General features: G+C 42.4%; 2 non-coding genes across 2 annotated transcripts; both read left to right on the top strand.

Moving 5' to 3' along the window:
* Positions 1–40,720: 40,720 nt before the first annotated feature.
* On the top strand, positions 40,721–40,829 carry LOC136530047 (small nucleolar RNA R71). The gene has a single exon (XR_010777555.1). It is a non-coding gene; the product is annotated as a small nucleolar RNA R71 (small nucleolar RNA).
* Positions 40,830–46,383: 5,554 nt separating this feature from the next.
* Positions 46,384–46,490, top strand: LOC136529991 (small nucleolar RNA R71). Its single transcript, XR_010777503.1, has one exon. It is a non-coding gene; the product is annotated as a small nucleolar RNA R71 (small nucleolar RNA).
* Positions 46,491–72,089: the final 25,599 nt, after the last annotated feature.

Genomic DNA, 72,089 nt, shown 5'->3' with positions numbered 1-72,089 from the left:
TTGTTGCACCCCTCCATTACTTATAATTGCCTACCCCATTCATTAAATTTCTTCTCACATATGATATCCTCTCACAAGAGTTGCACACTTTGCTACAGATGGCAGCGCTAGGAGCCCCGCCTCATAGTGACATGTTCCTGGCTGTGTTTGGCATTCCTACCTTGTTATGAAGGCTGCTAAACTCAGTTGGGTACGCTGAGCCACCCCGCTACTTCTGGAGGGAAGTGGCAGCTGAGGGGCAGCCATGGTATGATGTATGGGTGACCATTCCAGCCCATGCAGACAATCCATAGTGGCAGAGTTGGAGTATTGAGTCAGATGGGCAGTCTCCTTGGGAAGGTGCCCAAGTGGTAGCTTTGGAGGCACTAAGTGAGATCTGTTAGGAGTTTGGTGACGAGCTTGTCAATAGTCTAGCAAGAACTTTTCCCCGGGTGGATCCGTCGATGACCGCTTGGATGCAGCTAGGCAGTAATGCACTGGTGAGGGACCGTGGTGAGCGAGCAGAGAGCTCTAGTGCTGCTATGAGCGCTATGTTCACCGTACTGAAGATGTTCTACTCCCGCTAAGACAGCTACGTTAGTTGCATGCTAGAGCTCCAGCAAGCACATGCCACGCAATGCTAGCTACGAGGGCGTGTGTGCAGGCATCGAAGGGCAGCTAGAGAGGCTCAATGAGAAGCTAATAACGCTATTACAGCTTTAGAAGCTCGCCGGGTGCAGTTGGTGAATGCAGTGGCAGAAAGAGATGTAGCTAGGGCTAACTTACTGTTTACACCAAAATTTGGAAGAAGAATCGTAGGGACTCGAGAGCTCCCAAGATCATGTCATCATGGAATCAATTGTGTGCAGGCCAGTATTACCTGATTCGAATGCAATATGGGAATCGGATTTCTTCAGATAGCGCCAGCAGATAACGACAAAGGCTACGATACGCTGGGATAAAACATGTTGGACTCTACAAAAAGGGAAAGATTAGGGTCCAAGTTATCTTAAATTCAGAATGTTTTCTCTTAGGCCAAAAATTGTGATGAGTCATGCTTAGGTAGGAATCATGCGTAGGTCCCGGGTATAAATATTGGACCCCGGCTATTGTAAAAGACACACAATCAATCAAATACAAGTTCCTTACTTTTTTGGCTCCGGCCACCCCTTAGGAGTAGGAGTAGAGTAGATCTCGGCGAGTTCTTTAGTGAGCAGGGCTGCATCGATCCGACCGACCTTTGGCTTATCTGTAAGTACCATCATGGCTTATACTTCTGTTCGTACAGCTGCATCGATCCGGTAGACCTCTACTGCGACTCTGGTATAAGCTAGTTATCGACTCTTGTTTCGTTCAAGTATGGCTACATCAATCCGGTCGACCTCCACTGCTCAAACTAGATCAAGATCAAGTTCATCGACTTTATCTAAGGGTGGCGTTCCTTTGGATAGATTCATTAAGTTACTGATATTGCTTATTGCTTCCATTATTTGTTTAATTATAGCAATATCACTTCGCCCGATTGGTATTGATCTAGATCGGCCTTATATCCTGTTTAACCCATCGTTTGTTAATCTAAATTGATCTAATCTACATCTTAAACGATGAGTTGTGTTTTATCGGCTGTTTTATGTCAATCTTGATCATGCATAGTGTGCGGTTAAGGCATATTTTGTCTTGAGTAGATCTATTGGCTAACGAAAACCGTTCCATGGCCTATTATCGTGGCCTGTGTGATTCTACCTCACACCCCACTATTAGCACCATGGAGTGGGGATGGTTACTTGGTAGATTTGTTCCTGATAGGGCATGACCTTAACTATGCGCTATGCCTAAATCGGCTGTTTTAGCCGATATCGAGTGCTTTCACATACGCAGTTCACGTCACAAGATCATTGAAGTAAAGATAGGTTCAAAGATATGTTAGCCTCATGATCTTATTATTGTATTATGGCCTGCATGATTCTGCTTCATGCCCCACTGATTAGTAATAAGTTAGGGTCGTCAAGTCTATTGTTGTTTCTATGGCCTGCATGATTCTGCCTCATGCCCCACTGGTCATACCGGTAGATGAGATCTAATATGTTCGTTAGATTTACTTTATTAAATGGTTAAATGATGATGAGCTACTTCTTTTATATAAAAAGGGATTCGGTTACTTGCAGTCATTGGCTTAGCATAAACTTATTATTGTTGACATCTTATTGCCATTGATTAATATTTGTCTAAATAACGATATTCATCTTGAATGATAACTAATTTTCCTTCCATAACCCCATGAGCTTTAACTAATTTATTCTTATGAGTATGCTAGAGTCGACTATTTAGTCGATTTCCTTCCATATCGACTCTCAGAGCCACACATTCGGGACTGTCTGGCAACACCGGCATATTCCGCCTTAAATTACTGATTAGCTTTCTCTCCTTGTCAATTGTAGGGTCAAATTGACTGGCACATCTCAGGAGGAGTACATAGGATCGACCACCCCTGCGTTGAAGCCAGGCGGATCTACAGCTCCATTAAGCAGATTCTTCTGGCTGGCTCATGTGCCCTCGGCATGGGATGGAATTTCATGCCGACACACGTTCTTAGCATGCTCGGTGGGACCCCACAATCATCATGGCGGTTCACAACAACAATGACATCCTTATGGTACATTATGAAGACCTACCTAATGGAGATAAAGATGTCATCGGCAAAGCTATAGAAGAATTTCAGAACAAGTGTTTATTGTCCTACACCAAAACACGTGACAATACAATTGTTCAGAAATATCCACTACCAAGAGTTCTATTACACGGGCAGACAGATGCAGATGAAGCTGAAGACAGACATTTCTTCACAGAAGCTGTAAACAAATCTATTTGTGATGCCATATCAAGCCATAATGAAGCTTTCTTGGACACATTCCACAAAGCCATGAAAGAGGTGTTTCATGGGTTTCTAGTTGGTCAGGTTGGTCCGGTTTATTACAGCATTCCACATCCGTCAACCTAAGGGACTAATCAAGTCGGTACTAGCCATCAAGAAGCAGCACCAGCTGGTAATGATGATGTCCAGGCAGTTCAAAGTTCATCTAAACAAGCTCAAGGTACTACTATGAATCAGATACAGTATAATCCTAGATCGTCAGTGCAGCATGTGCAATAGCCAGTGGGGTAAGGTCAGAACCAGGTGATTAATTTTGGCACATTAGGCCACATACCATCGTTGGCTCAAAAAATAGCACCATCAATTCAAAGGATCCATAGAGATATAGATCCTCATGTCTATAATCAAAGACTTCAAGCAGCAACCCTGCAAAGGACCCAACAGATAGAGATTCCACAAGGGTATCATTATGGCATAGATTATAACACCCTTCACACGATTTCGAATTCAGGGTATCAAGGCACACATGATTTCAATCCATAGATGGGTCAGCAAGTGCAGAGAAATCCAAATTCACATGCTGATGAGTTGTTGCTGAAGGTGATCGAGATGATGAAGAATCAGTTCGGTCTAAAGCCAAAAGGGCTAACCTTCTCGTACAAATGCCCATATCCAGAATGGTATGATTTGGTCGCTCTTCCTACAAATTATAGGCTCCCAGAGTTTGCTAAGTTCATTGGCCAAGATAGCATAAGCACGATAGAACATGTCAGTCGGTATCTTACACAGTTGGGCAAAGCATCAGTTGAGGAGGCCCATCGAGTTCGTTTCTTTTCCCTGTCACTGTCAGAGCTAGCCTTCACTTGGTTTTTATCAATGCCAGTTAACTCCATTGCCAATTGGACTGATCTAGAAAATAAATTTCATACATATTTTTATACTGGGACTGGAGAAAAGAAGATTACCGATTTGACAACTATAAGGTAGAAAACTAACAAATCATGCACTGAGTTTCTTCAGAGGTTCCAAGAGACTAGGAATTTATGCTTCTCATTAAACTTGACTGATGATCAGTTAGCTGCTTTGGCCATTCAAGGAATGTTGCCAACATGGAAAGAAAAACAGCTGGGACAAGAATTTGACAACTTGGGTCAATTGGCTCAACGAGTGGTAGCCCTCAATAGCTAATTCCAGAGTATGCATAGAGATACCCGATTCTCGAAGAGTACTATAGTGACCGAAGCTTATAATCCATATTCAATCGATGATGGCTATGAAGATGAAGAAGAAGAGGTTGCTATGGCTGAATGGAATTAGGGCAAAAAGACAGTAATGGTGCCAAATCCTTAGGGAAGAGGAGTCGAGGAGAGCTATGACTTTGATCTCACAAAATCAGATAAGCTCTTCGATTTCTTGCTTGAGAAGGGATAGATCAAGTTGCCTGATAATCAAGTTATGTTCCCCCTGATCAGTTGAAGAATAAGAAGTTTTGCAAGTTCTATAACTCTACTTCTCATTCCACTAAAGAATGTAGAATTTTCTGGTAGCATATATAGAGGGCTATTCAGCAAGGAAGACTCAAATTTGATACGCCTTGAAAGATGAAAGTTGATGATAATCCTTTCCTAGAAGATCAAAACATGATCGATGCTAGGCTGCTCAAAGGAAAGACTAAGATCCTGACATCAACCAAATCAAGAGAAGCTGGAACAATCGACCCTGAGATGCAAATATCGACTAACAAATATAATGAAATTAGAAGACATCGTGACAAGCAAAAGAGCCGATATGAGCTGGGAGAAGCATCAAAAGTAGGGTTGACAAAGCCACAAGTTACATCTCAAATTCTATTGAATAAATAGCAGTGGTAGAAGGAAAAGGATTATCAACGTTGGTTAGAAGAACAAGAATTCCAGCATCAATAGGAAAATGAAAGGAAGCAAGCTAAATCACATTGGAATTGACCTTTCTTCAGACATTGCTGGAATGAAGGTTTGAAGTTGTCTACCAGGAATAACTATCCAGAGTGCAGCGATGAGTATTGGGAGTTTAGACAATCTCAAGCCAACCGCCAGTCTATCCATGCTCAAGATGCATATCATTATAATAACATGGATCGGCGCTTAAAAAGTACAAGTGTTCATACTCAGCTTGGAAAAAGAGTTGTTGATCAAGACTAGGCTGATTATAAAGAAAAAGGCAATGAGAGAGAATATGCTTGGTAGGAAGGCCAATGGTGTCCAGGAGGTTTGACAAGAAGCTAGAAGAGAAGGGTGCAACGCCTAAGGAATAGGGAGTTGGAACAGGCTTAGGCATCCAGTAGACCTCAAGTATGGCGTGCTAAGCAAATAGGTGATAAAAGGCAACCATCGACTAATATTCAAATAGCTTTTCTGTTGCCATAAGAGTTCAGAGCTCCGGCAGATCAAGAAGTTTATTCGGATTTCGATGAATCAGAATATGAAGAGATAGTTGCCAAGCTGACAGTTATACAGCAAGCTATATTTGATAAACCAGTCAAGCATTGGCACTTAAAGGCTTTATATGTAAAAGGTCTGGTTGATGGGAAGCTGATGAACAAGATATTGGTGGACGGAGGTGTTTCTGTTAATCTCATGCCTTACACCACTTTTCGTAAGCTTGGCAAAGGACCAGGAGATTTGATTGAGACTGACACGATGCTTATGGACTTTGGGGGTAATACGTCTAAGACCTAGAGGGCAATGAATGTCGAACTGATGATCAGGAGTAAGACTCTACTCACCACATTCTTTGTCATCAATGGAAAAGGGTCATACAATTTGCTCCTTGGCCATGATTGGATTCATATAAACTGTTGTGTACCATCGACCATGCATTAGTGTTTGATTCAATGGCATGGAGATGATGTCGAGCTGGCTCGCGTTGATGAGTCTCTAAGTATCACAATAGCTGATCTGGTCTTTTGGGAACTAGGAGACTTTGAATGTTTTTCTAGCAAATTATGGGAAGGAGGCTTCATTAGGGTCAACAATGAAAGCCAACAGCCAATCCGAGCAGTCAGCTTTGAAAATTTGTCTTAATGGATAATATAATAGATGGTATAGATGGCAAACTAGGACATGGCTTCACGTCGGCCGATGAATTAGAAGAAGTAGATATTGGTTCTGGAGATAGACCTAGGCCGATGTATGTAAGCGCTAGGTTGGATCCTGAGTATAAGCGAGAGCTGGTTGATTTATTAAAGGAATTTAAAGACTATTTTGCTTGGGAATACTATGAGATGCCTGGTCTAGACCGATCAATTGTTGAACATTGGTTGCCAATCAAAACTAGATATCAGCCGTTTAAACAAGCTCTAAGGAGATTCAATCCAAACGTGCTTGATGATATCAAAAAGGAGACTAAAATGTTACTAGAAGCAAAATTTATCCGACCATGCCGATATGCAGAGTGGATATCGAATGTTGTCCTGTGTATAAGAAGAAGGAAAAAATAAGAGTTTGCATCGATTTCAGGGATCTAAACAAAGGCACACCCATGGGTGGTTATCCAATGCCGATAGCTGATATGTTAGTAGATGCAGTAGCCGTGCATACAATTATTAGCTTCATGGACGACAATGCAAGGTATAACCAAATTTTCATGGCTAAGGAAGACATAGCAAAGACCGCTTTCAAGTGCCTTGATGCAATCGGTTTATTCGAGTGGGTTGTGATGACCTTTGGTTTGAAGAATGCCATTGCAACTTATCAAAGGGCGATGAATTATATTTTTCATAAGTTGATCGGCAGGATTGTTGAAATCTACATCGATGATGTAATGATAAAATCCAAAGGGTACAGAGAGCATCTAGCTGATTTGCGGGAGACTCTAGAATGCACAAGAAAACATGGTCTAAAGATGAATCCTAATAAGTGTGCTTTTAGAGTGTTAGCTGAACAATTCTTGGGTTTCATGGTCCACGAGAGAGGAATCGAAGTTGGTCAAAAAAGCATAAAAGCAATTAATGAGGCAGTTTCCCCGACTACTAAAATAGAGTTATAATCTCTGCTTGGTAAGATTAATTTCATTAGAAGATTCATTTCAAATTTGTCGAAAAGAGTTCTGTCGTTTTCTCCCTTGTTGAAGTTGAAAAATAATCAAGAATTCAAGTGGGGTGACATACAACAAAAGGCATTTGAAGAGATAAAAGAATATATGAAATGTCCACCTGTGCTGGTCCCTCCTCAGCAAGGTAAGCCTTTTAAGTGGTACATATCGACTGATGACAAGACAATTGGATCGGCCTTGATGCAAGAGTTTGAAGGAAAAGTGAGAGTTGTTTTCTATCTGAGTAGAAGGCTCCTGGATCCAGAAACAAGATATTCTTCCACCGAAAAGTTATGCTTGTGCTTATATTTCTCTTGCACTAAGTTGCGACACTACTTATTATCGGCTGAATGTATAGTTGTTTCCATGGCTGATGTGATTAAGCACATGTTATCAATGCCAATACTGAATGGGAGAGTGGGAAAGTGGATTCTCATGTTATCGGAATTTGACTTGAAGTACGAATTGGCTAAAGTAGTCAAAGGACAGATAATGGCCAATTTTGTCACCCAACATCATAAGCCAAGCATTAATTATGTAGAGCTGATGCCTTGGACATTATTTTTTGATAGATCATCATGCAAGCAAGGTGGTGGCATTAGTATTGTTATTATTTTGCCTTGGGGGGCAAGTTTTGAGTTTGCTCTTCCAACTGAACCAATGATTACCAACAACCAAGCAGAATATGAAGCTATTCTTAAGTGACTTCAACTTCTTCACGAAGTAAAGGCTGAACCAATTGAAGTATTTGGAGATTCACAGCTAATTATTAATCAGTTAATCGGCCTATATGAGTGCAAAGAAGATACTTTGAAAGGATACTATGATGAGTGCCAAAAGTTGCTCAAAGAATCTCTTCATGTCTCTTTTCAACATATTCCGAGAGCACAAAACCAAGAGGCTAATCGTCTTGCTCAAAGTGCGTCAGGATATCGAGTGTTTCGAGAAGTCTTGAGTAGTGAAACCTCGAGTAATGATTGGAGAATTGAAATAGCCGACTACCTTAGGAACCTAACACGAAAAGTTACAAGAAAGCTAAGGTATAAATCGACTAAGTATGTTTTACTAGATGACCAAGTATATTATAAAATAGTCAATGGGGTGTTGCTCAAATGCTTAAATCAAGAAGTTAAGGTGTTGATGGGTGAGGTGCATGAAGAGATATGTGAAGCTCATCAATCGGCTTATAAGATGAAATGGATTATTCACAGAACTGGATATTTCTAGCCAACAATATTGGAAGACTGTTTTGAATATTACAAGGGGTGCTAGGACTGTCAATGTTTTGGAAATGTCCAGAAATCACTTGCATCGGCCATGAATCCAATAATCAAGCCATGGCCATTTCGAGGTTGGGGAATTGATTTAATTGGCTAGATTTTTCTGCCTTCAAGCAAAGGATATAAGTTTATATTGGTAGCAATAGATTACTTCACTAAATGGGTTGAGGCGATTCCTTTGAAGACAGTCAAGGAGAACATTGTTTATCATTTTGGGATTCCTCAAACTATAACTACCGATCAAGGGACAATGCTCACATCAGAAGAGTTCAGAGATTTTGCTACCAGTATGGGAATCAAGCTACTAAATTCTTCTCCTTACTATGCTCAGGCTAATGGCCAGGCAGAGGTGTTCAATCAGATTATGATTAAGCTAATTAAGAAAAAGATTAAGGAACAGCCAAGGAAGTGGCATTCAACGCTTAATGAGGCACTATGGGCATATAGGATGGCCTATCATGGATCGACTAAAACGTCACCTTATGAACTTGTGTATGGCCATAATACAGTTCTTCCTTGGGAAGTTCAGACTGGATTGAGGCGTGTTACATTGCAAAATGATTTATCAGCCGAAGTCTACAAGAATCTTATAATAGATGACTTAGAGGACTTGAGTTGCCTTCGGCTGCGTGCTCTTGAAAATATCGAAGCCAATAAACTGAGGGTTGCAAAATATTACAATAAAAAGGTAAAGATTAAGCAATTTGCTAAAGGAGACTTGGTCTAGAAAGTGAAATTGCCGATCGGGTCAAAGGACAGTAAGTTCGACAAATGGTCACCTAATTGGGAAGGACCTTATCGGATCAAATGATGTGTGCCTGGTAATGTTTATATTTTGGAAACGATAAGAGGAGAGGAAGAATTTGGTAGAGCAATCAATAGGAAATATCTAAAGAAATATTACCCTAACATTTGGATTAATACTTAATAACCAATTTGTTTCAGTCATCAGCTCTAATAGCCGATATCAGAAAGGTATCGCCTCTAGTGCAAAAATAAACCCAAAGGAGTAAAAGCCGGTACGATGTATATCGCCTATAGGAGCAAAGCAAACACAAACAAAGTGATGCATATAATATGAAGTACGAAGCAAAGGAAAATCACTCAAGACGAGGAAATTGTTTGCTAAATATCACCTATTTCAAGCTATGGGCCAGAAAACACTTTGCTTACTATATCATCGGCCTAGGTGTTGAAAGCTACAGAGTTGGCGGCGCTGAAGAAATCCTTGACCAGGCGCTCATGATCCCTAGGGTGCGCCACGGCTGGAAAACCATTGGGAAGAAGCTGAAGATTTTGGCTAGAGCGGGCTTGTGCAGCAGCCAACGCCATGGCAGCACCATGATGAACGCCATGAAGAGCGACCTCCCTAACATGGTTCGGGATGTCATGCAAGCGAACCACCGAAACGGTGCCCTTGTCATTGACAAATCCCATCGCGTGCTCTGCAGCTGATCGAAGGCTCTCCAACGGAGTAGTTAGATCTAAAAGATTCAAGGAAGGAATGATCAGAAATCTTGAAGGCAAAATTAAGAAGAGACAGAAAATTGTGATAGATGTCTCACCTATGATTCTGGCTTCAGTCCTGGCCAACCTTTCCCCCACCGGGTCGGCCTCAGGGGGTGATCGGCTTTGATTCATGGACAGAGTTGATTCTGCAAGGGAGAGGCAGTTGGCTAGATTCTAATCAGTCCGATCGATGGAGGCCAATAGATCGTCATTGTCGATCTACCTCCTCGGATAATGGGGAAGCTGGTGGCGAATTGGTGCTGAAGATGACCCGAAAGGCTGAGCAGAGTCGGCCCTATGCTCTGGAATGATGGGAGCATCCTAAGTTGTACCCTCTTGGCGATGAAGGTGCTGGCACAATGATGCAGATCCATTGAGGACCTCCTCAGCAGACCTCTTGCTGTTCTCCATGATCTCAAACCTACGGAAAAGCAAGAACTACACTAAAGATGCAAGAGATTTGAGACGAAGCAGGTTGTTTTTTGATCCACAGCCGTGGCCCGTATATATAGCCCAGGAAGGTGAGAAGATAGTTTTCACCAAGGGTATGGAATTGAAGTCAGATACGGAAATGGATCGACACTCCAGAAATTCAGGGGACGGATAATGAAGAAATAACAGATTCATACTTATTGCTTCCCATAATCACAAAATATCATGGGATGGAGACAAAAGGTTTACATTGACCAGCGATCAATCCACCAAGGTTTCTTTGGATTGAAGGGAGTCCGAGTCCCCACAAGGCCGAAGGTCATCATGAACTGAGTCACATCAGCCCATTGATAGAATTGTGCCAGGAGAAGGAGAAAGGCCGCCCGCCTAACAGATGCCCAGCTGATTTCTCGGTGATTGGGAAACTGTGGGAAAGAAGCCCGTGGCTTTCTCGATGGCCGTTTGATGGAACAAATAAGGGGAAGGTGTCCACACATTTTAGCCCTTGCAAACACTAGAACAACTCTATGAGCATAGAGAGAAGACTTAGGTGATGTCACAAGAATTCTTCTAACCGTAGTAGCTGATCCTCTTGCTCGACAAGGCGCTAAAATGAGCGACACAATCACCCTATGCATAAGAATTCTTCTAACCACTCAAGATTTTCATGGCAGAAAGATAGACCATGGAGGGTCCGGTGGAGTTAGAGGCACTCAAGGAAATAGATGGAAGAAAAACATAGCTAAATTGTTGAGTTGCACTCGCTGAAGTCTGATAGGTATTTTATAGTCGGCCTAAAAGGATGGATCCAAGCACCCGTGAAGCAGTGATGCTCTCATAAAAGTTTTGGAGCTTGGGCTCATGAGTTGACATAGACGGTGACAAACAGTAGACCCCAGATCAAGATTCTCAACCCATGATTGCGAACCTATCGGTGGTACAGACGTGATAATTTTGGAATAAAATTATATTTATCCCAAAATTAGGGGGATGTGTTTACACCAAAATTTGAAGAAGAATCATAGTGAGAGCTCCTAGGATCATGTCATCAAGGAATCAATTACGTGCAGGCCAGTATCAGCTTATTCAAATGCAACACGGGAATTAGCTTTCTTCAGATAGCACCAGTAGATAACGACAAAGGCTATGATCGGCACTAGGACAAAACATGTTGGACTCTACAAAAAGGGAAAGATTAGGATCCAAGTTATCTTAAATTTGGAATGTTTTCTCTTAGGCCAAAAATTGTGATGAGTCATGCTTAGGTAGGAATCATGCGTAGGTCCTGGGTATAAATATTGGACCCCGGCTATTGTAAAAGACACACAATCAATCAAATACAAGTTCCTTACTTTTTTCGGCTCTGGCCACCCCTTAGGAATAGGAGTAGAGTAGATCTCGGTGAGTTCTTCAGCGAGCAGGGCAGCATTGGTCCGGTCGACCTTCGGCTTGTCTGTAAGTACCGTTATGGCTTATATTTCTGTTCATACGGCTGCATCGATCCGGTCGACCTCCACTACGATTCTGGTATAAGCTAGTTATCGACTCTTGTTTAGTTCAAGTACGGCTATATCGATCCGGTCGACCTCCACTGCTTGAACTAAATTAAGGTCAAGTTATCGGCTCTATCTAAGGGTGGCGTTCCATCGGATAGATTCATTAAGTTACCGATATTGCTTATTGCTTCTATTATTTGTTTAATTACAGCGATATCACTTCGCCCGATTGGGATTGATCTAGATCGGCCTTATATCCTATTTAACCCATTGTTTGTTAATCTAAACTAATCTAATCTGCATCTTAAATGATGAGTTGTGTTTTATCGGTTGTTTTATGTCAATCTTGATCGTGCATAGTGTGTGGTTAAGGCATGTTTTGTCTTGAGTAGATCTATTGGCTAACCAAAACTGTTTCATGGCCCGTTATCACGGCCTGTGTGATTCTGCCTCGCACCCCACTATTAGCACCGTGGAGTGGGGATCATTACTTGATAGATCTATTCCTGATAGGGCATGACCTTAACTGTGCGCTATGCCTAAATCGGCTATTTTAGCCGATATCGAGTGCTTTCACATACACAGTTCGCGTCACAAGATCATTGAAGTAAAGATAGGTTGAAAGATGTGTTGGCCCCATGATCTTATTATTGTATTATGGCCTACATGATTCAGTCTCATGCCCCACTGATATTAGTAATAAATTAGGGTCGTCAAGTCTATTGTTGTTTCTATGGCCTGCATGATTCTGCCTCATGCCCCACTGGTCATAGCGGTAGATGAGATCTAATATGTTCATTAGATTTATATTTATTAAATGGTTAAATGATGATGAGTTGCTTCTTTTATATAAAAAGGGTTTTGGTTACTTGCAGTCATTGGCTTAGCATAAACTAATTATTGTTGACATCTTATTGTCATTGATTAATTTTTGTCTAAATAGCGATATTCATCCTGAATGATACCCAATTTTCCTTCCATAACCCCATGAGCTTTAACTGATTTATTCTTATGAGTATGCTGAAGTTGACTATTTAGTCGATTTCCTTCCATATCGGCTCTCAGAGCCGCACATTCAGGACTGTCTGGCAACACTAGCATGTTCCACCTTAAATTACTGATTAGCTTTATCTCCTTGTCAATTGTAGGGCCAAATTGACTGGCATGTCTCGAGTGGAGTACGCAGGATCAACCACCCCTGCGTTGAAGCCAGATGGATCTATAGCTCCATAGAGCAGACCCTTCCGGCTTGCTCGTGTGCCCTTAGCACGGGATGAAATTTTGTGTCGACACTTATAGGACATCCGTGCTAAGAGGGACAAGGTCATTTGCCTTGCTAAAACTAGGGAGGCAGCTAGAATCTAGACTGTGTTTTAGGCTGCTAGGCAGGCAACAGAGTTTGATCGCAGAGAGCAGGAGCTCATAGGCTAGATTGAGGAGCTTTAGCTGGATGTTCATTGTCTCAACAACATGGTGAACCCAATTCTCCCTCTAGCCCCAGTAGTGGAAGAAGGTCCCAATGTGTTGATTGCTGAAGACGATGGCATGGAGGTGGACACCGAGGATGAGCCTGAGGAAGAGGTCGAGCCTTTTGAAGATGACCATGGTGATGGTGTGTCCGACATTGACAGCAACCACCTCGAGGAGTAGCTTAGTTATAGTATCTAGCTAGATGCATTAGCTCTCTATCTTTGACCTTTTATGTAATGAACTCATAATGTAGGTTTCAATCTCATGATGTACCCCTTTGATGTAATCTCGGAACCTTGCATGTTTAATCTATGTTGTTGTTGAACCTTCAAAAATGTCCAATTTGTGTGTGCTGACAAGTATTTGGCATATACAGTAATGCATTATGCGATCACTAAGTAATATAATTGGTGATGTTGTGTTGTGGAAATGAATTATTATGCCTCTATTTTATTATATGAATGCTAAATTCTCTCTAGTAAATTCAGTTTGGCATACTTTAATAATTCCTCTACAATTTTTCTAGCATCATCAATAATTACTTGTGGTTGCAATTATGTAGATGACGCACACTCATAGGGGAGCTGGTGGAGATGATGCGAGTGGTAGTGGTGCCCGAGGCAATGGCAATGAAGACCTCCCACCACCACCACATCCCATGCCAGTGGAGATGATGGACCAACTCATGGAGACCCAACATTCCATGGGAGAAGTGTTGCATGATCTCGCATAGAATGCTGGCCATGGACGAGGAAGGTACCAACACCAAGGATAGGAACCTAACCAGTTTAGCACTTTGAAGGACTTTCTTGGCACCAAGCCTGCTACTTTTAAGGAAGTAGAAGAGCCATTGCAAGCAGATGAATGGCTGAATACAATTGAACAGATGTTCTATCTCTTAAGGCTCATGGAGAACTTGAAGACAGAATACGCATCGCACCAGCTGCAAGGGCCTATAGGCATTTGGTGGATTCATCATCGATCCACTTTGCCTAAGGATGCTCAGATTACCTGGAACCAGTTTAAGGCTACATTTAGGGGGCATTATATTTCCCCAGGTCGTATGAGCATGAAACATACAGAATTCATGAGGCTGACGCAGGGTACCAAGAGCCTAACTGAGTACCTGCATGCCTTTAACAATTTGTCTAAGGTATGCCACGGAGTTTGTGGATACTGATGCAAAGAAGATTGCTAGTTTCTAGAGTGGGCTTAGTCCAAAGCTGATGAAGACCCTAGCTAATAGCAAATGTGCCACTTTCAATGAGTTTGTTAGTGATGCTCTAACTCAAGAGAATCAAAACAACATATATTCAACATCTAAGAGTCGTAAGAGGGCCTTTGAAGCCGGTGCATCTCAGCAGAGAGCTCTAGTGGTGGTAAGAACCCAATACCGCCCACATGCTCCAAAATATTGGCCACCTTAGAAGAAGGCCAGCCAAGCCAAGCAAATAAAGGGTATCGTCGGGCATACTCTATTGCTCCACCACCTAAGGGTGGTGCAGGACAAGGCAACTCAAAGGCTCCGCCTAACAATCAACCATGTTTCAATTACAACAAGATCGATCATTGGGTGAGGGAGTGCCCTTACCCCAAGACGAACAATCAGAAGTCAGCAGCTGCAAATGCATGCCTGGGGTATGTGCATTATACCACCATGGAAGAGATTCCCTCTGGCGAGGTTGTCATGGCTGGTATGTTTCTTATGAACCATCACCCTACAATTGTTCTGTTTGACTCTAGGGCTTCACATTCATTCATGAGTCCAACATTTGCATCCAAGTATGATCAGGAAATATTTGTAGTAGACAAAGGTGGTTATTGTATAAGTGCAGCTAGGAATAACATTTCTACCAATTAGATGGTTAAAGATGTACTTATCCAAATAAGTGAATGAGAGTATACTACAAATTTAGTGATATTACCGAGATTGGGTAAAGATGTGATCTTGGGTATGAATTGGATGAAGAACCATGGTGTCATTATCGATACATCGACTAGAACCATTATGTTGAGAGACCCCAGGAATAACGGTGCTTTTCTAGTACCCCTTCCTAGGGAGTTTGATGTCCAAAACATGGCCAATGCTATCTAGCCTATGGCCCTAGCTGATATTCCTGTGGTATGTGAGTTTTTGGATGTCTTTCCAAATGAATTGCCTGGGTTACCACCCGACAGGGATATAGATTTCAAGATTGAGTTAATACCAAGTACAGCGCCCATCTCCCAAAGACCTTATAGAATTCCACCTAATGAGTTAGTAAAATTGAAGATCCAATTGCATGAGCTCTTAGAAAAGGGTCTCATTTGCCCTAGTTTGTCACCATGGGGTTGTCCATACATATTTGTGAAAGAGAAGGACAAGTCTTTGCGGATGTGTGTGGACTATAGACTACTCAATGCTGTTACTATCAGGAACAAATATCCCTTGCCTTGCATTGATATCTTATTTGATCAATTGGCAAAAGCAAAAGTGTTCTCTAAGATTGATTTGAGGTCAAGTTATCACCAAATCAAGATTAGGCCTGAGGACATACCTAAGATGGCTTTTTCCACTAGGTATGGCCTTTATGAGTATTTAGTCATGCCCTTTGGGTTGACCAATGCTCCTGCCTATTTCATGTATTTGATCAACTCGGTATTCATGCAAGAGCTTGATAAGTTTGTGGTCATGTTTATCGATGATATCTTGATCTATTCTGAGAATGTAGAAGATCATGCAGAGCACTTGAGAGTGGTGTTGTCTAGGCTGACAAAGCATAAGTTATATGCTAAATTTAGTAAATGTGAATTCTGGTTGAGGAAAGTACCTTTCCTAGGCCATGTTTTATCTAAAGATGGAATCTTGGTGGACCCATCCAAGGTGCAGGAGGTTCTTGATTGGAAAGTCCCAACCTCTATTCATGAGGTTCAGAGTTTCCTTGGCTTAGCAGGATATTACCGTTGGCTTATTCCAGATTTCTCCAAAATTGCCAAGCCCATGACCAGGTTGCTTCAGAAGGATGAGAAATTTGTATGGACACCAAAGTGTAAGGCAGCTTTTCACACTTTATGAACTTTTGTTAACTATTTCTCCTGTTTTAGCATAGCCTGACATTGAGAAACCTTTTGATGTGTTTTGTAATGCATCGGGTACTGGTTTGGGGTGTGTTCTAATGTAGGAAGGCTGAGTCATTGCTTATGCCTCGCGACAACTGAGAAAGCATGAAGTCAATTATCCAACCCATGATTTAGAATTAGCAGTAGTTGTCCACACTCTAAAAATTTGGAGACATTGCCTGTTTGGTAATGTTTGCCATATCTACACCGATCACAAGAGCCTCAAGTACATCTTCACCCAACCAGAATTGAACATGAGGCAGCAAAGATAGTTGGAATTGATCAAGGATTACAACCTAGAAGTACATTATCATATGGGAAAAGCCAATGTGGTTGCAGACGCCTTAAGCTAGAAGTATCAGTGTAATCCTTTATTGGAAGATGGTTTCAACTTATTGCATCTAGCAGTCTTACACTATATCACTGTTAGTTGCTCTCTTGAGGCTAAAATCGTTGAGCTCTAAAAGACCGATGTGGGTATATTCCATATCAAAAGAAAGATGAAAGAGGAAGAAACCAAACATTTTCGGCTACACGAGAGGGGTGTGCTGTGGTTTAAGGATCAACTTGTAGTGCCGAAAGATAGAGAATTGAGAAACCAAATTCTAGAGGAAGCACACTCTTCCAATTTATCCATTCACCCTGGTAGCAGTAAAATATACCAAGACCTAAAAACATGCTTCTGGTGGACAAAAATGAAGAAAGAAGTTGCAGCATTTGTTGCTAGATGCGGTAATTGTTGTCGGGTCAAGGCCATCCATTTGAAGCCGACTGGACTACTTCAGCCACTGTCTATCCTTAATTGAAAGTGGGATGATATCAATATGGATTTTATAGTTGGGCCTCCAACCACTGAAAAGGGTCATTGTGGGGGTATGGCCCCTAGTATCCATAAGACAAGATATGGGCTGCACCATCAGGGGTGGCCCAGCCCATAAGATCATGGCCTACCATGCTTAGCTCTGGTCGGCATGCACCACAAGACTATAAGAAGATATTGTAATACCAAATAGGATATTTTCCTTATAACCCTACCCCACCAGAGTATATAAGGCAGGGTAGAGGTCCCCTAGACGATACATCGAAATCATCCCATATTCAATACATTACAACAAAGACACAGGACATAGGGTATTACGTTGATCAGACGACCCGAACCTGTCAAAATCGCTGTCTCTGCACCTTGTGTCACCATATAGTTCCTGATCACGTGCACCTCTGCCGATCAATCTACCTTCGTGGGATACCTCTTAGAGGACTACCTGACTATATTCTGTCGACAGTTGGCACGCTAGGTAGGGGGTGTGCGTGTTGATCCCATGGCGAACCAGATGGCGTACCTCAAGATCTACGTCATTTGTGGCAACTCCACGGTGACCTTGATGAACACCTGCGATGAGCCCCGAGGCAACATGGTGGTGACATGTGATGGTGTTCGGAGTTAGAAACAACACCTCATTGGATAGGATGACTCTGTGCCCTATCACGACCGGATCGGGATCAGCAACAATTTGCTGCGCCGCCGCCTTACACAAGATTTAGATGTGTTTTCCAATCTGAAGCCGGCAGTGTGGCTCTCCGTGGAATTCAGGACATCTATAGGTTACTGCTTCTCATCACAGGGGCCAATCTTAGAGTCTTCATCCAATGGATCTCAACAAGACTGCACATAAGGCGACGCTGCCATCAAGTCTTGACATGTTACCATTGGAGGCAATGTACATGCCCTTGCATCAAGTCCACACGTGCACGTCTATGCGAGATGATCATGTGCAAGCAAAGGCCACATCTACAGTGCCATGCAATGCAAGCTAACTCCATACAAGCTAATCAATTGTTGAGGCTTGCATGCATGTATACAAGCTAGATGCACAGTGGCAACCTAGAACACGACCAAGAACTACTCAGCAACTGCTCGGCTTGATCGGGAATCTATCGGTAGGTAGTTTTGACTACTCAGCCACGGCGATCGACTACGCTCTTTTGCCTGCGACTCCGTGTACTCGTCCGAGCTATCAAACAAGCCTCTAAATGAGCTGCCCATGTTGCCAACCAATAACGCCATACGCCACTAACCAGACGTTCTTTCTAAAGCTAAGTCACACTTTAATATTCTTCTAAATATTCTCCAATCTTCATATATCATCATGATGTTTCTCTGAGCTGTTTTCTCCATGTTTGTTCTCCAAACAATTTTCTTTCATGTATGCCATCTTAAAGATGACATATAGCTAAGTCTAAAGCAAATCCCCGAATAGTCATGTTGACGCTCAGATGTCCCCAGAGACGGCCCTATCTCTGGCTTCTCCCTACACGTGCACGAGCGTCAGCCCTCTATGTTATGGGTGGTCGATAGTGTCTCCTTAGCAATGCTTTGTTCTTCCTACATGCACATGGGCCCCGCGCTCTGTGTTATGGTTAACAGGCTAGCTAGGGCTAGAGACTCAGCTACACTAACTTGTCAGACAGTTTATATTAAATATAAATACATCTTCAGAATAACACTAAGTGTTCACACCAACTGATTGTTGAGCTGCATACGCTTTTTCATCACCATTACTGATTCTTCTCCGTAGTTCATATATTTTATTTTTACATCATGTACTACCCATTCTATGCATTTGTTTTGCAGGGGCATGGTTCAGTCAATGAGCCTACGCTCGAGGACTGGACAAGATGATCATCCTTCGGGTGGTCGGACCACCTATTAGACGGACTACACTGCCAACCAACTGGTCGAACTGCTCGGCGCTCACTCCTGATTGGCGTTTGACTTCACCACCAACCAACTGGTCAAATTGCTCGGCGCTCACTACTGCTTGGCATTCGACTTCACTGCCAACCAACTGGTCAAACTGCTCAGCGCTCACTCCTAATCGGCATTCGACTTCACCGCTAACCAACTGGTCAAACGGCTCAGCGCACGCTCCTACTCGATGTTCACTTCGCTGTTGACTAGTTGGTTGGACTGCTCATTGCATGTGCTTCATTGTCAGCTATGCTGGGGGCTCGCTAGCTATGTTGGGGACTCCTTGGTGTTTGGATTCTTTGTTCAAGAGTCACAAGGTAAGCTAGGGACTCCCTTGGTGGTTGGATTTTGCTACGTCTCATCGGTGTGCTATCAAGTTGCTCTGAGCTGTTCAGATCAGGGTGCTGATCTTGGGCAGCAAGTCTGGGTCCTTGATACGTGCATATTAGATGACGTCGACAAGCTTTTATACTTCTTTTCTTTGACCCTGCTATAAGATTTATTCCTCATCTTCCAGCAGGCTCGGGGACTAAGTGGCTACACTTCACCTGGTAGTGAATGTAGTGCTTATTTCTTAATTTACCCTCCTTATTGATAGAGTCTAAGTGGCTACACTTCTCCTAAGTGGAAGAATTTTCAAATTTTATCTTGAGCCCCTTACATCCTTCTGGCAAGCCTTACATGGCTAAGTCTGAGATCTCCTAACCAGTTAAATTGGTCGGCTTCGACTTTCACCACCCAGGTCACCAGTAAACTGGTCGGCATTGACTTTCACCATCTAGGTCACCAGTTAAACTGGTCGGCATTGACTTTCACTGCCTAGGTCACCTATTAAGTTGGTCAGCTTCGACTTCCACTGCTCGGATCACCAGTTAAACTAGTTGGCTTTGCGTCGAACTGCTCGGACTTATTCAAGATAGCATTGCTCAAAGGATACAAGGTGCTCGGGGACTAGCTATGGGGGTATGGCCCTTGGTATTCGTAAGACAACACATGGGGCCACACCATCAGAGGTGCCCCAGCCCATAAGAGCATGGCCTACGGTGCTCGGCTCTGGTCGGCATGCACCACAAGACTATAAGAAGATATTGTAATACCAAATAGGATATTTTCCTTGCAGCCCTACCCCACCAAAGTATATAAGGAGGGGCAAGGGTCCCCTAGATGATATATCAAAATCATCTCATATTCAATACAATACAACAAAGACACAGGACGTAGGGTATTACGTCGATCAGACAGCTAAACCTATCTAAATCGCTGTCTCTGCGCCTTGTGTCACCATCTAGTTCCTGATCATGCGCACCTCTACTAATCAATCTACCTTCGTGGGATACCCCTCAGAGGACTACCAAGCATCTTTTGTCGACAGTCATGATTCCATATGGGTAATTGTTGACCACTTGACTAAATCTACACATTTCATCCCTGTTAAGGAAAGGTATCGACTCCATCATTACGTAGGATTATACATTGCCCAAATCATATGATTGCATGGTGTGCCTAAAAGCATTGTGTCAGATCGAGGACCGTAGTTTGTTAATCATTTTTGGGAACATCTGCATAAGCAGCTAGGTACCCAATTGATCCGTAGCTCTGTTTATCACCCTCAGACGACTGGTCAAACTGAGCGAGTGAATCAAATTCTGGAGGATATGTTGAGAGCTTGTGTGATTTCTTCCAAGGGTTCATGGGAGAAATGGCTACCTTTGGCCAAATTCTCCTACAACAATAGCTATCAAGAAAGCATTAAGATGGCTCCTTTTGAAGTTTTGTATGGTCGAAAATGAAGGACTCCTCTGAATTGGGTTCAGCCTAGTGAAAGAAGGTATTATGGGATTGACTTTGTCAAAGAAGCTAAAGAACAAGTTCGAATCATTCAACAACATATTGAAGCTGCTCAATTGAGACAGAAGAGTTATGCAAAAAAAGGAGAGGTCCCATTGCATTTGAAGTTAGGGATTTTGTATATCTAAAGGTGTCTCCCATGAAAAAAGTGCAAAGGTTTGGTGTGAAGCAAAAGCTTGCACCTAGATATGTAGGCCCATACAAGATCATTGGACAAAGGGGACCAGTAGCCTACAAGCTCCAGTTGCCTCTAGAAATGAGAGCTATATTTGATGTTTTCCATGTCTCCCAACTCAAGAAATGTCTTCATGTGCTCGAAGAAGCTATTGAACCCGCTAGTGTCAAGATCTAGTCGGATTTGACCTATGAAGAAAGACTTATTTGAGTGCTTGAGACAATGTAAAGAGTGACCTATAGCAAAGTCATTAAATTCTACAAGGTGATATGGAATAACCATAGTGAGCAACATGCTATGTGGGAGCGAGACGATTATCTTTGTGAGGTCTATCCGGTTTTCTACAAGAGTTGGTTGGTTGTGCAAATCTCAGGACGAGATTTCTTTAAGAGGGAAGGATTGTAACACCCTAGGTGTTAAGCATGCATTTGGCATTGGCATTACATGAGCACAAGAATCATTGATCATTCATGAGCTTGTGCATCTCAAATTTTATCTCTATGATTGCTTATATCACATGTGTTTATCACCAAATGCTTTACATACGCTAGGGTTTACATGTGATCAATGTATAAAATGCTTGTGGGACCCAAGGAGTACCTTTAACATATCTAAAATGTCACATGAAACAACTTTGGTATTCATGACTTGGACCCAATTGGCCTCTAAGTCATGGTTATAGAGTAAGCTATCATTTTCAAGTTGCATATTTGACCTAAGTTGAACTATAGCATAGATTGTTTGCATGGCAGTGCACCCTTAAACAAAGTTGTAGTACTTGACTAGAGTAACAACTTTTATTTTTGGGTCAAGACCTAATTCGGTGCTTAGCATGCTAAAAAATAGTCCACAAGTAGCCTTGAAATGCTGTTGCCACACTTAGAAAATTTGGCTAAGTGTTAATTGTAGTTCCAGTTTCAATGTATCCTACTTTGAAGCTTTGTAATTTGAAAACCATGGAGAATTAGAGGAAACTTTCTAAATCAAAGTTGTAGATCTCATGTTGCTCTACAATTCTTGTTGAAGTTTTTGCAAAGGACAAACGGTTTAGGAGTAACAATTGCGTGAAGTTGCTCTATCAGTCATGTTCGTTAGAATCTGATGTCGTTCGACACCGGTGTTAGTGGCCGACCGAGGGCAGGCCAGGCGCACCGCATGGCAGCCATACATCAGCGCCAGGCCGACTAGTCAGGCTAGCATAGGGAGTAAAGGCGTGCGCCTCTGCTGCTCACCCCATTTCGCTCTCGCACCTTGCTCTCTCTCACCCACGCTAGAGCAAAGCGAAGCACCACACCGCCGCACCATCGCCGTCGCTCCACCGTTCCCACTCATCGCCATCGTAGCTCCACCACTTGATTCCTAACACTAATAGCTCTGCCACCTCCACCTCTACCTCCCATACCACTACTACCTCATGTCATGCCTTGGTAAGGCCCCATTTTGCCTTGCCACCACCACACCATCACCAGAGCGCCGCTGCGCTCTTGGCTCACCGTGGCCATGTCATTCCACAGCACCTCCTGTCCTCCTCTTCTCTAGGCTATAGCCACTTTGTGGTCCTTATGCTTAGCCAGGAACTAGGTTAGATGCTATTGTGCGGTCAAGCGAGAACACACCGGCGCTCTTGCTATGGCCGCCATGGCCATGAGCTTGAGCTCACCGCGGCCAGCCATCTCAGGGTCACTCCAGTCCCCGCACTTAGTCATCTCTGCATGGCCTTGTGACCTAGATCTAGTAGGCTATATGGAGACTCCCCTCTCACTGCTGGCTAGACGAAACAGAGAGCCCTACCATAGCGCACTGTGTGCCGCCGCACGGCCATGCACACGACCAAGCTTTTCCACTCTACCACCATGGCCTAATTCTAATCGTAGTGCAGCGCTAAGTCTCTAGGAAGGAGTATCCATCCTCACGGGCGCATGCTATGGTCGAAGATGGCCAGCATGCCACTACATAGTTCCGCCATGCCGCCATCGCTGCCGGTGAGCCATCTCCGGTGAACCCTAGGTCGCATATTCACCACCAACCGACACGGCTTGATGAGGGGAACATGTTGGTGTCACCGTCATCGCCGGTGATCTCATATCGCCATCGAGATAAGGCTGGCCGGAGCACCTCCCCTGCTCTGTTATCACTGACACGTGGGTCCTGCTGACTAGCGGGACCCAGTTGTCAGCCTGTAATGTTTTGATTTTCTAATTTATTTTCCATATTTGAATGTATGTTTCAAAAATTCATATCTCAAGCTAGGAGTGTCAAATTTTGTTGGATTCCTCATGAAGTATAGTATTTGATAAAATTATGAAATGCACTGTTTCTAGTATTTTTCTAGGAGAATAAAATGGAGCTAGATAAATGCTTTTTAAATGGATTCTATCTTGAAAAATGCATAACTTGAGCTTGGTATGTGCAAAAATTGTGATTCCAATTTTGTTGAATTTGTATTGACATTCTCTAGCTTGGAAAAATACTAAACTTGAAGTGGTCATACTTTGGATATGGTCTTCTTATTTAATCCTAAATAATTGTTAGTTTCTTGTGAAAATAAATGGGGCAAAAATACATAACTAATGATCATGTAAATTTTTACATAGTGTTATGGTACTAGGATAAATGTCAGAAAATATGAAATATGTTGTTTGACACTTAAACCTAAGCAAATTGTCATTTTTGTATAGAGGGCTATACTTATCCAATTGGCATGAAATTTGTACATTAGGTTTTTGGGGTCATATTTATGCTACTATAATTTTCTCAGAATTTATGAAACACTAGAAATATTTATCTCATAAATAACCTTATTATATAAAGAAATTAATAAAGGTATCCAAATACATTAGTTTGGCATAAGCATAATATTTTTCTGTGGTCTTTGTGATGCATATGATCTGCTGATAATGGTAGTTGTGCTTGAGGTTGATTGGTTATAAGCAGCTACTTAATTATTGCTTTATAATTCCGCTAGATGGCTGCAGGAGTGGTTTCTGTTGTGTTACTAAATTCATGATGATAATTACATTTCCTGTGAAACTTGTTATTAACAAAGCTATAGATAACTTACTTATATTACTTGTGTCAAATTTTCATGGTAATAGACTAAATGGTTTGGGAGTTATAGCTGTTAGAAGTCTGCTGTTAGATTTGCTTGTCTTTTGGATAGTTCTGGATGATTGAATTGTTTAACCTATATAGCTATTAAATCATCTTGTAATGACTAAATGAAAGTTGTTGGAAATTTATATGCTTTCTAGAAAGTCCAAAATCACAACATTTGGTTGAGAAAAACTCCAGTTATGATCTAAACTTGTAGCTACTATGTTGTGGTCCAGAAATGGACTTAGTATGGATTCTTAAAATTTCTAGAGAAGAGATATGCACCTACTCAGTAAATAAGAATTCAACTTGGTTATCATCTAAGTAACTTGATATAATCATCAGCATAGAATCATGCACGTTCTCATGTCATATCATTCACAATTCTTCTTTTCCATTCATGATACTTACTTTATGCATATGCATGCAATAGGTGCAGCAGAAGAAATCATGTTGGTGGAACTCAAAGCCGATCCACAAGAGGAGAAACAAGAAGCTTAGCACCAAGAAGCTCCAAGTGAAGGCAATTCTAAAGTTGATCATCTCTTAGAGTGCCCTGACCACCAGCCGGCTACGTTTGTGGAAGGCAAGCCTCGGAGCATCCTAACATCCTATGTGTTCTTATACCAACTTGAGTCCTTTTGTTTTATGTTAATGCATTAAGTACTAGGAGTTGATTGGAACCACTTGTTGCATATACTTTTCTTGTCCCGAAATATCTATCTTGAATCCTATGTAGGTCTAGGATAGACCTTTATGCTTAGCCGTGCTTAGACCGGTAGAAGTCGGGTGATTTCCTATCACCTACAAGCTATAGGTGGTGACTTGATTACGGTTGGCTATAGTGTGCTATCATGGAACATAACCTGGTGATGTTGAACAATTGGAGGTCGGGTGGAATCTTATATGTTAGGTGTGGTGACTTATAGTGATTCCATCTGTGTTGTTTAAGGACTGGCTGTTGGAGGCCCTCTTGTCATGTTGAATGCATGCCTCTCACATAGTTGGCTAGATAAGTCATTTCGACCATGAAGCCAAGTAGCTCAACTCAGGATGGGGACACGAGTATTTAAAGTGCACACCCTAGAGGTAGTAAGGATGTGCAGAGAGCCAATGGCGTGAGTCCAAGGGCAGGTTCAAGTCCCTAGCTTCCTAGCAGATTGGTAGTATCTTTGAGGGTATGGCGCTGGACTTACCCATGATTTGGACCTAAGTTGTACCAAAGGTGACCTGATGCGACCTCAACAGGGGAAGTATGGGTATGTGTTAGGAATAATTCGCCAGCTGGGTAGGAATCGATTCGAATCGCCGTCTCTCTCGGATAGTGAGAACTTGACATGAGCCCCCTTCATCGTAGTAATTGATAAAAGTATTGGTTATGTGGGTTATGAAAATGCTCAACTTAATATGGTTACTATTGTGATGATTTAATGGTACACAACATGTTTGGCATACGATAGATGCTAATCTAGAATGGAACAGGAATAATAAACTTGTTATTCAAAAGTAAAAAGATACTAGATAAATATTGACTTGTAGGCAAAGGATGTCAACCAGCTCCACGTATAAGCCTTGCATGATCCTTGGTGTCTCTTATTTTTGGTTTTTGACAGGTAAGTCTAGCTGAGTACCTTCTCTTACTCAGGATTCATTTTCCTATTGTTGCAGAAAACATGATGTACCACGGCTACTATAAGCACTGCTTTGCTCCTATAGTGGATGTGTAATAGGACCATGGGCATGGTCATTCTATATATCATCTCACCCTTGTGCTTTTGTTGGAGATGACTATGAAAACTAGCTATGTATCTAAACTACTGTTGATGTCGTTCAGAACTATGTTGCTTCCGCTACTGTTAAACTGATGTTGTAATAACTGTGTTGGAACTTCAATGTATGACAAACTATTTGTAAACTTATTGTAACATGTGACTTGTATGTTGAATCATGTATGATCTTGGCTTGTATGTTGATTGATTCAAGATCCTTCGTGATACTCGATGGACTACTGGATTTATATGGGCTCAAGTGTGATGGTTTGACTGCCTCGGTGGTTGCTATTATACTTGTGCTCTTATAAAATTGGACAGTTCTATTACAGCCTTCACTCTGACCAACACCTTGTGTCCCTTCGAAGGAAGGAGGTTGATCTCCTTGGTCACCTTGATCAGCTTATGGACGTCTAGACGAGGCTCTTGTTGGCATGGCTTGTCTTCAAAAAGGGGACGTGGCAGCGCTGAAACAAAGACAGAACAACAGATGGCATGAGTGAAGTAAGATTGGCTTGAGCGAATGGGGGTAACTTTTGGAAGAACAACAGTCAGCTCAAGTGCGTCAGGCTTCTTACTAGGATCAAAACCATAGGGGACAATCTCTTTGTTGGCCATAGGAACTAGAGAGGTGGAGAGCTTTGCTACTATTGGAGAGAGAAGGCTTTGATGGGATGGCTATGGAGGCAGGCAGAGGCTCACTTATATAGGGCGAACAACTTGTAGCAGGGGTCAAGATCTATCCATGAGGTCTCATAATGAGGAAAAACCTAATGCGTCAAAAAAACTACAGGATTGCAGAGAGGAAAGATCTAGAAAACTCAAGAGAATTGACTCGGCACGAGGTGGCTAACAAGTGGGCCAGTCGGTCTATAGGTGGGGCCAGTCGGCACCACATGTTGGGGTCTCGGGTCATCTTTTGCACAACGACTTCTATCACTTATCTAATCCCAAAAAGTATATTTTTGTGTTACAAAATGTAAGGAGGATGGCAGTGGTGTAAATCTATGGTAAAATCAGGAAATCTACCTCATCCAAATCCTTAGGTGGTTTTTCAAGTTCTAGAAAGATCTTGAGATGGTGGCCATTTACCTTGAATAACGTACCTTCATCATTTTGAAGTGTTACCACTCCATGCGACGAAGTGCTTATCACCTTGAATGGTCCTTCCTATTTGCTCTGAAGTTTTCCATGCCCGAATAATTTATCCCTAGAATTAAAAAGTAATACCTCATGTCCTAGGGCAAACTCCTTCTTCTTGAACCTCTTGTCATGCCATCTTTTTGTTCTCTCCTTATAAATCTTGGAGTTGTGATATGCTTTTTCACGCCATTCATCAAGTTCAGAGAGTTACATCTTCCTCTAAATTCCTATGGCTTCAAAGTCCATGTGTCCATTGCTTGATGGCCCAATAAGCCTTGAATTCTAGCTCAACAGGTAGATGATAGGTCTTCCCATAGACCAGTTGATATGGTGACATTCCAAGTGGTGTTTTATAGGTTGTTCTATAATCCCATAGTGCATCGGGTAGTCTATCTTTCCATGTAGTTCCCATCTCATTGACTGTCTTTTGTAGAATGTTCTTGATTTGTTTATTTGATGTTTCTGCTTGGCCACTTGTTTGAGGGTGATATGTAGTAGCGACATTGTGATGGATCCCATTCTTTGACAAGTAGTTGTGAAAGTTCTTGTCAGTGAAGTGGGTGCCTCCATCATTAATCACCATCCTTGGAACTCTGAATCTTGGAAATATTGTTTCTTCAAACATTTTCTTGGAGTTCTTTACATCAGTAGCTTTGCATGGCAAGACTTCAAGCCACTTGGAGACATAGTCAACTACCACTAAGATGTATTCATAGTTCTTTGACTTTGAAAAAGGTCCCATGTAGTCGATTCCCTAGACATCGAAGAGCTCAATCTAAAGGTTGTTTGTGAGTAGTATGGCTCTCTTGAATTGATATTCCCGTGCCTCTGATATGCTCCACACCTTTGGATGAAGTCCTTCATGTCTTCATACATGGTTGGCCAAAAGAATCCACTTTGCCAGATCTTTGAATGAGTGCGGAATGCACCATAATGTCATCCATATGGTGATGAGTGGCATCATTCAATGATCTTGATGCCTTCTTCCACCGGTACACACCTTCTGAGTAGGCCGTCAGAGCATACTCTAAAGAGGTACGTTTCATCCCATATGTGGAGATGACTTTCGTAGATAAGCTTTCTTTTATTCTCCTCTGGTGGCACATAACCTGTAACCATAAAGTTAACAATATTTGCATACCAGGGGTTAGATTTTGTGACTTTGAAGAGCATGTCATCTCGTAGCGAATTATTGATGGGCAGTTCCTGTGAATTCTCAAACTGCATTCTGGACAAGTAATCGGCAACAGAATTTTCTACTTTCTTTTTATCTTTTATTTCTAAGTCAAATTCTTAGAGTAACAAAATCCGTCTTATTAATCTGGGTTTAGCATCTTTCTTAGTGAGCAGATATTTCAAAGCAGCATGATCTGTATAAACAATCACCTTAGCTCCTACTAAACAAGATCTAAACTTATCAATAGCAAAAACAACAGCTAGGAGTTCTGTTTTTGTTGTTGCATAGTTAAGTTGAGGCCTTGTCAGAGTTTTGCTAGCATAAGCAATTATATGATGCTTTTTATCTTTAGTTTGTCCCAAAACTGCCCCCACAGCATAATCATTGGCATCACACATAATTTCAAAAGGTAGTGACCAACCAGGGGGTTGAATGATTGGTGTAGAGATGAGCACTTTCTTAAGAATGTTAAAATATTTCAAACATGCATCATCAAATTCAAAGGGAACATCCTTAGCCAAAAGATTTGTAAGTGGCCTAGCAATATGTGAAAAATCTTTTTTATAAAGCGGCGATAAAAAATAGCATGATCAAGGAAACTATAGATCTCTCTGATATTTATGGGAGAAGGTAATTGTTCAATTACTTCAATTTTAGCTCTATCTACCTCAATCCCTCGTTCAGACACCAAATGTCCAAGCACTATTCCTTCTCTAACCATGAAATGACATTTTTTCCAATTAAGGACTAAGTGCTTTTCTTTACATCTTTGCAAAACCTTGTCTAAATTTTCAAGACAATCATCAAAAGTTTTTTCATAAACAGAAAAGTCATCCATGAAAACTTCCATAAAATGAAGCTGGAGCATTACATAATCCAAAAGACATTCTACTATAAGCATAGGTTCCATATGGACATCTAAAGGTGGTTTTGCTTTGGTCATCTAGATGGATCAGAATCTGATGATAACCTGAATACCCATCAAGGAAACAAAAGAAAGAGTGATTCGCTAGTCGCTCCAACATTTCATCAATGAAGGGCAATGGAAAGTGATCTTTCTTTATTGCCTTGTTAAGTTTTTGGTAATCTATGCACATCCACCATCTAGTGATGGTTCTTTGGAGGATTAATTTATTATTTTCATTTTTAACAATAGTCATGCCTCCGTTTTAGGCACAACTTGAACTGGGCTAACCCACTCACTATGCAGCACAGGATAGATCATCCTAGCATGCAAGGGTTTGAAAACCTCTTTCTTAACAACCTCTCTCATCACATTATTAAGCCTATGCTGGGGCTCCCTAGAAGGTATAGAATCAAGATCTGTAGGGATGCAATGGGTGCAAAGAGCAGGGCTAATTCCCTTAAGGTCTTGGAGTGAATAGCCAAAGACAGAACGATACTTTTCTAAGACAAAATTATTAAGCATAGGGATTCTTCCTGAGAAAGTTTATCACTTATGATCAAAGGAGAATCCTAATCATTATTAAGAAAAGCATATCTAAGACTAGAAGGCAGGGGTTTAAGCTCAATGGTGGGCTTAGGTGGTTCCAATAATTCATCTAGAGGTTCAGACTCCGTAGGATTTTCCTCTTCTTCCTCAATGAAGAACTGAGCATCATCCTCAAGGTTGGGTTCAATCAAATTATCAAGAGATGCAATATTAACCTCTTCCATTGGGTCTTTCTGAATTGGCTCACTCTCAGCATTTAGAGAATAAGTAATGGGTATAGAAAGCTTAAAGTTTTTTCTAAGTCTTATATTCAACTTCCCATTTGTCCTTCTTGGATAAGTCTTTCAATTGGTTGTCCTATCAACAGGTCAAACTCCATATTATCAAAGATATATAAACGCAAATGAACTTTTGTTCCTTTTACCTAGATAGGGAGGACATACAAAATTCCCAAACTTGGGACAATGTGTCCTGAAAGACTTTTCAATAACTTTATTGTTAGGGTCAATGACATGTGTTTCAATAAAGCATGAGTACAAGATGCAGACATGATATTAACACCCACAATAGGATTGTAAAAGCATAAAAAGGAACTTTATTAATTTGGCAATGAATGGATATATAAGGTGAATCTATACGAATCACATAAGAGGAAAGCTCTGATTCTTCTAACCATTCATTGCTTATAATAGACACTAGCAATTTTATAGTCTTTTTAAGGAAAGCTTCCTAAGAAGGGTCTAAAGGTTCTTCATTGGATGATGATTTCCTAGACTTCTGGGGTCTCCTCATGGTATGGTAATTCGAGGTATTTCCATATTCATCAAAAAGTCCATCCTCGAATTCAAGCATGAAGTCTAAAATTGGAGTCTCCTCCTTTTCTGGTGGTTCAGGATTTGGGATAGCTAAAGTCGGTGATGGGTCTAGTAAAGATTCAGGTTTAGCTATATGAGATTCTTCCTCTAATGGCTTCTCTTCTACTTCTTCAGGGATGTTCTCTAAGATTTTCATAAGAATGCTTCTTCCTGCATTGGCGGAGACATGCAAGAACAAGCCTCCTGAGGCCATATTAAGAAGCCTCGAGGTTTTCCTATCAAGACCCATATAGAAGTGTTGAAGAAGAATAGGGTCTTAAATGGCGAGGTCAGGGCCAGTATTAATGAGAGTATTAAAGCGTTCCCATGCCATGCCTAGAGATTCTTTTTCTTTTTGTTTAAAAGATAGAACCTTGAAACAAAGGCTGACTACTCTAGAGATGGGAAAGAATTGCAAGCAAAAGCTAGAACACAAGGCTTCCCAATCTCCTTATCTACTCCCTATGATGAGATTGTACCAACGTTTAGCTTTTCTTATCAAAGAGAAAGGAAAAAACTTCCATCGTAAGGTTTTGTCTGACATGCCTGCAATGCGTAGACATGCACAGGTCTACTCAAACTCATTTAGGTGGGAATAGGGGGTTTCATCATCTTCGCCTAAAAAGGTTGATCCTAAACCATGTTGATTAACACAGGCGCAGCTCATAGCCGGGTTTTAGGATAGGCTTTGAGGATGCTTGTGGCTGTAGGCATGCACTTGTAGGTGCGCCATATTGGTAGATAGGGATGGATTCTCTAGATCCATGGTAAAAAGGAAAAGAGAAGATAAAAGAATAATGATACAAGGATAAGCTAGGTTCAAAGTTAACTTAGCAACCATTTCCTCGACAACGGTGCTAGAAATGCTTGTTGGTATATATTAATGCACACAGAATAATCCACAAGCGCACGGATTACATATCGATGTAGCACTTCACCGGGAGTACCCAATTTTATATCGAACTCGAGGAAACATGTGTGAGAATAAACAAATCTAACTTAACCCAACTTCACAATCAAGGCTAGATAATAGGAGCATAGAGGAGACTACTAAAGTCTTCTAGTTCTAACTTTGGTCAGCTTTGTCTTCTATTGTTCAATTCTAGGGATATTGTCAAAGAAAACATAGGCAGAGTATGTTTCCTATAGCAAGAAAGTCCTGCTAGGCCTATTAACGGGAGGTGGACTACAAAGGATTCAACGAGGCTGTAAGAGTCACCCTCGTGAGCTACCACCGATCCCAAAAATTTGGTACATCCACAAGTAACCGAGTCTAAGCACCACGCTTACACTATAAATACTACTCTAACCTAGGAGCTACAAAGATTAAAGTACTCAAAAGAGAGTTGCAAACCTAAAGAACAATATGAACAAGATGCTTACTTGAATTAGAAGTCGATTACTAGAGAATCTCAGAAGCAAGCTCAAGAAGAACTTGATTCCGCTAGGGTACAAGCCGTAGAGAGGGCATCGATAAGCCCAGACTCCTCCAAACTCTTCCCTCTCACTCTATCTCACTATCTCTAATACAAGACTAGATCCTATTGAGGACTAATCTTCTCTTGATTGCTAGCCCCGATCCTAGTGGACATATGAATTAGGGTTTTAGGCTGGTATATAAAGGCTAGAGCATCAATCATGAGCCCTCGGATCAAACTGACTTGAATAAACGGTGGAAATACAATCCTTAAGGCGGTGGAGAACCAACTTAACAACGAAGAGGCTAACAGGGGGCCCACAGGCTAGGTTGGAGTGCAGGTGGGGCCGACCAGACCTACATGGCAGTGGCTTAGGGTCTACTTTGATGGAGAGCCTCCTAGAGTCTTCTAGAGTTTTCCCAAGCTATTTACACGATGGAATTGCAAGATTTATTTTGACAAATAGGTCCTCCTTAGCGGTTTTCTAATTAAATCCTGCTGAAAACATAGATCCACCAAAACTTGTGGAATTTGTCAGTTTAAACCCTTAAGTCTACATTGGTGATCCTTTTTAGCCATTTATACAAGTTATATTGATGGTTTGTGATGAATGTTAACTACCATCAATAGTACCATTACGTCCCGTCCCACCAGGATGCTGTGACGGTGTTGTACACGACTGTTGAGCCTGGTCGTGTCAATGTGCTGTGTTTTGGGGTTCATGACCCAGGCCGGCCATGTGGTCTTGTCGACGCTATACTGTCCCTACCTTTGAGAAAGTCTCAATTTTCTCGACCTCACGCGGGCATCTAACAATGGTTGTGACCTCCCAAGGTTCGCCACATGGCGCAGGGGTCTTAGGTTGCTCAGTCTACCTTTGGGCCTATAAATAAGGACCTTCCTACCATTTGAACCACTTGCAACCATGTCTACATATTGCTTTTTGTCTTGCTTTGAGGGGCTGAGAGGGGAAGAGAGAGATTTAAATAGAACCATGAGATTCCTAAGCATGTGACCCGTTGAGGGTTGGTTTCATCGGTCAGAAACCGAAGGCGCTCCCTCTAACAACTGGTGCTAGAAGGAGTTTTGTGAGCCAAGGAGGGCATGCCCACAGTGTGCATGCTCTATGAGGATCAGGCAACCCCATCTTGGATGAGATGGTTTTTTCCTAACCCCAAGGCTCTCTACCCATGCCCCAATGGTGCTTGTGAAAGCCCATAGGTGCCTATTCAAGTATCCTTTAGCAGGCCCAACCTTCGTGCTCCTCCCTCTGCTATTGTGCCCCAGGAGTGGTGTTGGCTTGGGAAGGCGACGTGGTGTTCTTTTCCACCTTGCCCTTCCATGGCAACAGTGGGGACTTTGGGGCTTACTGGAGATGCCACTATGTGGTGGTTCTAGATTTGATGTTTATATGTGGTTTGGCCGCACTTGCCTCTGAGATTAAAAAAGGGAAGCCTCTTTTCCATGCGTGTTTTCTCTAAGGTTACTTCAAGCCTCCGAGCTCTATGGTCGGGGTAAGGCTCGCTGGTCTAGGGCTATGATCTAGAGCGAGTTGCTAACTCTTCCTTTCACATCATGGGTATTGATTGTACTAGTACTAAATCAGAGTTGATTGAACAAGGAAGGCTAACACGCTTCTCGGTTGTGGAGTCCATTCTTGGTGGTGGTTGCCTTCTTCTTTTTCTTAGATTGTTCGGCTCTTGCTTGAGTACTTTTCCTGTGACCTTTCTCCTAGCTCATTTGGAGGGTTCTTGGTAGTGACTGGGTTGCGACCGCTTTCCTTGGTGGTGGCACGGTCCGGGATGCCCTCGTCAGTCGAGGATTGTTGCTTGGGCTTATAGCATCCTTTATCATGCATGACCAGGGCACGATTTGCACGTGTTCTAGCACCTTCCTTACGAGGGTGCCTCTATGAGCTTTTTAGCCACTGATCCCACTAGTCTCACACAGTGGGGCCGTTGGCCTTCATTGGTCCATGAGATTATGGGATGGCTATGGGTCAGTGACCCGAGACATGAGGAGGAGCAGGTCGTGGTCTGGTCATGACCCTTGGCGAGGTCACGTGGGCCCATCTCCTTTCTTCTTGAGATCCTTTTTGACCCGAGGGATCATGATGCCTAGTTTTTGGCACATTTTGTTTTGCCCCATGTAGGGAGAGGCTCGTCCACCATAACCACATGGTCGGAGCGATGCACCTCATCGAGGTCAATGGGTAATTCGAGTGGGACCTTATATCCTCCCCAATCGACACGGAGTTTAGTTGTGCCTCATTGAGAGACATCCCATAAATCTTTAGCCGTCAAGCCCCTTCGTCTCCAACCACCTCCGCAATGGTCAGAGGGCAAGATGCCTCCCCCCTAGAGGGGGTCAACCTGGGTGACTTCAAAGCAAATGACTTGAACACAAGAGAAGATGGTTGTGAGGTTCCACACCACCAATAAGAGCCATCATGGCCCATCTTATCCCGCCCCTATCTCTTTGGCGGCCTCGAGCCCGTCTAAGGGCCAACCCAAGAGAAGGTTTCTAGGTACAATGCAGTGTTGTAGGCATGGTAGGCCACTCCGCATGTGGTCTTAGTGCTCGTTGCCTCCTTGGTCGATGGGTGACTAAATGGCGCTCTCCCATGCATGAACATGTAATGCGTCGTGCCGCGCGGTTGCTGTGGCATGGTGGCTCACTTGTTGAGGGTCCATGGGGCTCATCCCAAAGTGGACTCTAAGTGGGCATGGTTCACATCCCTAGACACTGCCACATATTCGACCCCCTTGTCTCGAGTCTCCTTACCTTGTTCTCGCTTTCCATTGCTATTCGCTGCAATTGAGAGAGGGACAGAAGGGAATCGAACTCAAGAGATTTAACTAGGAGGTGTGTCACTACCTGTGGTTGCTCAACACTATCGCCCTCCATCGCTTCTTCTGTCCTCACCCTTGCGTTCACGCCTCGCCTGCATTAGAGGATGAGTGAATGGGTAGCTTCGATGGTGATGGAGGTGAGGTAGCAGCGGCTCATCGATGAAGGTCTTCTCCCCCTAAAGGAGGTCGCCGGGTGGAGGGTCACCACCAGTGAGGTTGTTGGTATTTAAGTAGCCACCTAATGTTGTTGATATTTCTTAACATCACTTTTGCTAAGATGTCATCCCAAGCTATGATGCTAGAAATGCTTGTTGGTACTGCCTAGTGCCGCTTCTAGAATGACACTAAGAAGTACTTTAGTATTCTATGTGACTAGAAAGAATATAAATATTTGTATGAATGTATCTACAAGCACACAGATAATTTACCATTATATCATTTCACCTAGGAGTATTCTAGGTAACATTATTTATATTTTTACCATAGGGAAGGACTAGTAGTTGGAATATATTGATAACTTATACACATGATGGAGAAGTAACCATAACCAAACTTCTACCCATAACAAGGGTAAGTCAAGAGATAAATAAGATAAGTAATGATAAATGATAAATGATCACTCATAGTACTCCTTTCTATGGCATTAGCATTGCTAAGTAGAAATTAGAGGAATAACTCCTAAGTCATTCTTAGTTACAAGTCAAAGCATACATTGATTAGTGCAATTACACTTAGTAGTCATGGTTAATATCAACTTCATATCAACACATAAGGGATATTACTAAGGAAGATCAAGAACAGAGCATGTCTTCATTCATAACTAGATCCTACTTGTCCTATATTCACAGAGTGGACTACAAAGGACTCAATGGGAGTGTCACATCCACGATCTACCACATGGCCTAGAATATAGGATGTATCCGTAGGTAGACAAAGTATAAGCACCGTGCTTACACAATGTCGACTATTGACCCCTTGTACTTTGGAGCGAGGGCTATACAAACGTATGCTTAAATATACTGATAATCTAGCTATACTAAGTACATAATCAAAGTAGACGATGAACATGATAACTAGGAACATGAATAATATTAAGAACAATGTCGAATCAATTGTAGCAAACATATGAATAATGAAAGATACAAAAGATGATACAAGGGGCTATACCAAGACACGCTCTTAACAATATCAGGAATCCAAGCGAAGCTGGCCTCCCTCTAGATCTAGCCTAGCTATGCCCTAGAATATGGTGGAACTCTGAGGATGATTAGGGTTTTTGTCTTCTTGACTGACTGATCAAGGTTCTTGATGCCAGGGGATGGTAGGGGCTGGTATATATAGGCCATAGCATCCATTCTAAGGCCTCGGATCAAACTGACCTAAAGGAATGGCGTAGATGCAATCCCTAAGGTGGTGGAGAACCAACATTGCAATGAGGAGGCTGATAGTGGGCCCAAGGGGTCGGCTAGCCTACAAGTGGGGCTGGTCGGCCCCACCTAGAGGTGTCTCACGGTCTTCTTTGGTGGTTTGGCTTCTAATGTCCTCTAGAACCTTCTACAGTTGTTTTCATCACGGATAAGCACGATTAATTCTGACGTTTAGATCCATCTTGATAGAATTCTAAATAAACCTTGTTGGAAACATAGATTCACTAAAACTTGTGGAATTTGTTAGTTTAAACCCCTAAACCTATGTTGGTGATTATATTCATGCCCTTATACAAGTTACATTGATGGTTTATAATGGTTGTTAACTACCATCAATAAACTCCCCCAATCTTAACCTTTGCTCTTTCATGAGCAATGCTAAACTCAGCAATGGATCAGTAGTTTCTTCAATATTTTCACTCCTCAAAAGTACACATACGTTCAAACAAGAATTCTCCGCCAGATTAGAATAAACTAATCTGACTTTCAAACTTACCCGTGTTACCTTCAACCATGGGCTTCTTAGCCTTCACTTGGGTCTTGAGCAATTGAAAGACAGAACAATCAAGTCAAGCACTATGTCTCAAGTTCTTTGCTCAACCATTATTTCAGAGTTTTTATAAGTTTTCAAAATAAAACTCAGAGCTTCCATTGTATGACACTCTCAAACCTCTCAATATATGTGGTATTTGTGGATCCTCACCAAAGCAATAGTGATGTTATGCCTTTCTTCCTACAACTAAGGCTTATGTGGAGCTCATAGGACTAGAGAAAGCAAGAAAGAGCGTACTTGCAATACATATATTGTAAAGTCAAACCTCAGATCTAAAGAAAGTTGAGTCATACAATCAAATTAAGACGTGCATGTGCGTGGAATATATGATGGATATATGGTGGCTAACCTAGTTCTACTATGCTTCTTGAAAACATCTCTCTCTTTTGAAACTAGAAAAATACCTTTGCAAGAAAACATGGGCTATCTTATTCATCTCTTCTCTTTTTTTTCTTCCCTTTTTTTCAGACAGGCATCTGAGTACCCATTGTTTTAGATATCTTGGACACTTGTCCATTTTTTTCTCTCTTTTAATAACTTTTGCATAGCCCCATGCTTCTTTTCTGCAACAAAACTTTTGAGAGATAGCAACAAGAACTTGGAGCATCTATTTGGTTGAAGGTAAAACCTATCAAGCATATTTTTGGTGTTCACTCCTAGTGTCAGAGTAAAACATTTTTGGGTGGATCTAAATAGAATGGCATGTTTTTATGCCTACCCCTAGTGTGGGAGTAGTGCATATGTGGGTGGTGTGTACGTGATCTTGATTTTAAGAGCATGACAAACCTGTCATAAAGAGTCAACAAAGCTTGACTAAACTCAATGCAAGACAAGCAGCAAATATAAGAGTGGAAGTTTTCCTAGTCTAAATATCATGTATGGCTCTAGTAGGAATTCAAGCTTTGTCATGCAGGAACTCATCATGAAGCATTTATATTTTTCAAAAGATAAATCTCCAAAACTTTAGTATCACTTGGAACAAGATAAATAGCAGCTCAGACCTTCTCATATTATATCCATCAATTACCTAGACTTAGATCAAGCATATTCTACCCACGAGTTTCAAGTTCAGAGTAAATTCTTATATCAAAACAATCTTATCCAAAACTCGGGAGAATCCAAGGCTGAAAACTAGGTACTTGAAAGGAATTACAACATACCAACTATCCATCATTTCCATTTCAAGAGATTATCTTTAGAGTCCTTTTTATTTATTCAGCTCTTAAAAATCAAACTTAAAGAAAACTTAGACACACACTTTTTATTTTGTTTTCATTTTTAGATCACACATTACTACTAATATATATTTAACACCAAGATAAATTTTTATTTTGTTTGTTTAGTTATGCAACTTTTCTTTTTATAAAACAAACTTAGAAATAAAACCAAAAGGGAAAGAAATACTTATCTAGATACATGGGGGATGCCCTTCCCCCAAGCTAGTTGTCGGCGTGGTTTTTCTCAGAGCCATTTTGCCAATGGATGGCCTTCTTGTCCATTAGGAAGTTGGGTTCCCTTTGTGCAGTGGGTGCACTCTTGGTGGAACGAGATGAGGATGATCGGGTGAACTCTTTGATCTTGTGCATCATCCTACAAAATGTCAACAAGAACAACAAAACTTATGGAACGAATTAGGATGAAAGGGTTAGCAGTCAGCCATCTAGGGCTTAGTCGTTCTTGAGGTTTAGAAATATTTCTAATTGGCAAAATTTTAGCAGAATGTCTTTCTAATATTTTTGAATTTTATGATATAATTGAATGGATGATATTTGTAATTTTTATGCCACCATGGTAAATATTCTTGGGGGTTTTTACAAACCGTAGAATTATTCACATGGGACTTAGGATTTTATAATACAACAATGAAATTTTTATATATATTTTTTTAAATGCAATGCGAATGCAGAAAAGTAAATATGCTAAAGTAAAAATAATTTATGCAATGTGAAAGAGTAAATATAGATATCTACTAGTTTACCTCCTGGCGAGGGTTCGGATTTTTAAGTCCTCCGGACAAGATTTTTTTCTAGTCTTGCTCATTCTTTGGGTGCATCTACTGGTCCCAAAGATGGAGACCTTGATGGTTGCACCTCTTGTGATGGTGACTCTAATGATGATGTTACCTTTTCCTTCCACACCTGCTTGGTCTATGTACTTGATTTTGGCAGAGTAGGTTCATCCTTCATAGGTTCTTCATCTTCTTCATTCTTGGGTAGTTGATTCTTCTGGCATTGAGATGCTCGGCGTCTCCTCTTGGAACGGGTCTTCTTTGGTTGTTCATAAGTAGTATAACTATTTAAATAACATCATACCTTTTCTTCTGAAAATTAGAAGTGGACTTGTCCAGATCCAACGTAGATGATTGCGTTGGTAGTGTTGAGGAAAGGTCTTCCAAGGATGATAGGTACGTCTTCTTCTTCTCCCATGTTAAGAATCATGAAGTCGGTAGGGACATAGTGATCTTGTATTCTTACCATGATATCCTTTGCTATGCCCTCTAGAAATCAGATTGATTGGTTCACCATCTTGGACATTATGTTGACATCCGATCTGATGTCACAGAAGGTGTTGTGGAAAATTCTTTGTCCAATGGTACACTTGATCATCGGTACGCCAGGATCTTCCTTCTTGGTAAGGAATGGTGAAGCGAGGAGGTGGTCATACTCTAATCAGAGTGTGTTGATCATCTTGACTAATTCTTCTCTTGGCTGCCTGGCCCTATTCTTCCTTCTTCAGTTATTTCTCTTCTTGGTCACTATTGTCTCTTCGGTAGGTACGCCATTTGTGGATGACTAGGAGAGTGATGTATACGATTCTTGAAAGTAAACTTCTCCTTTCTAAACTTGATTGTGAAATAGATCTTAGCACTGTCTGCGTAGATGATGGCTTTTGCGGTGCTCAGGAAAGGTCGGCCCAAGATAATGGGTGCCCTTATATCTCTACCTATTTTCAAAACTAGAAAGTCTATGGGTACATACGACTGTCCAACTCATGCATAGATATCCTCAAGAATTCCTTTGGGGTAGCAGAGTGACTGACCTGCAAGCTACAAACGCATGTTTGTGTACAATAAAGTATCTCTATTAAATTTATCATAGATTACCTTTGGCATAATATTCACACTTTCTCCGAAGTCACAAACAACTTCTTGGAATATGTGAGGTCCAATGGCTATGGGGATGACAGATCTTCCTAGATCTCCATTCTTGACAGACAAGGAATAATCCTCCCATCTTCCTATCAATTATTCTATGTAGTATCCTATAGCATTGCAAATATCGATAAGATTTGCAGTTTCTAGATCTTCTAGTTGTCCTGGAATCTTACCTTTATCGGTCAGAGGAACAGCAGCCACCAGCTGAGCTATTTGTGATTCTATCATTTTATTAAAGCTATACTAGTTTTTAATGGCTGAGGAGAAGCTATCCATTCTATTATTTATGTTTTCTAGCATTTTGTCATTAGAAGCTAGTTTTCTAGATTATCCCTCCATTATTTTAGCTTGGCCAGAAATTTACTCTCTCAAGGGTGGTTGAGTATTAAAATTATTACCTTGGTAGTTGGGCCTTTGTTGCTGATTCCATCCTTGATTCTATTAAGGATGATAGTTGTTATTGTTGATGAAGTTCACATCCTCTTGGGTTTCAAGACAGTTGTTCCCTGAATGCCCGGTGTTGCCACATTCTTCACATGTCATATGGGAATCATGAATGTGCATGACTTCTTGCTCCTGATTGGCTCGATCTTCAAGCTTTTTCATCAGCAGGTCCATCTGGGTAGACAACATGTCTACCTCCTTGAGTTGATGCATACCTCCACCTCTCTTGCAGGTCTGAAGACATTCTTCATTCTAGCCTTGGTTGGAGGCAATCTTCTCCATGAGAGCTGTTGCACCTGGGATTGCGAGTAATAGTAAAGCACCTCCAGCAACAACATCCATATTCTTATGGGCACTATTGGTCAACCCATGGTAGAAAGTCTGCATGAGTAGCCAATTCTCTATCCCTTGATGAGGACATTCTGATATGTAGTCTTAAAAGCGTTCCCATGCCTTAGGGACAGATTCATCATGTTGTTTTTAGAAGCTCAAAATTCTCCCACATAGAGCATTGGTCCTGCCTATGGGAAAGAACTTTGCTAGGAAGGCAGTGGATCAGTTATCCCATATAGTGTTTTTGTCTTTATTAGCATAGAACCATTGCTTCGCCTTCCCCAAAAGTGAGAATGGGAAGAGGTGAAGTAATATGGCATCTCTAGATACCCCTTTGATGGTGAAAATGCTGCAGATCTCTAGGAAGTGTTGGAGACGAGCACTCGCATCTTCATGTGACTTTCCACAAAACTGGCTAGCTTGCACTATGTTGATGAGAGCTGGCTTGAGTTCAAAACCATTATCTCCGACATTGATCGCTGGTCCAATACAGATGTTGGCCGTAGTTGGAGCAAAGAACTCATGGAGGGTCTTGTCGGCCATGGCTTCAAAAACTGGTGTTAAGCTTCGCCTTGTCTGGTTGTCTTTCGATTCTAAAGCTAGAACTTTCTTAAGTTTAGCTCTACTCCTCCTGATTAATGCTTCTGTATCTTCAATGTAGTTTGTTTGAAGGTCAAAACTGGTCATACATTACCCTACATAAGATATAAAAATAGACAAAACAAGGGTAAGCCTGTTTGAGCAGAGGTCAATGGTGCCCTCGATCACATCAATAAGTATGAGTTTATCAATATTTTCATTTTTGCCTAGCTACCTTCCCCGGTAATGGCACTAGGAATGCTTGTTGGTATTTATTAACTTGTCACTTGTTTATGTAGCCACCTAATGTTGTTGACATTTTTTAACATCACTTTTGCTAAGTTGTCATCCCTAGCTATGATGCTAGAAATGCTTATTGGTTGTACCAAGTGCCGCTTCTAGAATGACACTAAGAAGTACTTTAGTATTCTATGTGACTAGAAAGAATATAAATATGTATATGAAGGGATCTGCAAGCGCGCAAATAATTTACCATTATAGCATTTAACCCGGGAGTATTCCAAGTATTGTTATTTATATTTTAATCATAGGGAAGGACTGACTGTTGAAATATATTGATAACTTATACATATGATGGAGAAGTAACCATAACCAAACTTCTACTCATAATAGGGGTGAGTCAAGAGATAAATAAGATAAGTAATGATAAATGATAACTCAGAGTACTCCTTTCTATGGCATTAGCATTGCTAAGTAGAAATTAGAGGAATAATCCCTAAATCATTCTTAATTACAAGTCAAAGCATACGTTGATTAGTGCAATTACACTTAGTAGTCATGGCTAAGATCAACTTCATATCTAGACATAAGGGATACTACTAAGGAAGATCAAGAAGAGCATGTCTTCCTTCGTAACTAGATCCTACTTGTCCTATATTCGGGGAGTGGACTACGAACGACTCAACGGGAGTGTCACATCCTTGATCTACCATATGGCCTAGAATATAGGGTGCACCTGCAGGTAAACAACGTATAAGCACCATGCTTAAATAATGTCAACCACTCACCCCTTATGCTTGAGTATAATGATAATCTAGCTATACTAAGTATATAATCAAAGTAGATGATGAACTTGATAACTAGGAATAGGAATAATATTAAGAACAATGTCGAATCAACTGTAGCAAACATATGAATAATGAAAGATACAAAAGAGGATACAAGGGGCTATACCAAGCCACACTCTTGACAAGATTAGGAATCCAAGCGAAGCTTGCCTCCCTCTATATCTAGCCTAGCTAGCTATGCCCTAGAATATGGTGGAGCTCTAAGGATAATTCGGGTTTTTGTCTTCTTGACTAAATGATTAGGGTTCTTGATGCCAAGGGGTGGTAGGGGCTGGTATATAGGCAATAGCATCCATTCTAAGCCCTTGGATCCAACCAACCTAAAGGAATGGTGTAGATGCAATCCTTGCTGCTAAGAGCTCTCAGATTGCTGAGGATTGGGCTACTCCCAACCAACATGCTCGAGTTGGTACATGCGGGAGGATCCTAGCTGATCCTAGCTTGCATAGCTGGTAAAAGCCAGTCCCTCTAGAATCAGATCATCGCCACAGTACCTAGGCTATGGGTTGCGAGGGGCTGCCTCCTTCACCTGTAAATCAAAAACAAAAAATCCACCGCATACAAACTAAGGTTCCAGTCTAGTAATAGGATCTCGTTTGTATAATTCGTATACATCATGACAAGTTTCCAATCCTTATTCTTTTTTAACATGTGTGCTTGGAAAAATATTCATAATCAATATACCAACAAGGGATGTCATCAATATAAGCAACATAGGCATTTTCCAAAAGACCCAATTTTTTGGCTATGCAGGTGACCAAAGAAGTACACCCAACATCTCCCTTAAGTTCAATAATTTCTGTCCATTGCTTCATTATAAATTTGACCGGTGAAACCTTTCTTCTTTTAACCATAGCATAGAGCAGTTTAAGTTCATCATTCCTTACAGTGCAAAAAAACATTTCTAGGAAATAAAGAAAATCATAGCCATTTATGCATAAAGCGTAGGGTAGGGTGATGAATTTCATTTGTACGAGGACAGTAACAAGTAAGTTCTTTAGATATTTCTCTCCAAAATTTTGTCCTATCGAAATCTTCTATAGCGGTGTCTACATCCACTACACTGAGCATGGAATCCTATAAGCTCACTAAAATTCTTGTAGGGAATAGAAAAGTCTTCCAAAAAGTCTAAAAGTGACTTCAGAATCGGTGGTTTGCAAGGTGCATAGAAATTCAGCAGTTAAAAGCTTTGACCCTGGCTCTTTAATTTCCTAAGCATTCTCCCACCCAATAGTTTTAAAGATGATTTCAAACTCAGTATTCATACCTGTTGACTGTAGGAGGGCTGGATCATAAATGAGAGTGAGAATGAACCTCTAAGTCTTTAGCTTCTTATAGGTGTTCTTCTCCGTCTTGTCCCGAAGCTTGAGATGCTTCTCCTCTAGGACAATGTTCTTCTCAGCAGATGATGACATGAACGGTGCTCCAATAGTGGGAGATGGAGTGTCGATTTGCATGTTAGCACTAGCTCATGAAGACATACTCCTAGTGGAGTGAGATGAAGACGAGCAGGTGAACATGCCGTTCAACTTGCGCATCATCCTGCAAAAACTGATAGTACAACACAACTCGTGGATCGGGTTAGGAAAATGAAAAGTCAGTGGTGAGTCATCCGAAGTCAATCATTCGAGGGTCAGTCGTTTGAGGTTGCCTAATGAATTTTTCTAATCAAGATTTTGGTAGAACTTTCCCCTCAATTCTATTGATTTTCCTCTCGATTTTAACATCACTTCCACTCTTAAACCTTCTCACTTCTACTCTTAATTTCTCTCACCCTTACTCAAATTTAAGCAACACTTCCACTCTAAAACTTCCTATTCTTTTCTAATTCAAAATTCACTTCTACTATGTGATTTTTCAAGCTATGAAATTGGGAACTGGAATTCTGAACTTGGGAGCTAGTTTTGCAGTGGAGATTGATGAACGAAGCAGCCAGGAGGGATGGTATTTATAGGCGGGAGAGCAACAGGTTGGGCGGCCCCACATTGTGGCCTAATGGCCACCCCTTCTTCCTGATGGTTCTTTACTTCATGGTTAAGCAAGGTGAGTGCTCCTTTTGGTGGAAATGTGGTCTAGACGGTGCAGAGTGGAGTTGGAGGTGGAAATGGAGGTGATGGTAGAGATAAAAGTGATGGGTGGTGGTTGAGTGGGTCCCATGTATCTGTATTTTTACCATATACATATGTATATATATGCAATACAGAAATATTTTATAAAACTATGAAATACAAGAAGATGAATAAATGGTATTTTTAAATTTTGTATGCCTCCACGGTAAATATTTCTTACGGTTTTTACACTTCGTAAAAATTATTTGCATGGGGCTTGAATTTATATAATGCCATGATGAGAATTTTTATTTTATTTTTCTAATGCAGATGTTGAAACATAAATATTCAATGTAAAATGTAAATATGGATAACTACCGATTTTACCTCCCAGCGAGGGTTCAGAATTTTAAGTCCACCGAACTAGACTTCTCTAGTTGTATTTTATTCCTTGGGTGCATCAGTTGGTCTCAGCGATGGAGACCTTGATGGTTCTCCTGGCTTCTCTTGCCACTCCAAATTAGAGCATAGTTTCGGTCTTGGCTTGAAGATGAATCGCTCTTCCTTGCCATTAATATGGAATTTAATTTCTCTGACTCCAACATCAATGTGTACATTTGTAGTGCTCGGGAAAGGTCTCCCAAGGATGAGGGGTGTCTTCATATCTTCCTACATATCAAGTACTACAAAAGCCACTGGAACAAAGAAATTTCTTATTTTTACCAAAATATTCTTAGTGATTCCTGCAGGGTAGTGGACCGATTGGTCGGTTAGTTGCAGGCACATCGATGTTGGCATGAGTGTTGAATAGTTGAGCTTATCAAAAACCTTATTGGGCATGACACTTGCTCCAAGATCGCATAGCGCATTCTCAAAGTTTTGGTTTCCGATCGAACAGTCGATAGTGGGACATCCTGGATCCTTCTTCTTGACAGGTGATGTGTTCATGATGCCCGCACTATACTCCTCAGTTAGCTTAATTACCTTAGTGGTGGGCAGTGGTCTCTTGTTGTTCAGAATGTCTCTAAGGTACTTCGCATAGGTGGGTACCTATATGGCATCTAGCAGAGGAATATTGATATATAACTTTTGAATTACCTCTACAAACTTACCAAACTAATCATCTATTTTGGCTTCTCAATTTCTACATGGAAACGGTAGGAAGGTGATGTCACAAAAATCTTGCATCATTTCTTGTGCTTGTGGCTCAACTTCTTAAACTTCATCGTCTTCTTCTCCTCTTATATTGCCGCCAGTGTCTTACCTGTCCTTGTTGGATATGGTAGATCACGAGTAGACTTGCCACCTCTTGTGGTTATGGCGTTTACCTTTTCAAGGTTAGTGGCAACAGGCAGAGCAGCGACCAACTGAGCTAATTGTGATTCTATCTTTTTATTATAGCTAAGTTGGTCTTTTATGGTAGAAGAAAAACTATCCATTTTAGTATTTATGTTTTCTAAAACTTCATCATTAAAAACAAGCTTCTTAGAAATATTTTCATTAATCCTAGCTTGTTCTAAGATCAAACTCTCAAGGATGATTGCTTAGAAGAATTATAATAATTACCTGGGTACTTACCTTAGTAATTTGACCATTGTTGTTGTTGATTCCATCCTTGTTTCTATTATTGTGGAGCAGAGTTGTTGATGACAATGTTCGCATCTTCTTGATATTCAGGGAAATCAACCCCCAAATATTCTCCACATATGTTTTGAGAATTAAAAGCATCTTGAATGGCCTGACGATCCTTCTTATGATTGGCTCATTGTTCAAGCCAATTAAACAAGATGTCCATCTTGGTTGACAGTGCATGCACCTCTTCCGGTACTTCTTCGCTCTTATTGCATGCTTGAATACTACATTGAGACCAGCCTTGATTAGAGGCTATCTTTTCCATAAGAGTTTTAGCTTTTTCAAGGGTGAGTGACATAAATGATCCTCTAGCAGTAGCATCCAGTTGTTCATGAGCTTTCTGAGTTAATCCATGGTAAAAGTTTTGCATGAACAACCAATCTCCCATCCTGTGATGAGGACAATCTGAAATGTATTCTTGAAAACATTCACATGCTTCTGGATTGGTCTCTCCTTTCTGCTGTTGGAAGTTGGAAATCTTTCCTCTTAAGGCATGGTCTTGCCTATAGGGAAAAACTTTGCTAGATAGGCCTTTGAACACTTTGCCCATGTGTTGATGTTATCTTTGTTGGTGTAGAACCACTGCTTTGCCCTTTCCACTAGTGAGAATGGAATTAGGCTGAGTAGTATGATGTCTTGAGCAACGTCCTTGATGGTGATTGTGCTGCTTATCTCTAGGAAATTCTAAAGATAAGCACTAGCATCTTCATGTGCCTTTCCGCTGAATAGGGTAGCTTGCACCATGTTGATGAGGCTTGGCTTGAATTCAAACTCAAGGTTGTTGGTTTTGAGTGTTGGTCCAGTGCGAATGTTCTCAGTGCTTGGAGCAGAGAACTCTTGTAGAGTCTTTTCAGCCATAGCCTCAGAAACTGGTGTTGAGCTTCCTCTTGATTGGTTTGATTGTGATTGATGGAACTTGTTGATGAATCAGAACCAATCCTACAATACCCTGTATAAGATATGAACAAAGACAAACAAGGGTAAGCCTGCTAAAGCAGAGGTATAAAGTTATGATCTTGTCTATAAGTATTTATTTCATCAATTCTCTTAGCCATGTGCCCCTCTCCGGCAATGGTGCTAGAAATGCTTGTTGACATTTCTTAGCATCACTTCTTTACTAAGTTGTCATCCCTAGCAATGATGCCAGAAATGCGTTGTTGGTAATTATTGAAGACACTTGTAAATTTATATATATATTAAGTAACCCGCAAGTGCACAGATAATATACCACTGTAGCATTTCACCCAGGAGTATACCAGGTATCGTTATTTATATTTTATCCATAGGGAGGAGCTATGGGGTTGGCACAGAGATATTGTCAAATATGTAGACTTATGACAAGATCCTCAACTATCATGCTATAACAGGGGTAAGTCAAATGATAAATAAATGATAAGTGTAAGGCATTGATAGTTATCTAGAGATAGGAATAGATACTCCTAAATGTAGTATGGCTAGGCAGGAGATTAGTTAAGAGCAAAAGATTCCTAAGTCATTCCTTATTTAATAAGTCTTTTGTACACCCAAGTATATACACTCTCATCTATAGCATAAATTAACTTTGGATCTATGCATAAGGAACATTACTAAGGAAGATCAAGAACAGAGCTGGACTCCCTTCACAACCAGGTTCTACTTGCTCTACAAACGAGGAGTGGACTATAAAGGACTCAACGGGAGTGTCACATCCGCGATCTACCACATGACCCAGAGTGTAGAATGCATTCATAGGTAAACAATATTTAAGCAGCATGCTTACACAATGTTGACCACTTAACTCACTCGAGTATTGAGCTAAGCACTTTGCGAACATATGCATATATTCATAATCAATCATAACTATAAAGAGCATATAACTAGAGCAAACTAGGAACATAATAATAAGCAACATAGTATTGAAGTAGCACAAAGTCATAAACTAAGAGGGATACAAAGGATATACCGGCTTCTAGACGACGAATCCAAAATCCTAAGCAATAGCCCAAACTCTACTTGAACCTTGCTATCTAGCCTATACTAGAACTTTGAAGAATTTAAGGTCTACTCTCTTCTCTCTGGAAACCCTAATTTCTGATCTGATCTAGACTTATGGTAGATGCCTCAGGGAGGGGGGCAAGGGCTGGTATATATAGGCCTTAGCGTCAATCCTGAGCCCTCGAATCAAACTGACTTGAATAAACGACGTAGATGCAATCCTCAAGGCGGAGGAGAGCCAATGTAGCGAGGCAAAGATTGATAGGTGGGGCTAGGGGCTGGCCAGCCTATAGGTGGGGCCACTTTAGTGTGGTGTCTTGCCATATCTTCTGGAACCTTCTGGCATATTTTTGCTACGGATAAGCATGATTTAATTTGATGTTTTGATCCTCCTTGATGGTTTTCTAGATAAACCTTATTGAAAACATAGATTCACCAAAACTTTTGGAAACTGCTAGTTTAAACACCTAACTCTATGTTGGTTATATTGATGGTTTATGATGGATGGTTACTACCGTCAACACGAACGACATCACGTCAATGACAAGGCTCCCGCTGAGGGAGGACATAGGCTTACATCGCTGGAACGAAGACCTAACTACCACATGGACCATCCTAGGGAGGGGGTGGCCCGACAACAAGCAGAGTGGGCACACCAAGAAGCCCTCGTGATGGATCGCAAGCTAAGAAAGTGGAAGCTTACATAGCGACACTACATGTGGCCCCCCACATGCAGCAATGACGACTACACCGAGGCTCCCATGGGCCCATGTCGATAGGCGGAGAAGAAAAGGCAACATTGGCACCTAGTCCGCCTAGCTCCTAAAGCACATCCGGTGCACCCGGTGGCAGCAGCGGCTAGGCAGGTCCCTCAACCTAGGTGCTTGATACCCAAGAGGGGCTAGCCCGATCGAGGGGAGCCCTGGCCCTTCCCCATCATGGAAGACCCCCGCCAAGCAGATCCCTCAGAGTGCCGACATCTGATCCAAACCAGGACGCCCTCGCCTCTGCCTCCCATCAAGCATCTAGGAGAATGGTAGGAAGCCACATCACTCTTCCTCTTTACATCCTGCATTTCATTTCCTAGGCTAATTATTAAGCTTGCTTCCTGTTTGCTACTAATCCCCCTCCTTCCGGTAAGTGCAAAGTGTTGTCCGTGCGTCGCTCGCCAAGCCAACTCGGCCTCCTCCTCCTGGTCTATTTGCATCTCTTGGCTCCCTGACCTAGCGCCCACACATGTGCACCATCGAAAGGGGTCATGAACCCAGGCCACCCATGACACGACCAAGGATCTCAAGGGAAATGAGGTCCCAAATACCGACCAAAAGGGGGTGAGCACCAACGGCACCCGAGAAGCAGAAAAATAGGGGCGGCAAAGAAATGGGAAATAAACAAACTTAATATTTACAAAAATATTAGATGGTTTTTGGGACTTCACCCCATTGTTTAACCATAGAGCACATGCTGGCTAATCCTTCTGCTTTCACAGGCATGGGCGGGGAGGCACAGCGCATGACCATCACCCTTCGCGGTCCGGTGAGGGACCACGTACAGTGGAGCAAACCTCAGGATGGCGTCGGTGGCTTCCTCTAGCTAGGGCATAAGGAGTGCCATGTCGGTGTCGTTGGAGTTCCCAGGAAGCCCCTCTGCCATGTCACTAACATCCACCAGGTTGGGAAAGCGAAAGTGTACCATAGCTAGCGTGGAGGCTGCCCCTACCAGACACCATCCTCCATGGCCTCATAGAAGCACACCAGCATGACATGAAGATGCTTGTTCACCTCCCTAGCATTGTCATGCACACCCCATGGGAAGAGGGCATGGCAAGCTCCTAGGGCCACGACACAAAGCTTCCTCGACTCCATGCCCCAAGAGTCAAGGAGGGCTTATAGCCTGCCCTCCTCATCCTAGGACACCTGAAGCTACTCTGTTAAGTGGCAGACCTCCTCCCTCGCCCCTGCAACAACAAAGATGAGAGGCATCAAGGTTGCACGCCATAAGTGTGGCTCATAGGCCAGGACCGGCGAAACACAAGGGGAGGGAACGACCCGCACCTTCGAGCTCCCCCCTTAGGCAGACTGCCTTCACCTATGCCATGTCATGAATGTTCTCTACTGTTGCCTCCATCAGCCACTCCTCCTTGACCTTCCTCCAAGCGTCCTAAGTGGCCCTGAGGATGTCCTCCCGTTCCTTTTGTAGCGCCTCGACCATCACCACTAGAAGGGTGACTAAGGTGCCATGGGAGAGTGCCCCTGATGAAGGAGCACGCTAGCCCGCTCTAGCCGCCAATGGAGAAGGCAACAGTAGTCAAGCCAGGCGCTAGGAAGGCTTGGTGCCGCTTGAAGAACCAACCTCGATGAATGTCCTCCCATGGAAGCCCCTACACGCGACAAGGACAATAGCACCCGAAGTAGCATCTCCAAGATGGGGATAGGGAACTCCATTATTGGGTCAATGATTCCCTGGTGTAGCCACAACGGATGCGCTCGCTCCCTTAGTGGGAGGATCCAGTGATGGATGAACATGCGCACCACCACCGGCCCAGTTAGCCCCTACTCTCTTAGGGCCATGATAGCCACCATGAGAGTAGGGACATCCATAGCCTCCTTCACTTGGTGGTACAGCTGACATGACTCTGAAATGACACCCCCGGCCCCGCTACCATGAAGGAAGGCAGCACCAAGACCAAGTTAGGAAGATAGAACTAGTTCTCCTGCCAGTATGCCTACCCATGGAACCTCAGTGGGCGAGCGAAGGGAAGGTACCACCCAGTACCATGTGGATACACCTAGATTTGGGCACCCCCCATCGAGGGGAATGCACCGCCAGGGAATGACGGCACCACATGAAACAACCACCTCTAGAGCATGAAGTGGGGAGCGATCCCTAGGAACACCTCACACAACATGATGAAGGTCACAATGTGGAGGATCCCCTTTGGCGTCAGGTCATGAAGCCAGAGGCCATAGAAGAACAGAAGGCCCCACACATAGGGGTTTAGGGGAAGGCTAAGCCCTAGGCGATGGAAGGTAGTGAAGGAGACGATCTCCCCATTCCCGGGCGTGGGCGCTAGCTCGCCGATGCTAGAGGGTGCTAGCCAACCGCCAGAACCTCCTCGACGCCAACCCATTCTCCTCCATCCTCCTGATCTCTACCTTGATGACCTCGGATGGCCTCCATTCTACCATGGGGATGAAGGTGGGGGCAAGGGGTAGTGAGCAAGCGTGTGGAAGTAGGGGGAAGCCAAAGTCACAAGAAAGGGAAAGGTTTCACTAGAAGAAGAAGGTAACTCCCCCTCTCCACCTTTCCATCCCTACTTTTGTACTTCGAGAGCAGCGGTGGCTACGCTCCCAAGATCCTACACGTGATCATGTGGCACGGCAGCAGTTGCCGAACACTAGGTGGAGGTGAACTACCACCTCCTTGTCAGCCCAACCATATTGGGCCGAGCCACGTGCGCTGCCCACTCCACTCATGCCTCCCTATTGGCCCATTGGCTATCATTGACAGCTTAGATCCATGCACAACAACTATTGTGGCTCCTCCTCCACTAGATCTACTCCACGTGGCCCCAACATCCCATCTCCTAGATGAGACAGGATGGTGTAGGGGCACACATGTGTCATAACTCCTCCACCAGGCATGATGGCCTAGATGCCATCAACCACCTACACAAGGCATCAGCAGACAGGATGCACCTAGAGGCCACACCTTCACTGGCAAGGTGGCCCTATAATGGCCTTAGGGGCTATGCCGGCTCCCCAAATGAGGCGGCCTGACCTTACGATTAATGGGCACTCGGGTGGTGCATCCCCTAAAAGCCAACTAACTCCTCAGAGTTAGGTCAGGAGCCGCTGAGTAGCAGGCCCAACGAGGGCCCCCGATCGAGCCTCGGCGTGCTCCCACTTCCTCGATCTATGGCTATAGAGGGATGGCCCTAGAAGGCTGGCTTGAGAGGATCAAAACTTGTTATCACAGCCCTTAGAAGGGTGTGGAGCTTTGGATGATCAGATGGCCCTGAGCCAGTGCCTAGCGCTCTTGATCTTCCAGCCCACGGTAGGCTCCGATCAGAAAGGAGGGCACCCCTAGGCCTATAGTCGGCGACTCACAAACGACTCCATTGAGCTCTTGCTCAAGTCAAAGACCCATGCAACATGGACTCATGAAGGGATCAACATCATCTTCACTCGGTCTCGATAGCTAGGCACCATCCATCACACTAGAGAAGAAGGCCCCAAGCATGGCACAACACTCTTGCCAGCAAAAGTTGTCCCCACCAATGAGGGTTCGCTCACTAGAAGATCAAATTCAGCCCTCCATCGCCATCATGCCAGGTGAGGCCATGAAGGTCTTGGGGGCACCTAACAAGATCCTAACATGCAGATATGTTAAGCCTCGAGTCCAATGGTTCTTCAATGAATAAGAGCCCCTAGCCGACCCCTACAGGATCGCCTAGGGGCTTGGGGGCTATGTCCATTGGGCACGCTCGTGCACGCCCTCAGGTAAAGAGACCCAACCAAGCCTGACTCAACTATAGCTTCTGCCTAGGGCTCAGGGGCTTCCCCGAGCCTTGGGCTCCTGATCTACGACACCTCTAGGCCCAACCCTTAGCTCCTGCTTAACTAATGATGCCAGCTAAGTACCAGGCACAAGAAGGCAAGCCCTAGGCTACCGATGTCTAGGGGCTCCCTAGCGTTGCTCCCAAGGCATGCCCCTGCCAACTGCTCCTTCGATAGCATCATGTTCGGGCATGACATAAGAAGACAAAGCTTCCCATGACCTTTGAGGGCTCGAAGGCTTTTGGACCCACATGTCAGCCCCTAGAGCCAACCTCTTTCATCACCAAGAAGACTCTAGAAGGTCTCACCTAGGGGAGGCTAGTCCAAGCCAACACCCTTTGACATGCAGAGTGTTAGAATAGAGTAGCCGAGCGATGCCCAGGCTTCTTCGGCTCCAAGACTCCTCGATGGTCCATGGTGCACCGCTGCAAGTCCCTCCTAGACTCTAGCACACATAGACCATAGACTAGAACCCTCAAACCGCCTTGTATCTAACATATCTCGTTATATAAGGGATAAGGTCAGACATAGAGGGATGAAGTTCGATCACCAGACACTCCATTCCATTCCATCTGCCTCCACTTTGCACTGAGAGCAGGGTATGTGGCCGAACCTCCTAAATTATAGGACCCACATGCACTTGTCACTGTCCAACGACCTCTGACGACTATGCATATGTTCCTGGTAACTTAGGAAGACTATCGGGTGTCCTTGGGGAACCCCGAATCATCCACGATTTCTGAGCAGGATCACATTACAGAGTCATTGCAGTATAACAACATTTATTCAAATATCTACATCAGAGTAAAATAGCAGAAGTCTTACGATAACTTAGTTTACAAACCAGTTGTTTCAAACCTTACAAACTAAGTTCAATAATTATTACAAACCATAGTAGTAGTGGAGTGGCATTAGTATCATAATACAAACACACAAAATAAGCATCTTTCCCAAGGATCACACATTCACTTATTGTCATCGACATGAGCAATAGTCATGCAGCAAGGTCCAAAACAGACCTGCTCATGAGGCTCACCTACAACAAGGGTCAATGAACCCTGAGTACAAAAGCACTCAATAAGACTTAACCAGAATAAAAACTAAGAAGACTCAGGAATGCAGGCTCAGGGATTCAAGGTATGGCTTTAGCAATAATCAAAGTTCTTTTGCATAAAAGCTCTTTAAAAAAATTCTTTACTTCAACATATAAAACTTTATAACAACCACATATGAATCTGCCATGATCTATAATGAGATCATGAACTTCATATCAAACTCTTTCTCAAACCTTACTCAAGTTTCAGTTATTAACTACGATGATGAACAGTGAGTTGAGTCTCCATAACCGAGGAGCAATGACGATTTGAACCAATTAAAAACCCAGCTGGGAATTCCAGACCACACGACATATGCAGGTCCCTGACCTACATATATCAACCTACCCTCAGATCCTCTAGAACAAGAATGGGTCCACACCACCCGAGAATACAGTACTCCACCATTACATCCCATGGCCATGTGGGTACACGCTATTCCCACCATCTCTCCACTCCTAGTGCGCAAGTAGCCATTCTCGTAATAGAATAGCCGAGTTAAGGTTATCGAAGTATGTGGTTAGTACTACAAAGTCTCACCTCATGCAATTCAACAATGGATGGACCTTAATCGACATAGGCAGAAAGAAGCCGCTCACAAGACCTCCATGTCTTGTGGCTCACACACACCGAGTCCACCCGGTCTAGATTTATTACTTCACATGCTCATATCTCATGATAACATAAGTAACCAAAGATCCATTTAAAACTCATAGGTGATAGGTAATCACCCGGCTAAGCATGACTAAGCATAACTAGGCATTTACGAATTTAATCTGGTAACAAGGTAGATATGGAAAAAACAAGGTTGGTAATGCACCAATTAGGCTTCCACTTGACTCCTAATCACTTAATGCAGTATATAAAAGCAAAAGCGATAAAAATTTGTAAAACACAAGGTAGGTTTAAATGCATCCGGGGCTTGCCTTGGTTCACAGAAAAGTCAGGTTCCTGAGATGTTCCACAATTATCAGATCCGACCTCAATAGACGGATTAACCTCCTCTGCAACTTGATTAACTACCATGTGTTCACCTTCGTTCACTACATGTAGTAACAATGCCATGTTTAACATGATGCGGGATATGAAACATGATGCTTGATGCTGGATACAAAATTAACAACTTGAATACAACTTTCCTTCGCGGTACAGTTGCAAGTCAAACTAACTAAACCTTTTTCGTAACACATACATCAACTGCCAAGGATCATTACCAACTAATGACCCAAGGTCATCACTCAATCAAAAATTCAAGAAAAAACCTAAATCATTAAAGGTTACTATTTGCTTTTATGAATTAATTATTTAATTCAAAATTATGAAATAAATCAACTTATTCTAATTGAGTTCAAAATTTTTGTAAATGTTCATCACATGATAACTAAGTGGCAAAACAATTTTCATAATTTTTGGACAATTAATTAAGCCTAGAAAAATCATGGAAACACATTTATTAATTAATTGAGCAATTTTTATCACATTCAAAAAATACTGAAAAACAATATTTCATATTTTTATTAAATAACATACATCACAGAGAAGTCACATAAAAATTTTCATAATTTTTGGAGCCCTAAATAAATCTACACAAAAATAACAAATCACATCACCATTCATTCATCTCTAAAAATTGAAAAATTCATTTTCAAACCGCTGAATCACTGACAGCGGGGTCCCACCTGTCATCCCCTACCTCCTGCATTTGACTATGGTGACTACGCGCTGACTGGCGATTTCTCGCCGTCGGTGAGACCAACGATGACGGCAAAGACACCAACACGTTCACCAAGACTAGGCGCACCTACTGATGTCCCTACTTGCACCGATTACGACTCCATACTAGCTCAACGCCGACCATGGTGGACACGGCCGAGCGGCTACACTATGCCGGCGAAACAAGGCCAGTAGAGATCAAATAGAGCGCTTGGGAAGGATCAGCAGCTCACCCCGAACGCGATGGAGCAAAGAGCGAGGTCGGAGGATCAACGGAGATGCTGGTCGACGTTCACAGTGATCCCGACGCGCAAACAATGACGACGGCGGTGAACCGGTGACTGTGATGGACAAAATGACCAAGCAATAAGGTATTAAGTACCACGACATCAAGGCGAAGCTGGAGGTTGTGGCAGAACCTCCTAAATTATAGGACCCACATGCACTTATCACTGTCCAACGACCTTTGACAACTATGCATATGTTCCTAGTAACTTAAGAAGTCTGTCGGGTGTCCTCGGGGAATCCTGAATCATCCATGATTTCCGAGCAGGATTACATGACAGAGTCATTGCAGTATTACAACATTTATTCAAATATACATATCAGAGTAAAATAGCAGAAGTCTTACGATAACATAGTTTACAAACCAGTTGTTTCAAACCTTACAAACTAAGTTCGATAATTATTACAAACCCTAGTAGTAGTGGAGTGGCATAATTAACATAAACATAACACACAAAATAAGCATCCTACCCAAGGATCACACATTCACTTATCATCATCAACCTGAACAACAGTCATGCAGCAAGGTCCAAAATAGACCTGCTCATGAGGCTCACCTACAACAAGGGTCAACGAACCCTGAGTACAAAAGTACTCAACAAGACTTAACCGGAAATAAAACTAAGAAGACTCAGGAATGCAGGCTCAGGGATTCAAGGTATGGCTTTAGCAATACTCAAAGTTCTTTTGTGTAAAAGCTCTTTAACAAAATTTTAATATTTCAACATTTTTATCTTCGAAAAGATCATATACAAAGATGACATGATCCGTAATGAGGTCATGAAACTTCATATCCAACATTTTCTCAATCCTTACTCAAGTTCCAGTTATTAACTATGATGATGAACAGTGAGTTGAGTCTCCATAACAAAGGAGCAACAACGATTCGAACCGATTATAAACCCAGCTGGGGATTCTAGACCACACGACATATGTAGGTCCCCGACTTACATATATCAACCTACTCTCGGATCCTCTAAAACAAGAATGGGTCTGCGCCACCCGAGAATATAATACTCCACCAATCCAGCCCATTGCCACGTGGGTATATGCTATTCCCGCCATCTCTCCACTCCCAGTGCGTGATTAGCCATTCTCGTAATAGAATCGCCAAGTTAAGGCTTACCGGAGTATGTGGTTAGTACTACAAAGTCTCATCTCATGCAATTTAATAACGAATGGACCTTAATTGTCACAGGCGGAAAGAAGCCGCTCACAAGACCTCCATGTCGTGTGGCTCTCACACACCGAGTCCACCCGGTCTAGATTTATTACTTCCATACTCATATCTCATGATAACATAAGAAACCAAAGATCCATTTAAAATTCTCAGGTGACAGGTAATCACCCGACTAAGCATGACTAAGCATAACTAGTCATTTACGAATTAAAACTGGTAACAAGGTAGATATGGAAAAACAAGGTTGGTAATGCCCCAATTAGGGTTCCACTTGACTCATAATCACTTAATGCAGTATATAAAAGCAAAAGCGATAAAATTTGCAAAACACAAGGTAGGGTTAAATGCATCTGGGGCTTGCCTTCGTTGACGGAAAAGTTAGGTTCCTACGACGTTCCACAAGTATCAGATCCGACCTCAATAGGCGGATTAACCTCCTCTACAACTTGATTCACTACCATGTGTTCACCTTCGTTCACTACACGTAGTAACAATGCTATGTTTAACATGATGCGAGATACGAAACATGATGCTCGATGATGGATGCAAAATTAACAATTTGGATACAACTTTTCTTCGCGATACCGTTGCAAGTCAAACTAACTAATTCTTTTTCATAACACATACATCAATTGCTTTCATGAATTAATTATTTAATTCAAAATTATGAAATAAATCAACTTATTCTAATTGAGCTCAAAATTTTAGTAAATATTCATCACTTGATAAGTAAGTGGCAAAACAAATTTCATAATTTTTGGATAATTAATTAAGCCTAGAAAAATCATGGAAACTCATTTATTAATTAATTGAGCAATTTTCATCACATTAAAAAAGTGTTGTAAATCAATATTTCATATTTTTTATAAATATTATTCATCACAGAGAGGTCACACAAAAATTTTCATAATTTTTGGAGCTCTAAATAAATCTACACAAAAATAACAAAAATAGACACTATTCATTCAAATCTGAAAAACAAAAAATTCATTTTGAACTACATAGTCGCTGACAAGGTGACCCCACCTGTCATCCCCAACCTCTAGCTTTGACCACGACGGCGATGACGCTGACCGGTGAAAACTCGCCGACGGTGAGACCAACAGCGACGGCCAAAGTACCAAAACAATCACCATGACTAGGCACACCGACTTGTGGCACTACGAAGACTAATTATGACACGATACAAGGCTGACGCCGGCCATGGCGGATGCGGTGGCACGGCGATGCTACACTGGCAAAACAAGGCTGGTAATGGTGAAACAAAGAGTCCAGGAAGCATCAGTAGCTCACCCCGAACGCGTTGGAGTCAAAGACCAAGCCGAAGGAGCAACAGCATGGTGGTTCCACGGTCCAAGCAAACACGGCGGAGCGAACTTCATCGGTGGCGGTGTTTCGACGACTATAGTGGACAAAACAATCAAGAAACAATGGATTAAGCACCATGGCATCGAGACGGAGCCATAGGTACGCTGATCAAGGGCAACGGCTCACCGAAGGGCGCTGGCCATGGAGAGGCGCCTACGATGGAGAGGTTGCCGGCCACGAGGAAGAAGGGTTCGCACAGTGGGTTCCCAGCGAAATCAGACGACCACAGTTGGATGGCTAGGCACGCAAGGAGTAGGTGAAGCTATTGAGCGCTTTGCTGCGATGGCGGAGGCACTGGTTCGACGATGAGGGCTCGCTGGAGATGAGCAAGGTGACGGAAAAAATAGAGCAGCGAAATGGAGAACAGCGACGGCGTCTGATCTTTATAGCGCGGCCAAGAGAGCAAGGAGACGACACGCAGTGACCTTTACCGCACTAGCGCGAAGCCAAGGGTGGCCACAGGCACATCTGGAAGACCAGAGAAAGGACGCCGGCGGTGGGGCGGTGGTCGTGGTACTGTTCCTCATATTTACAGAATTGCCATCCGTTTTAAAATCCAAATTACTCCCAAATTTGTATAACAACTCAAAAATCTCCAAAAATAAAAGTTGCTCAAAATCCAAAGTTCTACAACTTTGCTTTTATAACCACCCCCAAATTCAGTCTACATTTTGAAATGAATTTTTGAATTCAAATAGGGGACATTTAAGGAATTACGCCTTTTCAAATTACTTCAAATTTTTCATAACAACTTTGAAAACTCCAAAAACAAACTTTGTATAACTTGACAAGCTCTACACTTTTGTTTTTAGGCTCAACCCCAAAATGTGCTTAGATTTTTAAATGAGTTTTAGGGTATGATTTAAATACTGAAAATCAGGGTTTTTCTTGAAAATTCAAATCTAACCAAAATTTTGAACTTGATTCAAACAATACAATTCAACACATACCACATAAATGTAAACTTGTTTTAGTGTATGCATATTAAAATTTTCACTAAATGTCAAATGCTTTGCAATGCATATGATGACATGGCAGGTTTTAGTTTTTAAACACCCGAGGTGTTACAGAGGTACACTGAGCAAGAGCAACGGCTTATCGGAGAGCGCTGGCCATGACGGCGCAAGCACGATGGTGAGGTTGCCGGTCGTGGGGAAGAAAGGCGCGCACAGCAGGTTCCCGCCGAATTCAAGCGACCAAAGTTGGTTGGCTGGGTTTGCAAGGAGGAGACAGAGCTGGGATAGGCTTGGCTGCGACGGTGGAGGCACTACGGCGACGGCAAACGCACGACGGAGCAGCAACGGTGGCGTCGGGAAAACAGAGGAGAAAACGAAGAAGGATAGCGACGGTGGCTGGCTTTATACGCGGCCAAGGAAGCAAGAGGAAGCCATGATGCGGCCTTCTCCGCGCTAGCGTGAAGCCAAGGGCGGCCACAGGCGCGACTGGAAGCCAGGAGAAGCACGCCAGCGATGACAGTTGCCGCGGCTACTGTTCAACGTATTTACAGAATTGCCATTCGTCTAAATTTCCAAATTACTCCCAAATTTGTATAACAACTCAAAAATCTCCAAAAATAAAAGTTGCTCAAAATTCAAAGTTCTACAACTTTGCTTTTATAACCACCCCCTAATTCGGTCTACATTTTGAAATGCATATTTGAATTCAAATAGGGGACATTTAAAGAATTTCGCCTTTTCAAATTACTTCAAATTTTTCATAACAACTTTCAAAACTCCAAAAACAAACTTTGTATAACTTGACAAGCTCTACACTTTTGCTTTTAGGCTCAACCCCAAAATATGCTTAGATTTTGAAATGAGTTTTCAGGGTAGGATTTAAATACTGAAAATCAGGGTTTTCTTGAAAATTCAAATCCAAACAAAATTTTTGAACTTGATTCAAACAATACAATTCAACACATACCACATAAAGGTAAACTTGTTTTAGTGTATGCATATCAAAATTTTCACTAACACATGAATGATGTGCTATGCATATGATGACATGGCATATTTTAGTATTTAAACACCCGAGGTGTTACAATCCTTCCCCCTAAAAGAAATCTCGTCCTGAGATTCAAAGCCATAGGGTAAGTAATGGAAAAGGATATGTGTCGCACGAACACATACAAAATATATCCATAAAACAGCTAAGGTCTCTTTATAAAACACAATTTGTAACAACCGAGCTCAACTAATATTACTCTATATTGACGCAAGAAACTCTGGAAATTTTTCTGGCAAGTAATCTTCGGATTCCCAAGTAGCTTCTTCTTCGGAATGTTGATTCCATTGTATCTTGTAGAACTTGATTGTCCTTCGTGTGACACAATTTTTCTGATCCAGAACTCGAATAGGATATTCAGAATAGGTCAAATCAGGTTCAAGTTCTACTCCTTCAACCTCAACATTCTACTTAGGCACTCGGAGACACTTCTTTAATTGAGAAACATGGAACACATCATGTACGGCTGAGAGATGTTCTGGTAATTTCAAGCGATATGCCACTTTTCCATACCTCTCTAAAATTTAAAATGGTCCAATATATCGAGGTGCCAACTTGCCTTTAACACCAAAACGGGTAACTCCCTTCATTGGTGATACCTTTAGATATACAAAATCTCCTTGTTAAACACCAATGGTCTACGTCGTTTATCTGCATAACTCTTTTGTTGGGACTGAGCTATCTTCAAATTACTTTGTATTTGTCTAACCTTGTCCTCTGTTTCTTTCACAAGGTCAACTCCAAAGAACCTTCTTTCCCTGGGTTCAGACCAACTCAGTGATGTTCTGCATCTACGACCATAAAGTGCTTCAAACGGAGCCATTCTAATGCTCTCTTGATAACTATTATTGAATGAGAACTTAGCCAAAGGCAGACATTCATCCCACTTCTTAGAATAGTTAAGGACACAACACCTTAACATATCTTCAAGTACTTGATTGACCCTTTCAGTCTGACCATCAGTCTGAGGATGATAAGCTATACTATACAGTAGTTTGGTACCCAACAAAGAATGCAGTTGTTTCCAAAAGCTAGAGACAAACTGTGTACCCCTATCTGACACAATGGTCTTTGGTACTCCATGTAGACTCATGATTCTTGCTAAATACATCTTGCCATACTGGATAGTAGGATATATACTCTTGACTAGAAGAAAATGTGCTGACTTAGTTAGTCAATCTACAATGACCCATATTGAATCAAAACCTTTTGATGTCTTTGGTAGACCAACAATAAAGTCCATACTAATATCCTCCCACTTCCAAGCTAGAATAGGTAATGGCTGTAACTCTTTAACAGACCTCAAATGTATAGCTTTCACCTTTTGACAAGTATCACACTTGGCTATATATCGGGCAATTTCTATCTTCATTTTGGTCCACCAAAACCTCTGTTTCAAGTCATGGTACATCTTATTACTTCCTGGATGAATAGATAACCTAGTAGCATGTGCCTCTTCAAGAATTGACTATCGCAACTCAGGAACCTTTGGTACCACTAAGCGATTCTTGAACCATAACACACCTTCATCATCTACTTTGAAGCATTCCGCTTTCCCATTCTTGATTCTTTCTTTGATATGGGCTATACCCTTGTTTTCTTTCTGAGCAGCAATAATCTGATCTCAAATAGTGGCTTCAACAGTTATATTGGTCAAACTACCTTGTTGAATTACCTCTATACTCAACTTTTCCATCTCTTGGCATAAAGTCAAACCCATTGTTCTTACTGTCAGACAATTGCAATGGCTCTTTCGACTGAGGGCATCTGCAACTACATTTGCCTTACCAGGGTGATAATGTACTTCCAAGTCATAATCTTTAATCAATTCTAACAATCTTCTCTATCGCATGTTCAAATCTGATTGAGTAAAGATATACTTTAAACTCTTGTGATCTATATAAATATGGCATGTATTCCCAACCAGGTAATGCCACCAAATCTTTAGAGCATGGACAACTGCTGCTAACTCTAGATCATGAGTGGGATAGTGCTCTTCATGTTGCTTAAGTTGTCTGGAAGCATCGGCAAAGACTCGGCCTTCTTGCATCAATACACATCCAATACCCATACCCAAAGCATCACAATAAACGTCAAATGACTTCTCGATATCAGGTTGGGCTAATACTGGTGCAATGGTTAACAGTCTCTTCAAAGTCTAGAAAGCTTCTTCACATTCAGATGACCAGACAACCTTGGCTTGGTTCTTCAACAACCCAGTGATGGACTTGGATACTCTAGAGAAATCTAGAATAAAATGACGGTAATACCCTGCCATTCCTAGAAAACTCCGAACCTGATGAATAGTGGTTGGTGGTTTACAATCAAGCACATCCTTGTCTTTGCTCAGATCAACAGCAACTCCTTCAGCTGACAAGACATGTCCAAGAAACTATACTTCCTTAAGCCAAAAGTCACACTTACTAAATTTGGCATATAGTTGATGTTCTCTTAAGCGGGTTAGGACAATTCTGAGATGTTCCGCGTGTTCCTTCTTGTTCTTGGAATAAACTAGGATATCTGTAATAAACACCACCACAAACTTGTCTAGCTCAGGCATGAACACTGAATTCATCAGATACATGAAATGAGCTGGGGCATTTGTCAAACCAAAAGACATTACCAAGTATTCATATAACCCATATCTAGTGGTAAATGCCTTTTTGGGAATATCTTCAGGCTTAATCTTGATTTGGTGATAGCCTGACCTCAAATCAATCTTAGAGAAAACTTTGGCTCTGGCCAGTTGATCAAAAAGCAAGTCTATTCGAGGTAAGGGATACTTATTCTTAATGGTCACTTCATTCAACGAACGATAGTCAACACATAACCTTAGGGTCTCATCTTTCTTTTTCACAAAAATTGCAGGGCATCCCCAAGGTGATGAACTAGGTTGAATAAACCCTTTCTCAATCAACTCTTGCAACTGAGTCTTCAACTCGGCTAATTCCTTGGGAGGCATCCTATAAGCTCTCTGAGAGATTGGAGTTGTTCCAGGTTTTAACTCTATGTTAAATTGAACATCCTTATCTAGTGGTAAATTGGGTAAATCCTCAGGAAAAACATCAGGGAATTCACAAACTACCGGGATATCTCTAATCTCCTTGACAAAAGTTGTCAAACTCTTTCCACAGATCTCCTTAAGGTTGGAAGTTGGATAAGAAGCTGAGAATTACTATCAGGCAAACTCACCCTTAATGTCCTATTCAAAGCATCTATAACAGCCTTATGCTGATACATCCAATTCATTCCCAAAATCACATCTATATCTTGATCCTTGAGAATAATCATGGTAGTGGAAAAATATGCCCACCCAGGTTTATGGGTACCTGGTATACCATTTCCTTAGTACATAGACGTCCCTCGGGCGACTATATAAAGAAATTTTCCTTTGTTTCCCCAATTGGAATTTTATGCTTTACGACAAAGGTTCTATTGATGAATGAATGAGATGCACCAGAATCAAAAAGCATAACAGCAGGATGATCAGCGATAGGAAACATACCCATCATCACTAGCTCCCCTTCCAGAATTTCCCCAGCTTGAATATAGAACACCCGTCCTGTCTTCCTTTCATCTTTGCCCTTCTGAGCATTCTGATTGTTGTTCTTGTTCTATGCTTGACCCTATTGTTGATTGGCAGGGGCCTTCTAATAATTTTGATTAGCCTGCTTGGGATACGGACATTCCCTGGAGAAATGACCAGACCTTCCACAATTGTAACATGGATAATTGTGACCCTAGGACGTTGGAGCATTGACACCAGGAGCATTTGTCTGTTGTGACTTCGGGTAAGTTATAGCAGAACGGACATTTGACTATTGTCCGGCTTGGAACTATGGAGGACGATAAGGAGGATGATAATGGTTGACTGGATGATAGATTATCTTTTACCTCTTTTGATTTCCACCAAAAGATCTAGATGGCACACTCTTCTTTTCTTGATCTCCTTATGCTGCCGATATTTTTCCTCAGAAGCAATCGCAATATTTACTGCCTCATGATAAGTAACATTGGTACATGCAGTCATCATTGTCTGTAATTTGGTATTCAGACCTCGCATGAACCATTTCTTTTTCTTGGCATCTGTATTGACATGTTCAGATGCATACTGTGACAGGTGATTGAATCTACCCACATATTGCATAACCGTTTGATCCCCTTGCTTCAAAGCAAGGAACTCATCCAGCTTCATGGCCATCACTCCTTCTGGAATATAATGAGCTCTAAAGGTAGTATAGAACTCAGCCTAAGTTATTAGAATGCTAGCTGGATGCATAGCCACTAGATTTGCCCACCAAGCACCTACTGCACCTCTAAGTTGCTGGGCGGCAAACATAGGTTTCTGCATCTCCGTGCATGGAATAAGATCAAATTTCTGCTCCATGGTCTGAAGCCAATCATCAGCCTCCAGTGGTTCATTGGCCTTGGTAAACACTGGTGGTCTTGTATCAGTAAAATCAACATACGTAGCCTCCTGTCTGTTATGATTGCGGCCATGGTTTCTTTGCACCATATTCTGATTACTCTAAGCTATCTCTCGAAGCAATCGAGCATTTTCTACGGTCACATGGACCAGTGCTGCGATACCATCAGCCAAAGTTGGCGGAACTGGTGGTGGATCAGGAACACCACCCTCGTCCTGCGAAGAACCAGGAATATTCGAAGCACGAGTATGAGGCATCTGTTCATAACAAGCCAAACTTTACTCACAAGCTTTTATTGAAATATTAAAAGAGCTTACTACAAACACATTACATTGGGTTCACTTATTTAAGCACAAGCCCGCACCTAAACAAGACTACTTAACTTAACTAGATCTCCTATTTTACAACTCTACGCTTCTCCTCGACCACATCAAACCTCGTGATCGGTATCCATTCCGAAAACATTTCCACCTTCATTATCACTTTCATCGACCACCACTAATTCTTCTGGATCTTCTTATTCTTCCTCTTCAAGTTCATCATTATCAGCAATGATGACACCAGGGTCCATTGCATCAGCTTGAGGTTCATGATTTGGATCCAGGAGGTTGCTCAGCCTATGGACTTCTTCATGCAAAGTAGTATTATGTTCTTCTAAATCTTCTACATAAAATTCTAGCTCGTGCGCTCTAGCTCTAGCTACATCTTCCCTATGCCAAGCCTCATTTCTCCCTTCCACCATACGAACTAACATACGCTCGTAGTTCTTATGAGCGGTGATGCGACACCTCAATTGATCCTTTAACTTGCCCACCTAGATGGCATCCAAGGCCCTATCCCTAGTAGCCTGTGCTAACTCTACTGAAAGCCTCTATATCTCTACCTAGGGATCAGGCCTAGAGCTGCTACTGCTAGCATCGTCATTTCTAGGGGCAAGTTGGTGACGAGGAACTCCTTTAGGTCCAACAAATTTATGAGGTGTTACCTTGGTGCGAGCCATACTGTAGGAAGCAAGATTAATCCAATTAAGACAATCTGATCAAAATCTAAAGAGCAGCAAGGATGGATTACATAACTCAACCTAGACTCACTACCCAACCCAGACTCAGAGTGAAGGAAGTAACAAGTGAATTAATCATGATGCATGAATCGTTCTTACGAACAAAAACATCAAAGCTTATAAGGTACATAACCATAGTTATTTTTATATAGGGCATAATAAGATTACTACTCCACCACACAAAGCCTTTTTAATCAATTAAGGAATGGTGAGAATGAAATAAGATAAGCCAGAAGCAATTTGGACCAAATTAACAAGTTATATCTATTTGTCCCAAATCATTTTGAAGTTTTTGTAAAACAATACATCAAAGACTTTGTAACGATCGCTCTAATACCATTCTATGGCAGAACCTCCTAAATTATAGGACCCACATGCACTTGTCACTGTCCAACGACCTCTGACAACTATGCATATGTTCCTGATAACTTAGGAAGACTGTCGGGTGTCCTCGAGGAACCCTGAATCATCCATGATTTTCGAGCAGGATCACATTACAGAGTCATTGCAGTATAACAACATTTATTCAAATATCTACATTAGAGTAAATCAACTTATTCTAATTGAGCTCAAAATTTTTGTAAATGTTCATCACATGATAACTAAGTGGCAAAACAATTTTCATAATTTTTAGATAATTAATTAAGCCTAGAAAAATCATGGAAAACATTTATTAATTAATTGAGCAATTTTTATCACATTCAAAAAGTACTAAAAACAACATTTCATATTTTTATTAAATAGTATTCATCACAGAGAGTCACACAAAACTTTTCATAATTTTTGGAGCTATAAATAAATCTACACAAAAATAACAAATCACATCACTATTCATTCATCTCTGAAAATTGAAAAATTCATTTTCAAACTGCTGAGTCACTGACAGCGGGGTCCCACCTGTCATCCCCTACCTCCCGCGTTTGACTACGGCGACTACGCGCTGACCAGCGATTTCTCACCACCGGTGAGACCAACGGCGACGGCGAAAACACCAACACGTTCACCAAGACTATGCGCACCTACTGATGTCCCTACTTGCACCGATTATGACTCCATACTAGCTCAACACCGACCATGGCAGACACGGCCGAGCGGCTGCACTATGCCAGCGAAACAAGGTCGGTAGAGATCAAACAGAGCGCTTAGGAAGGATTAGTAGCTCACCCCGAATGCGATGGAGCAAAGAGCGAGGTCGAAGGATCAACGGAGATGTTGGTCGACGTTCACAGTGATCCCGGCGGCGCAAACAACGATGACGGCGGTGAACCGGTGACTATGATGGACAAAATGACCAAGCAATAAGGTATTAAGCACCACGACATCAAGGCAAAGCTAGAGGTACACTCAGCAAAGAGCAACGGCTCATCGGAGAGCGCTGGCCACGACGGCGCAAGCACGATGGTGAGGTTGTTGGCCACGGGGAAGAAAGGCGCGCACAGCAGGTTCTCGGCAAATTCAAGTGACCAAAGTTGGTTGGCTGGATTTGCAAGGAGGAGACGGAGCTGGGACAGGCTTGGCTGCGACGGTGGAGGCACTACGGCGACGGCAAACGCACGATGGAGCAGCGGCGGTGGCGTCGGGAAAATAGAGGAGAAAACGAAGAAGGATAGCGACGGTGGCTGGCTTTATACACGGCCAAGGAAGTAAGAGGAAGCCACGATGCAGCCTTCTCCATGCCAGCGCAAAGCCAAGGGCGGCCACAGGCGTGACTGGAAGCCAGGAGACGCACGCCAGCGGTGACAGCTGCCCGCGGCTACTGTTCAATGTATTTATAGAATTGCCATTCATCTAAATTTCCAAATTAATCCCAAATTTGTACAACAACTAAAAAATCTACAAAAATAAAAGTTGCTCAAAATTCAAAGTTCTACAACTTTGCTTTTATAACCACCCCCTAATTAGGTCTACATTTTGAAATGCAAATTTGAATTCAAATAGGGGACATTTAAAGAATTTCGCCTTTTCAAATTACTTCAAATTTTTCATAACAACTTTGAAAACTCCAAAAACAAACTTTGTATAACTTGACAAGCTCTACACTTTTACTTTTAGGCTCAACCCCAAAATATGCTTAGATTTTGAAATGAGTTTTTAGGGTAGGATTTAAATACTGAAAATCAGGGTTTTCTTGAAAATTCAAATCCAAACAAAATTTTTGAACTTGATTCAAACAATACAATTCAACACATACCACATAAAGGTAAACTTGTTTTAGTGTATGCATATCAAAATTTTCACTAACACATGAATGATGTGCTATGCATATGATGACATGGCATATTTTAGTATTTAAACACCCGAGGTGTTACAGGGTAACCTGGAGAGGGGTACCGAGAGCCTCTCCTCCATCGCATCCCACTGTCTCCTTCCTCTCTGATGAGGGGGAGACTCCACCGGTAGTGAGGCAACCTTAGGATTAGCACCAAGCTAACCCCCCTACCAAATTTTCTTCCTTTACACTCTGTTGTAACCCCTTAGATTTTGGGTGCTCTTGAGTATAAAGATCATCAGCTGCTGGACGTAGGGACCAAATTGGCCCAAACCAGGATAAACCATTGCATCTTCTCTATGTGATTCTTGTGTTCCTGAGACCACCCGAGCCACCGGAGACCCTGTACTCTGACACCGACTCAAACAACATGCTTGTCATGGTTTCAACCCCATGACATATTAACGGTTTATAATGGTTGTTAACTACCATCAACAAAGGCACTTCCTAACCCGCGCCCCGGGGAAACAGTGTCCTTCACCGATTTCCATGAGTGTAGGTTTGGGATCCCAACATCGGATTTCTTCCAGGGGTTTCTTTGGGAGCAAGGTGTCCAGTTGCAGCATATTCCTCCCAATGGTTTGCTATAGCTGGCAGGCTTCGTGGTCATCTGTGAGGCCTTCCTTGGGATAGAACCCAACAAGGACCTCTTTTGGAGGCTCTTCGAGGTCAAGAGCCGACGGGTGTAGGGCTCCAGTGGTGGAGCGCTTGCCCTCGTGGGTGGGATAAACATCCAAATGCATCCAGGGGTGTCCCACCTCTATCTGTGTTTGCTGTTGAGGAGTTCAAACTCTAGCTAGCACAATGATTGGTTCTACATCCTTGACAACGCCTCCATTGCATTGCCCTGTTTTTCTGTCGCCCCCCAGTGAGGTCAATTTCCTTAGGCTAGGGGTACGATAGGAAGTGATTGGCAAGGGTGGCAAAGATCTTGGAGGTCCTCAAGGGCCAAGTGTCAACTGGCCTGAATGGGGTTGTGGTCCTTCATACCATAGTCGAGCGGTGAGTTCATCCATGGAAGGGGCAGGCTCGCCTACTATGCGATTATACCAGAGTTGGTGACCCCACCCATGAAGTTGCTGAGGAGCTAGAAGATGATGCAGTGGTTGAACGGACGGCCGGGCTAGTTGGTGTGGGGATCGTTGTCACGACCGAGTGTGCCATCATGGCATTCTTGGCGAGCCGTCATCCCAACCTAGTGAGTCACCCCTTCATGTGTCCTTCCTCCTATCTGGGGTCAACATCAACTACATGAGTGTTGACATAGCTCATTCCTAGCAGCATATTCTATTATTTTGCTCCCGCTTCCATGTTCCCCATCCTAGGCGCATCGAGTGCACCGGCTAGGAGAGGGTGAACACTAATGAGCAAAAATGCTTTTGGCTAAAGAAGTCGCTTGAAAAGGCAAAACACCAAGGGCGAGGAGCTTCATCATTGGATGATGCTAATGAAGGCAGAGACTATGAGGACAACACCAACAAGGACTTGGAGGTCCTCAGACATGCCCTTGATGAATCCCAAAGGTCCAACAATAGGGCTGGGTCGGGCAGCAGTGGTCATGTGGATGGAGTGCATGGAAGTGTCTGGCTTCATAGCCATTATGGGAGCTGGGTCTAAAGCGTCCTTGTGCTGCTGATGACGCCAGTCAAAGGCTTTCATCCTTGGTCCCGATTGGCCCATCCTCGACCAGATCGACAACGTCTGGTTGCATGAAGGTCATGAGTGAGGACTCTTTTGCAGGCGATGGGCCTTGCTTGAAGCTAGTGTTAGCTGATGAATCAGGTATTATTGACGGCCACAACGTGGCGGAGGACAACGTCATCGCCGTGGCTCAGGTCACCTCGTCGGCTTCCGGCCCCACGTCGTCGGGCATGGCGACCCTAGTTGTGATCCCGCCTCTAGGGAAAGGCATGACGAGACTCATCATCCCCCCTCTATAAACCATTCCAACAAGTATGTTGTCCCCAGCTCTTCTCTTTAACTGTGGTGCCTAGGTTGCTTGGTTTCTTCATCTTTAGTGACTCCTATTGCAGGGAGCCTCTGCCCGGGTTTGCGATCGCAAAGCCAATGGCCTTCATGAATCAGCCCATATGGTTGGGTCTTTCATCGAGCTACAGCGGGGCTATAGTGACCATAGCCTAGAGCCTTCCTCTCGCAACTTTGTGTTCACCAGTCACAACCGAAGACTGCTCCGATGCTGGAGCGGCGGCAGGCGTGGTCAAGAGGGAGGTCCTAGATGTGGGCAGAATTAGAGCAACTGTTGCCCTAGAGGGGGGAGCAGACTCATTGTCCATCATCGACCCACTGCACGCAGGGGCAACAGTCGGTGGTGTTGATGGGACGGCCTTGGTTCTTCGTGGGGAAGAGGTCAGGCCTAGCGAAGGCACTTTCGCCTGGTGTAGCACCCCTGGTGTTAAGCATCACGAAAAACTTGATCATGTCATCCTCAACCATGTTAATCATCTATAGTAGCTCACCATGCTTTGCATTTACTAAAATCAATATTTAATCACTAGTATTGCAATGCATTTGTGTTGGTTTGTGCTTAAGCTCAAAAATTCTTTTAAGGTACTTTATGGCCTCCTATTTTTGAATTTCACTAAAATACTTGAAATTATGCCCTAATAAACTTGTAGTGTAAAGAGTGTACTTTACACTAGTGTCAAGCGTAGAGTATGAATCCAAGTCCAACCCACTAAAAATTGAGCTTCAAAAATGAAATTAGGATTAAGTTTCAACACAGTCATTTTGACTAAGTCATTGAAATCAGCATTGGATTCATTTTTAGGGCAATTATTAAAATGAATTTCTTATATAAACATGTTACAAACTTTAGTATCATTTCATAGTAAGAAGTTTGTACTATGTAATGGTATTATTGGTTGTATTGTTTAATTGATAATTAAGCACTAATTAATTCACCAAAGTTAGTTGGCTAACTGAGTTTCGAAACCCTAACTGATAGAATGAAAATTTAGAGTTTCAATTTTGACTTTACCCTGTTCTTCACCTTGGATCTCTCAAGCTAGTTCGAATTAGACTCTGGTGCTTGAATCAAAGTTGGACATCTCATGAAGGAGAGCAAATGTTAGTAAGGGAGTTCATCAACTTTCTTAATGAAATCACAAGAAAATGGAAGCTAAAGATGGACAGATAGGCTGCTATAGTGGCACCAAAGCGACTGCTACAGAGCTACCTGCTTGCCACTAATGCGCCGCCCTTGCTCGCCACCTTGTGTGCGCGTGACGCACAGCTACTTCCACAGATGTGTCACAAGCAGCTGCTGGCCGTCTCGATGTTTCACCCGTGCTCTTCAGTCGCCAAGTCGGTTGCCGAGCTCGTCTTCTCCTTTTCCGCCACCGCCGAGCACCTCTAGTTCATCAGTCAAATTGACCGCCACAGCACCACCTTCTCATGATTCACCTTGTCCATCGTTTTGCCTCATCCATGCACACCATCTGAGCCACCCAGTGCCATCACTACCCGTCGGAGTCGCCTAGACGCTATCTTCTTCCTCGACCTCAAGCAGACCAGCGCTGTGAGCGCCTCACCGTGGCTAGGCCACTATGGCACACCTCCACCTCATTGAGCTTGCTTTTCCACTTCATCTTGTCACCCTGTTGCTCACTAGCCCTTTGTTTTTCATAGTGGAGCCCTTGTCGAGCCGGAGCGTCGCTGTGTCCATGAGTCGCGCCGCTGTCTTTGTCCCCAACGTTGATGACCTAGCTCCGCCTTGCCTCCATCTCAACTAGCCATCATTTCATAGTCGCAGTGAGCTCCTGATGCTAACGCCATCGTCCATTTTACCTCTACCATGGCCTAGTGGCCGGAGCACCGCCGCACCAGCGTGCTCTGCATTGCCAAGCCATCGTGGTCACGGTCACATGCGACAGACCCCACGGGTGTGTGCATAGGAGAGAGTTGAGTATGTCGGAGGTCTTCATGCCACCGGAGAGCTTGACATTGGGCATAGCCATGTTGCCGGAGCTTCATCGTGTCGCCATTGTTGTCGGCGTGCATGTTGTCATTCTTTAGCTTGTCTTCTATCAATGTCTGTGAGTTTGTGAGGTCGAGAAGACATGTAGGAGTAATCCACATCTTAGAAGTTGTCGTCGTCTATCATCATCGCCACGCTGGAGAATCACCAAGTCACTGGGGT

Source organism: Miscanthus floridulus, chromosome 19 (assembly GCF_019320115.1).
Source record: "Miscanthus floridulus cultivar M001 chromosome 19, ASM1932011v1, whole genome shotgun sequence".
NCBI classification, from domain to species: domain Eukaryota; kingdom Viridiplantae; phylum Streptophyta; class Magnoliopsida; order Poales; family Poaceae; genus Miscanthus; species Miscanthus floridulus.
Note: the sequence above shows the minus strand (reverse complement) of the source record. Positions and strands in the feature narration are given on the sequence as shown.